Consider the following 70426-nt stretch of genomic DNA (forward strand, 5'->3'; position numbering starts at 1 on the left):
TCACTGCTTATCACCTCTTTCCCAAACTAGAAGCTCTGACGGCCAGGATATTTGTCTGTGTTATTCCCTGCTCTATCTTCAAACCTAGAACAATGCCCAGCACACAGCATGTGCTCAATAAATGTTTACTGAGTACCTCAATATGTAAAATCCTTAAAGCAGTTCCTGGCACATAAGATCAGGTGTTTTAGTAAAGGTCTGCTGACTGAAATCTTACCAGCTGATGTAAAAATTTCAAAGGTGAAATTTTACTCAGTTTTTTCTTAAAGGTGCCATTTACTCAAATTCTTAGACAAAAAGGCAAATTTACCTTAACATCTTAAGGCGAACAGTTCATTTCACTGTCTTCCACCTACTCAAGAAAAAAAGAAGGGACTCAGATACTTGGCTAAGCTTTTCTGTTCACTGTACTTGGTTTTACCCATTGACTTTTATAGCTATTGGGAGGCAGGGAAGAGAAGTTTGTCCCAGAAACCATGTGATTTGGGGCAGAAGGAGGCACACGAGGAGGGGGTCACTGTGGGCACAGAGAAAGGGCATTAAGGGCTCTGGGCCCGTGTTTCCAGACCTCAGAGGCCAGCAGGGTGTGGCGCTGTGGGGCGGCCAGGGACTGGGGCAACGTGTCCACTGTGCTGATGGGGCAGTCCTGGGGGCGCATCTCCTTGGCCAGCCGCCCCTTCTTCTTCAAGGTGCAGGCCTCCTGGTATGGTGGTGAGATGGGGGGCTGCGTGGGCGGAGTATACTTGTATTCTGAGCCGTCCTCTAGCTGCAGGGACACATATCGGCAGGGGGTGGTGAGGACCTGGGAACCTAGGACAGCACCCCCCATCCACCCACTGTTGGCTGGGCGCTTACATCCAGTGGGTAACTGCGGTCCGAATCATATGCACTCAGGTCCCCACAGGTCACAAATGGTACAATGATGCGGGTGGGACCATCTAATTGGTTGAAATCTGGATCTGACAAGCAGGGAGAGATGAGGCAGGACAGGGCTGGGGTGTCTGGGAACAGTCGTGACTCAGGCTGCACCCAGGATGGGTACCGAGGCCTCCCCAACGTATCCACCAGCTACTCTTACCCTCCTTTACCAGAAATCCTTCATTTGGTTCAGATCACTTCCTCAGGGAAGCCCTCCATGATCACCTGTTCTAAAACACCCCCCCCCCAACCCACTTTTCTCCGACTGCACTTATGTCCACCTGCCATATACTGTCTGGACTTTGTCTCACTCAAGTGTGCCTGCCACAAGAGCCGCTCTGTGCTTTTTCCCTCTAGGGGCCAGTCTGAAGGCCCTCACAGGATGACATTCCCAAACAGGGGTGGGGTTTCCACCTGGGGCGTGACTGAGTCTTCTTAGTCTAGAATCTCCGCAGACAAGTGGAGTCTCCCTTGGGGTAGGACTCAGGATCCTCCTGTGACAGACTTTTCACCAGGTCCAAGAGTTACCACTAGGCCACTGGGTTAAAGATCCTCCTGGGACAAAATATCCATATGGGGGTGGAATTTCCAGAGGATGGGGCTGAGGATCCTTTTGGGACAGAATTCCCCTAAGGTGCAGAGTTTCCACCAGGGGGTGGGGCTGAGGGCCCTCCTGGGACATAAATTCCATTGGTGGACAGACTCTCCCCAGGGATGGGGCCCAGGGCTCTGGCTCTCACCGTAAGAGTGGTCCAGCAGGGGTTTGGTCAGGTCCGGCAGGAAGCCCTCAGGGGGGTCATAACCCTTACAGACAGCAAAGGCCTCTGTGGGGATAAGGTGGAGTGAGGGGCGACTGCCAGCACCACCCCGTGCGGATGGGTCCCTGAGATGCGCACCCCCCAGCCTGGCCCCTCCACCCCACTGACCAATGCTGGAGTTCCGGCTGCTCTTGGGCTTGGCACAGAGCACGGTGGAGAAGAAGACACGCAGCTGACTGTAGATCAGTGTCACATCCCGGCCTCGGAAGATCTGCAGGGTGGGGAGGCAGAGATGAAGGCATGAGGATGACCTTTGGAGACCCCTCTCTACCCCCTACCAGGTTCCCTGAGTCTTACCTTGGCCACAAAGCAGCCCCCTGGCTTCAAGACATGTGTAGCAATATTCAGAGCCTGTGGGCAGGACAGATGGCTAAGGCTGAGGTGGAGACAGCCAGGAGGGGGCCAAACTCCTGAGGCAGGGGCAGCCAGGGTTACTCACGGCTAGGAGGAGCTGGGCCTGCATATACTCATCAACATCATGGAGGCCGGTTACTGCATCAAGAGAACAGCATTAGGGGGCCTTCCAGTCTAGCTATGCTCCTGTTCTAACCTCCCAGAGAGGTTAGAGAGCTAAAAACGTTTCCTAGGCTCTCTTACTGCTAAGGTTCTGCATGCAAATACTACCTGCCAACTAGATGCGTACTCTGAGCTCCTAACCCTTAGGCACTCATTTTTATTCTCAAAACCACCTCAGGCGCGAATATTGTTATCATCATTTCTACCTCCAGTCCAGACTGTTCCTCTTGACTCCAGACTCAGATCAGAACGAACATCTCAGACTCAATACATCCAAAAACAAACTCCCGATCTTCCTGTCCAAACCTGCTCCTCCCATCATCTTTCCCATCTCATCTGATCCTTCCAGTTGTTCAAGCCAAAAATCTTCGAGTTACCTTTGACACACACCCACCCACCACTCTCTCCTCACACCCACATTTAAGCCATTAGCAAATCTTCTCAACTCCACCTGGACGACTGCAGCGGCCTCCCCTCCCCAGGTCTCACCCCTCACACTGCTCACAGCAGCCAGAGGGATCCTGTCACAACCCAAGTCAGGCACGGCCCTCCTCTGCTCACAACCCTCTCATGGTTTTCCCCACGCTCTCATCTCAGTGAAGAAGCCAAAGTCACCACTGTGGCCCAGAAAGATCCACACAAGGATCTGTTCTCACCTCCTACAACTCTCCTGCTCACTCACTCTGATCCAGCCACGCTGATCTTGCTATACCTCACACATGCCAAGCACCCTCCTACCTCAGGGCCTTTGCATAGGCCAATTCCTTTACCTGGATTGTTCTTCCTCCAGACGTGCCCCTGGCCCATTCCCTTGACTCCTTTAGGTTTTTGTGCTAAAGCCAATGAGGCCTTCCCAACTTTATTTAGAATTCCTACAGGTACTCCCCTCTTCCCTATCCTTTTCATTGACATCCCCATGGTACCTATCACCTTTTGACAGGCTACAAAGCTCAATCACTTGTTTCTCTTCTGTCTGCTCCCACTAGAACACCAGCTCTATAAGGTCAGAGATTAGCAGAATTTTATTCACAAATATTTTCCCAACATGTACAACAGTGCCTGACACACAACAGGTGCTCAGTAAATGTGCTGAATGGATGGATGGCTAACTAACTGAAAATAAAAAAAGAAAAAGAGTGAACACTAAGATGGAATTGGACAGTTGCAGAGAGATGAGCAATAAGAAGATGAAAGGGTGGACAAAACCCAAATGGTAGAGTACGGGGAGGGAGAAGACAGAGGCAGAGAATAGGAAACAGAGGTAGGGAGAAGTTGCTAGATATAGGAACAGCTGACAGTGGAGAGGAGAGGCAGTAAAAGAAGCCAACAGAGGCGGGACATACAGAGAAGGACACACATAGGGCCCCCGCCTGGCCTCCCAATCCCTGCTGTTTACCATCAGGAGCCCCGTCGCACACCACTAGGTCCGCGGGGCAGCCCTCAAAGTGCTGGATGATCTCCTTGGCAGTGGACAGCTATGGAAAAGAGGGAGGATGAGTGGCCCCAAAGCACCCCCTCCACAGCCCTCTAACCCCACCTGCCCTTGGCCCTGGCCCGCAGCCCCTGGGTCAGCCAAATTCTCAGGCTTTGCCTAAGACCAGGCTCCATCTCTGGGATCATTTTTTGCTGTCTCTCTGTGATGATGACAGGCTGGCTCTGTTTCTCTGCTGTTACACTCTCTTGGGTTCTCTCAGTTACTCCATCTCTGTCTGTCTTTCTCAGTCTGTTTGTCTTTCTCTTTCTCTCTTCCACTTGCCGTAGCCCACAGGTTGGGGGGCCTTTGCCCAGGATACACCCCAACACCCCAAGCCATGCTCTCACCTGGGTGATATCCCCCTGGATCTGTAACACACCTGGTAGTGGAGCCATAGCCTGAAGGTCCACGGCCACCACGTGGCCGGACCCCTGGCCCCTGTGGACAACATGGTCCATGTCAGCCCAGTTATCACTCCTGGTCCACCCTCCATCTAACCTGCCCTCCCACTCTCCCATCTGGGACTCCACACTCACCCAATCTTCTGGCTCAGCACCTGGCTCCAGCTGCCCGGGGCCGCGCACAGGTCAACTGCCCGCGTCACACCTGAGCACACACAGGAAGGTGTAGTGGTCAGCTGCACCCACCTCTCCAACCTGGGACCCTACAAAGTTCACCCCTTTCCCCTGGGGAGCACCCGTATCTATCTGCTGCCTAGATGCCCAGCTCCTTTCACATACCTGCCCATCTTCCTGCCTGGCCGCTGCCCCATAGACCCTCCAAGTCAGCCCACCTACCACAGGGAGCTCTGTAGGCCTAGCCCACTTGTCTATTCCCTTCGCCCACCCCATCCCCCCGTGACCCGCCCGCCAAGTGGGGACCTTGGAAGAGTTGGAATTCCTCGTCAAGTTGTAGCAGCTTGAAGGCACTGCGGGCACGCCAGCCATTCTCCTTGGCTAGGCGGTAGTAGACATCCCGCTTATCCTTTGACGTCCGTCCCATCTCACACACTGTTTGCCCAGGGACCTGCCAACAGTAAGCTGACGCCGCCCTATATCAGTAAGTGGGCCATCACCTACCTCTGCAGGGCAGCGAGAACCACAAAAACTAAACCGGGCTCATCTGATCCATGTGACAGCTCACTCAACAGGTGGGAAGGCTGGAGCCCAGTCACTAACCCCAATGACCTCACTGAGCCTGAAGGACCCCACCACTGAGCTCTCAGGCTCCATCACTAACCCCACAGATCCCCCCCAAAGATCCCACAAACCCAACCCATATCTCATAGATGACCCATTACTGACCCTGTCCACCTCCCACTGCTGTCACTCACACACCACATATTAAACCCCACTATCAACCCTTCTCTGCCCACCTTACCCCCAATAACATCTTACTGTCTTCCCAGCTCTCCTCATTGCCCCTAGAGTCATATAGCCCTACTAGCCCCCCATTAATCCCTTGTTTTCACCCCATTGTCCTCATACTACCTCACTGCACTCCCCACCTCCTTAATCTCTCTCCCCTGAAGTGATTAGGCCCCCAATAATTCCCTTATTACTACATCTTTATCACCGCCCCCCCATTAATGCCTGGAGAATCATGGCCTATTAGTCCCCCATCGAGCTCTCAATTACTATGATTTATCAGTCCCCATTAACCTGGCCCTCCAACTGATCCTTCATAGATCACTCCACTAGCCCCTTGTAACCCTTCACTACCACACATTCATGTTAATCCCTGATAATCATACATCAGTTCCACATTCTCCCCTCACTGCCCACCTTTATCCCCACCCAACGATCACTTGATGATCACACCCAACAGCTTACTATTACCCCCTCTTTGCTCACTCTGCTCCTATTAATTCTTCAATGATCATACCATCATCACCCACTAAAATCTTTTGATTACAACACCCCTTCAGCCTCTCATTCTCTCTTCTTTGATCACTACTCCCATTAGTTCCTTGATCATGACTTTTACTGGCCTCTATTATTCCCTCCACGGTCGCACCATTATCCTTTCAATCACTATGCCCCACCACTCTTTAACCCGTTGAATATCATACCTCCATCAGTCCCTCAAGGATCACACTCCTACCTACCTCCCATTATCTTCTAGTTGCCCACTCTACCATCCCCTCATTAATTAACGAACACATCCCATTGGCCCCCTTGAACACATCGACTAAAACACGCCTTTTAGCCCTCACCGATTCCCCAATAACACTCCCACCAGACCTCTATTACACCCACGCAGCCCACCAAACCTCCACACCCACCCATTAACAGCCCTCTGGCTACACCGCCGGTCCCTCCTCCTCATTACCTGAAAGCCCAAGTCCCCAATGGGACCACAAGACCGGCTCCGCCGGTATCTGGACCTCTGCGCCCCCCCGCCCACCCCCAGACCATCCCGCATGAGTGGTCCCCTTCTCCAGACAAACCTTGGGTCTGGAGCCTACCTGGTGCCAGCTGCCCGGACTACGCAGCTGCAGCGCCGAGGGCGAACTTGCCTCCTTCCCTCACCGGCGGGACAACGCAGGCATGCCTCAACCGTCTTGGCCGGGACCCAAGTCCTCCGCGCCCCAGGGCCTACCTTAAACTTTCGGAGTGGGGAGAAGCGGAACGAAGGAGGCCGGTCCGCAAGCAGCCGGAGCCTCGGCGAGAGCGCAAACCGGTGAGAAGTCGTAGGGCTTCAGTCTGTATTCTAGTTGACCCGAATGTCTGTCGCGCATGCCTAAGGGCAACCAGAGCGTGGAAAGCCTGTCATCGTGGAACGCGGTAGCTCGCGCCAAGCGGGGACCAGACCTGAACGTACCACGTGAGTTCCGCCATCTCGCGCCGACGTAGCCGGTCGGGCGAACTGCCGTTCCCAGCATGCAACGGGCGCGAGTAAAGCGCCAAAGTCGCGCACGGCATGGCTGAAACGTCGCGAGGCACGAGAACTGACTTTGTTCTTTTGTTACAGGGCGAAAATCGACGTACTCTCCGCCCCTCCCTTCTTGTACAATAGTATTCCTTGAACCTGTGGACTACATTTCCCAAGATACAACGCGCGCGGCGGCACCTATTTATTTTTCGCACGCCGCGAAGTGCAATCACCTCTGGGGTAGCGAATTTGAGAGGAAGGAGAGTGCGTTAATTAAGTGCGCGAGCGCGCAGAAGCTGCTCGGCTGCAATTTCAAATCCCACTTCCGCTAACTGATAGCGCCTTCTGACTGTTACCGTCTCAGACCTGCGGTTTCTTCTTCTGTAAAATGGGGATGACAAGTAGTTCAGACTCCAGAGAGAGTCATTGGCAGGATTAAATAGGTGTAGTTCCGCACACTGTAATTCTGTGTTCTTCAAACACTTTTAACTCGGACCTAGAAAAAAGACTGCATCTCGACCCAGTGCACAAGCAAATATAGTAATGGAAACATTTGTTACAGCGTTTACCATGTGCCAGGCACTCTTCTGAGTGCTCTCAGTGGTGTGCTGGTAAATGGTTAACAATCAGCTCTTTAGGTGGAGAGGGAGAGGAAGCCCTGATTTCTAACATTTGCCAGTTTCCATGGTTTACATACTATCATCTTGTCAAATTTCAACTTACCAAGGTGTAGTCACGAACACAGAGTCTTGGAAGAGATGCACTAGTGCACCATTGTGTATTATTTCTACAGTACAATTAAAATAGGGATAAATGATCTCAGGAGCATAGAAATAATGAAATGTAGTAAAATAATAATTAAGAAGTGATGAGTTTTGAGTATCACCTTTTAAAATCTAATTTATTTAATTATAAGTTTACATAATTTCATTTTTAATAATAGCTGTGTTTTCCCCAGTTTACAGATGAGGAAAAGGAGACAAAGGAGAATATATATATATATATTCTATGTGTAAACATATGCCATTTACTGCGTATGTGATGATATAGAAATATATAGTGATGTCTAATATTTACTAGTATATAAATTATATATTAGCAAATAAATATAAATATGTCATGTGGAAATATATCTATGCTTTTTTGTATAGTTTATAAAATATACATATCTTATATAAATGTATATGCTGATATAGATATATAAATCTGCTAGTATCTATACATATCTACTTACTAAAGTAACTACTAAATGAAATATACTATTAAGTATATAAATATGTTATGTCAGGTGATGATAAAAGCTATGAAGGATAATAAAGGAGGGTGAAAGGATTGGAGAGTAACAGGGATTGAATTGCTATTTTAGACAGTGTGTGCAGGGAAGGCTTTCTGACGAGGTGACATTTGAGCTGAGACCTGAAGGGGAGCACACCCTAGGAGTATTTGGAGGAAGAGCATTCCAGGCAGAGGGAACACCAAGTGCAAAGACCCTGAAGTGGGAATGAGCTTGGCGAGTATTCAAACAACTGAACGATAGATTCATCATTCCTTAGAAATGTGAGCTTCGCTAGGCAGGGGTTTCTGTTGTTTTGTTCACTGCTGCCTCCCTGGCGCCTAGAATAAGGCCCGGCACACAGGTGGTGTTCAATAGATGTTTGCTGAATTCACCCTTTTGTTGCTTTGTTCCTTCACTCTTTCCGTAGTGGTGTGCTCTGCATTTATGTGGGGCCCTGGGAGGAGGTGTAGACAGCCGCGCAGAGACCCTGGAGAGCCAGGGAGGAAGTCAGAGCTTCTCAGCGGAGTTCAAGGGCATTGTGGGGGGCGGTGGGAACATGGCTCCCCTGCAGAGGTGAGCAAGTGTGAGAAAGCAAGGGTTCAAGCCACCAGGCGCTGCTCCACAGAGAGGAGGGGGTGCCAGGCATTGGGGGCCCATGTTCACCCTGTGGGATGCTTCCTGTTTTCTTGCCTCTCACAAAGAGGATGTTTAATTTTTTGCAAAGAAACTTGCTTCCTCCAGCAGGGCTGGGGGGATTGGGGGACAGGAGCCAGGCTCTGAACTCCCCAGGCTCTTCCCGAAGTGGGGTGTCCGCCTGCAGCTCCCACCCAGCACCCCACTGAGTGTAAAGGTGTCCTCCCCTCAGCCTCCTGAAAAGGTCAAGGAGAGGGGAGCTGCCAGGCCGGCCCTGTGCTGGAGGGCATCTTACCACGTGAGGGAAAGACGGGGGTGGTCCAGGTGCAGGGGACCAGACACTGACTCAAAAAGCCTTGCCGTCCAGGGGCTGCTTTGAGGGACGGAAGTGTTATCCGTGGGGAGCCTGCATGAAAGGAGAGATTAGAATCCAAACCCAGCTCAGTGGGGGGATGCCTTCACTGGCAGAGAAGAGTTCATTAATTCCTTTCACAAAGATGTTATTGAGCGATTACTGTATGTCAAGCATTGTTCTTAGCGTTTCACCTGTATTAATTCATTCAATCTTCCCCATGACCCTGAGTTAGGCAGTAGTAAGCCCTGTGGGAAGCTGAAACAGTGAGGTTTCGAAACTTGCTCCTGGCCGCACAGCTCCTAAGTTGCAGAGCTGGGAAAGCTTGCGTTGTTAACTGCTTTGCTCTGTGGCTCCCTCCCCTGAAGACTGCTGAGCAGTGTTTTAATGAAAAGCAGGGGTCTGCTTAGAAGAACTGACAAGATCCTAAACTGACTTTTAATAGATTCGATAGGAATCCCAAGTGTCCCACGAGGGTCTGCTTTAATGAACCAACAAAAGCCTTAAATGACCCTGAGAAAGGGCCCTACTTTGATGAACGAACAAAGCGTTCTTATCCCTGGCACGGCCTCAAGGCCTCTGTCAAGCTTAAAGACATCTGTTCTTTCTAAAGCAGGCTGCCTCTGCAGCCAGATTTCACTTTCCCTTTGTTTTTCCTCCTACCAGCATATGTGGAACACCTGCTATTTGCAATGCCCTGAAACTTAGCTGAGCTATGGGGTGCAGAGCTGGATGAAGGTTTGCCCCTCCCCTAGAAGAGTTCACTCGGCAGAAATAAAAATAATGATGATAATATGACACTTGATAAGTAGCATTCATTGACCTCCAGCTGTGTGCCCAGGTGGCCTTGTGCTGGGCAATGTTGGAGGGCAGGGCTGGCCCTTGGAGGGGAGGACAGTGATCAGAGGAGGAAGCTGCTCTGGGAGGTGGTGGGTGAGGGCATCTGTTTTTTGTTGAAGTTTCACTAGTTCTTTGGATGGGACACTTCAAACTTTTCTTGGAATCTAGACACCTGCCTAACCAGTCCCCGTCCCCCGCCCCTTAGTCATTTGGGCCAAGGCCTCTGCTGACAGGTGTCTCTTTCCCTGGCTGGCCTGAAGCACAGATGTTTAATGGCTCTCAGGGGGGGAAGAGGAGAGAGACGAGAGACATGGAGTAGGCCGGGATAGACGGTGGAGTGGTGTGTGTGTGTGCACCCGCTGGCTTGTGCCCGCGCGCCTGTGTATGAATACCCTGAGGGTATCTCAGCTACCTGTACATGTTCCCAGCAACAAACACATGTATGTGAGTTCCACGTGTGTCTTACTATGTTACTTGCCTGGTTGTGTCTTGTGTCTATCGCTGCCTATCCAACTCGTGTGTTTCCTTTTTGACAACTGTGTGTTGGTCCCATCTGCTTGCGCAATTCATCTATATGGGGCTGTGTGTGTGTGTGTTCCCTGGGTGCTTATGTGTCTCCTTTGTAATGCTCGTGGGTGAGAAGTGTGTTTATCTGTCTCTCCTCTGTGTGTGTGTCTCCGACGTCTGTGTGTCTTTCTTCTCTGGCACCATGTTTGCATCTCTCCTCGGTGAGTGGCTATAGGTGTGTGCTCCCTAAGGGCATTTCTTCTGGTGCCAGTGTATGTTCCCTTGTTTCCTCTTCATGCAGCTTTAGGTGTATTTTCTGCATTTCCTCTTCGTAATGATAGTTAGTGTACTCTCTGCATCCCTGTTTTTCCAGTTTGTGCGCCTACATATGCATTCCCTGTGCGTGTCTTCCCCGACTTGATTTGTGTGAATAGCTGTGTATACACGGCTGTGTGCACCTATCTGCTTGAATGCAGTTGTGCACGTGTCTGTAACTGCGGCTTCTCTGTCTGTACAATCGTGTCTGCCTGTGGGTGCCTCTCTCTCTGTGACCAGAGCTGTATGTGGTCGCAAGTTCATACACAAATTCACATGCACAGAGGTATCATGATAGAGGCTGAACCTGGACGTTGGCCTCCAGGGTCATCTGAACCTGGAATCACGTGTGTTGGAGATGCTGGGCCTGTGTATGATGTTGTCGGCTCTGTGGAATCATATCTGTCTGTGTGCTCTGGCTCCGTGTGTGGCTGTGAGTCTGTGTGTGATTTGCCTGTTGGTTCTCTTTGGTGTGGCTGTGAGTCCGTGGGTGACGATGTCTGTGAGTCTGTAGTGGCTGTAAAGCAGTGTGAGCCTATCACTGCATCCGTCTGTGATCTCTGTGTGCGGCTCAGTGGGTGATGATACTTATCAGACTAAGTCACTCTGTGTGGCTATATGTGGCTGTCCCATGGCCTGGGCTCTCCATGTGCCATCTGCGCGTGTTCGTATTGGTCAGCCTATATTCTCTGTGTGTGGCTGGGAGTCTGCATGCGAGTTTGTACCTCTGTGGGTGATGGCGAGCCTGCCTCCATCTCTAAGCCCCTGGATGGGGCTGTGATCCCTGAGTGTGCGGGAGTCTCTCTCCTGCTGTGGGGAAGTGAACGCCCCATCCCTCACCCTCCTCCCACTGCGAGTGGGGTGGGAGCCTCCAGGCTAGCTTTGAAGCCCCAGCCAGCCCCTGGCCTTTCCGGGAATTCTGTGCTCCCTGTGGGGGGCGGGCAGGTGGGTGGAGGGGCCGGGACAGAGGCCTCTTGTCCACCTGGGCCACAAACAGTCCAGTCGAGTCGGGCCTGGACCCCATGTCCACCCCGCCTGACTTCCTGCAGGAGACACATGCTTTGCCTGGGACAGACATGCCTGTCACATGCCCGAATGGAGTCAACTGACAGACCCCTATTTAAGAGAGACAGGCAGACAGACAGTGGGGCTCCTCCGTTAGGGTGTGGACAGGCTCCACCCAATGCCTAGGCTGGGGTCCAGGACTTCAGGGTGTGCCTAGTTTGCAGACAGTGTGTATCCACACTCCCCGCCCAACTACAAGTGCCCTCCCTGCCTCCCTCTGGGGACCCCCCCAAGATCTAGGGTCCTCTCTCGGCTGGGCTGTCTGTCTGAGGTCAGCCTCTGGTGGCCTGGCTGTGCCTCTCCCTGCACCTGTCCCACTGCTGTCCCCAGGTCTGTCTGCTCCTCTGCCTGAATCTGACTTTCTCTGCCTGTTGCCACCTGCCCCTCCATGTGTCTCTCTGCCTCAGCAGGACTTGCTCTGTCCCTTTGAGCCAGTGTGTCTGTTCCTAATCTCTGTTTGGGGATGTGTCTGGCTGTGTCCACCTGTCCATCTGCATTCATCCAGGAGCTTGCGAGAGCCTCTCCTTGCCCACCGTTTCTGAGTCTCTTTCTTCGCTGACTGCCCCTCTGCCTGTCTACCACTCCCTCATACCCTTTCTGTCCCCTCCTGTTGTCTGTCCTTGTGCTGTTTCTTCTGCCTGCCTGTCTCTATTTGGGATTGTTTCTCTTCCTATTTCTGTCTCTCCTCCTGCCATCCATCCCATCCCACTGTATGTCTGACCCCTGAGTCAGTTCCGTCTGTCCCTCTCTCTAGGAGTGGATCTACTCCCTTGATCTTTCAGCCCATCTCCCCCACCTCCCCCGAAACCTCTGTTTCCCTCCATGTGGGTTCAGATGAAGGGAGGCACACCTCCCCCCCGACTTCCCCCTGCCCAGAACCAGAAGAGGGAAACTGAATTAAAGTTAAAACTTTACAGGAAAAAAAAATCCGCCTGCCAGATGGGGCCCGGGCAGTGCTGATTAGCCGCCGAGCAAGCCCGGCGGAGTTGATTGGTCAGAGGGCAGGGGAAGGCAGGGTCTGGTTGAGCGGGAGCCCTGCCGCCCGGCGGGGTCCCAGAGCCCTAGTTCTGAGTTGCTGCCGCTTCAAGAGCTGAGAGGAGCAGGAAGGTGAGGAGGCGGGTGCTGGCCATCGAGGGGGGCTCCTGAGTCCCCAGGGCACGAATGGGGGTCCTGGGAGAGGGCTCAGGGGCTCCCTGGAGGCATTTTTAGCACTAGTGTGGAATTGAATGGGAGGGGGAATCCTTTTGGTACCCTGATCCCAGGAAATGAATTCAGGAGTGGGTGGGAGGCTCCAGAGGGTGCTCGTGGCTGACGAAGGGGCTCCTTGAGAGCCTTCCCCGACCCAGGAAGGGGATTCAGGGCTTGAGTAGGGGGTTTCCTGGAGGGAGTTTTAGTCATGATGGGGACCTTGAATGGGGGTTTCTGAGATACGGCGTTCCCAGGAAGTGAGTTCAGGGCTGGGGGCTTCTTCAGAGACACTCCGTCCAGAAGAGGGAGGCTCCAGGCTTGCGTGGGGATTGCAGAGACACCCCACCCCAGGAAACACATCAGGCCCTGGGAGGGGGCTTTTGATGATTGTCTCAGAGACAGCTCCTCTTCAGGAGGGGAAATTAGGGCTTGGCCATGTTCCTGAGACACCCCAAGCCCAGAAAGGATCTCAAGTCTGGAAGTGTCTCTAAAGTGACTTCTACTGGAATAGGAGTGTTTAAGACTTGACAAGGGTCCCAGAAAATACCTCTCTAGTCCCTAGAAGGGGGATTAAATGAGGGTCCCTGGGTCACTTCTATCCCTGGAGGGGGGTTCAGTTTGGGGAATTGCTTTTGGCCTCCAGTGAGAATATTCAGAGTTGTGGCAGAGAGCAGTTTGCCGCGTCCAGGTTGTGGGGGGCTGGGGTCGCTGAGCCCGCCTCCCATCCTCAGCCCCTCCAACAGGTTGCATCAGCTCTGGGCTCAGGCTGGCGGCCCGGGCGGGGAGGAGGGGGGTAGGGGGCGTTAGGAGGGGTGGGGCAGTCAGGCGGACACGTGTCCCTGTAAGGAGTGAGAGGCATGACCACTCGGTGAGGGTGGAGGGAAGAGGGGGGTGCGCGGGGGACCGGGGCAGGGAAGAGACAGACAGCAAGAGAGAGTGAGCCTGGGGTCTGGGAGGAGAGGCTATCCCAGCTCCAAATGGCCATCTCATCTGCTGAGGGGTCGGTATCTCTCTCCTTCTGTCTCTGTCTCTACTCCTCTACCTCTTGCTGCCCTCTTTTTCTCCATGTCTCAGTGAGTAACTGTTGGCGTCTCTCCCCTGAGTCCCTCTCTCTCTCTCTCATCTCTCTTTGTCGGCCTCTCCCTCTTGTCTCAATTATCTCCACTTGTCTCCCTGTCTCTCTAATCCCTCTGTTCCTGTTCCCCTCACCTCATCTTTGTGTCTCTGTTTCTATATCTATCTGTCTGTCACTATCGGACCCCCCCGACCCCCTTCATGTAATTCTCCCCACTTTGTAAGCCCCCCTGCTCCATCTCTGAACCCCCCACCCCATTTCTCTGCCCACAGGATGGAACTGCAGGATCCAAAGATGAACGGAGCCCTCCCTGGGGGTGCTGTGGAGTGAGTCGGGGACCCAAGGGGTTGAGGTCAGGGATCAGAATTACCTTCTCATCAGCCTCAATTTCCCTGCCTATTCTAGCTACAGGCAGGAGCACGAGGGCTTCCTGCCCAGCCATAGTCCTTCTCCTGGGAGGAAGCCAGCCCAGTTCATGGATGTGAGTGACCCCACAGGATCTGTCCCAGCTGCACCTTGCCCAGCTCAGCCCCTCCCCTGCTGCTCCCTCTTCCCGGTTATTCCCTTCAGCTGTTTTGCCTCTGGTCGCTGCCCCACCCTTCCCTGTTCCTCTCCACTTCCACCTGCTCCCCTCTAAAATCTCACCTAGCCTTTCCCTTTCCAGCTCTCCTCTTCAAATCCTTTTCCTTCCTCTGATGGCCCTTCCTGGGCTTCTCCTCTGCCCCAGTCGCTTCCTCCCTAGTCTTTCCCAGGCCCCGGCACTGGTCTCCTTCCCTGGTCCCCCTCCCCATGTGTGCCTGGGCCTTGCCCCTTACCCGCAGTTCGAGGGGAAGACATCGTTTGGAATGTCAGTGTTCAACCTCAGCAACGCCATCATGGGCAGCGGCATCCTGGGGCTGGCCTATGCCATGGCCCACACAGGGGTCCTCTTCTTCTTGTGAGTCCTAGGCAGTCTGGGGTGGGGGAGGGGTGTGGTGGGCAGGCGGGAGGCCTGGGGGCCAAGTCCAATCAGTGCCATCTGCCACAGGGCCCTGCTGCTCTGCATCGCTCTTCTGTCTTCGTACTCCATCCATCTCCTGCTGACCTGTGCTGGTGTTGTAGGTGAGACCCAGAGCTCAGCCTAGACCTTGGACCCCAGATCCTGGACCCAGGACCCCAGACACCATGCTCAGCTCTCTGGGCTCCAGACCCCAGACGGCACCCTGGCCCTCAGCCCTCATCTGGGCTCCCAGGTTCCCAGCCCTCAGCCCTCAGTCTGGCCATCAAACCAGAGCCCCCACCCCAGACCACTCCACGCCACTTCTAGCCCCCACCCCTCAGTCTCCAGCACACGTACCCATGGGAGCCAGCACCGCAACCCTGAGACTGCCGGTCCTCAGCCCCCAGCTCTCAGACTTCACTCCTGCCATGGCCTCAGTCCATATCCTGCCCCAAGACCCCAACTACCCACATCTGGCCCCCAACCTTCTCCCTGGCCACAGATCCACCTACCAGACTCCAACCCCAACTGCTTAGCCCTCACCTCCAGCTCCCAGCAATGAGGCCCAATTAGCCCAAGCCCCAGCTCCTCAGCTCCCAGACTCTCTGGCCTCCAACTCACCCCTGGCCTGGGCTCCTCGACCCACAATCTGTTCCTTTCTGGTCCCCTCCCCTCCAGGCATCCGAGCCTATGAACAGCTGGGACAGAGGGCGCTGGGGCCTGCGGGGAAGGTAGTGGTGGCCGCGGTCATCTGTCTGCACAATGTTGGGGGTGAGGACTCTGGGAGGTGGGGGTCAGCTTGGGGGAAGAGGGTGGGCTGAGGTGGGCTTCCCCAGGCTGGGGTGGGAGGGAGATGAGAGGGATCCTTCTGCTTACACCTCCCCCCACCTGCACCAGCCATGTCCAGTTACCTGTTCATCATCAAATCCGAACTCCCCCTGGTTATCGGCACTTTCCTGGACATGGACCCTGAGGGGTGAGTGTGCAACACCCCTTGGCTCTGGCCCACAGACCACTGATTCTGCCCGTGAGGTCTGGCTACTAGCTTCAACTGTGTGTCCAGCTGACCCCCAGGTCTTCCATTTTGAGACAGTTGGGCAGGCCAGTTTGTTCAGACTGCGATTCCTGTGTGTTGTGATGCCAGTAGTACGTGTGACTGTTGCTCTGGCTGCAGGAGTCCAGTAAGACCATGTGTTGATTTTTGTGACTGTTCTGGCTGACTCTGTGTGTGCAGGGTACTCTGATGTTGACCGTGTGGCTGTACCTATCCAGTTGACCTAAACTCTGTCCGTGGGTTTGATTCTGTGACTCTTATACTGGCAGGTTCTCTGGCCATCTGTATGCTAGCTGACTACAGCTGTGTCCTGTATACTGTGGCTCCAACCATGTGTGTTTGACATTTGCTTACTCTGACTTTCTCTGTCCAGTGGATTCTGTTTGATTCTGGGTCCATTAGGCTGGCTGAATCTGTCTAGCTATAAGTGTATGGTCACTGACTCCAAGAGAGTATGTGCACGTGTGTGTGCAGTGTACCGTGGTGCCAGCTAAGTATACGTGATTTGTGTTTAACTTTCTGTGTTTAACTTGGTGACCATCGTTCTGGCAAATTCTTTCTGGCTGTTTGTGTGTGATCCTCAACTACAACTGTATATGTCTTCTGTATTATGGTTCTAGCCATGTATGTTTGCCTGTTGTTCTGAGTATGTATCCAGCTGACTGTTTAATTCTGGATCCATCGGCTGGCTGAAACTTTTCAACTGTTTGTATATGATAGCTGATTCTGTGTATACTGTTAGATCTTTGGTTTGATCCTGAAACCATCCAGGTAGCTGACAGTCTATGTGACTAGGTGTGTCTAATTATTATAATTAGCTCCCACTGTATATATGACCAATGGTACTTTGTTGGTTCATGTCTGTGTAACTGTGTGTCTAAGGTAGAAAGAGAATGTGTGAATACCTGGAGCATAGTAAGCACTTAATAAAATTCTTTTGAATAAATGAGCAGTTGTTCAGCCAATCCTGTATTAACAGACTATCTTGCCTGGGCACCTCCCTCCAATCTCTGTACAGATCCTGCTCTTTCTTTGAGCTTGGTTCCAACTGAGTGGCCAGCTGGCTGATTCTGTCTCTATTTCCATCTTTGACTGTGTGGCCAAATCGGCCCTGCCACTTTCAGGTGCTCAACAAACCTTGAGTTGTTCAAACGACCACACGTGTGTGTTTCTGACTTTTTGTCTGACTCTGCGTTGTTGCCTGCCTACCAGATCATCAGACTGGTGTTCTACCTATCAGACATACCAGGGTCATGACTCTCTCTGTGTCTGGTACCTTGTGTTGGACTATGTGAGTCTGGCTGATGTGGGGTATTGTTTGCTCATCTGGTTGTATGTCCATTTGAGGTCTGATGGCACAGTTTTGTCCAGCTGTGTGTGTGTTTCCAGCTATATCCCTCTGACTGTGTGTGACTGACAGTCTGATAATCCGTCTGGCTGTTTCCATCAATCATTTTGTGCCATTTGTCTCTGCAACCACCTGGATGACTTCTCACAGCTGAGGGGTCAGCCCATCTCTCCTGACTGCATGCAGAAACCTCTCTGTCCAGCTGTCTTCTATGAGCGTCTGCCTGACAGTTTTCTTTGGCAGGCAGCTACTCACTATGTTTACCTATCTCCTTAGGGACTGGTTCTTGAAGGGAAACCTCCTCATCATCATTGTCAGTGTGTTAATCATCCTGCCACTGGCCCTCATGAGACACTTGGGTAAGAGGCTTCCTGAATTGGTCATTGGATCGTGGAATTAGAGAAGGGGAGCCAGATTCAAAGAATCTCGACTTTCAAGGGCTGTGGAATACCAGAGGAGAGCTTGTTTGGTGTGGGTTTTTAACAGATGAATAGGAGTTTGCTAAGTGCGTGTGTGTGTGGTGGTGGTGGGGTGGTCCAGATAGAAGTAGAAGTTTGTGTAAAGTGTGGCAAAATTGGGGTGAGGGGGCCTTGAAGGCCAGCCTGCGGGGGTTGATATTTGCTCTGGGGGGGTCCCTTGATTTCTGAGGCTCCATATATTGCCCCTTGCAGGCTACCTGGGGTATACCAGTGGTCTCTCTCTGACCTGTATGCTATTTTTCCTCATTTCGGTGAGTCTGAGGGAGAAGGACATGAAAAAGTGCGGAGGGAGTTTGGGGCATTGGGACATAGCCTTCCGCATGACCTCACTTCCACACCCTCCCTCCCCCAGGTCATCTATAAGAAGTTCCAGCTTGGGTGTGCTGTAGGCCACAATGAGACAGAAGTGGAGAGGAAGAGCCCCCCAAGCCTCAACACAAGCTGTGAGGCCCAGATGTTCACAGCTGACTCACAGGTTGGTGTGCAGGCGTATGTCTATGCCTTGCACCTCACTCAGGTCCTCTGGTTCTGTCACACAGTGCACTCTGCTCAGAGTGGAGCCAGGTGTCAGACACTGGGGGCTTCCATGTGTCTGATATGGAGGGCAGTGGTGGGGCTGGGGGGATGGGGAGGAGAGGATGGATCCCTGCAGGCTCTAATCTCTTGTACTTGGGCCACTCCCCCAGATGTTCTACACAGTGCCCATTATGGCTTTTGCTTTTGTCTGCCACCCTGAGGTGCTGCCCATCTACACGGAACTCTGCCGGTGAGTGGGCAGGCAAGTGGGCATGTGTGATGGGGCAGCAGGTGGGGCGATAGTCATAAGCCGCAAGCCCTACAACAGTCCTTGTGCTGTAGCTTGATTGTGGCTAGATAGTGCCAAGGGAGGGGTTTGAGGTGGCCAGGAGGCCTTGGGGGATGCAGGGCAGTGACTGTTTACTAATTGGAACTTAAGTATTCTACTCTTTTAACATCCAGTACAAGTGTGAATGGACAAGTGGGCAGGCTGAGAAGATGAGATGGAGGGGTGGCATACATGGATGGGATCTGGAGATGGGGATGGTCAGATGGAGAGGGATATGGATGGACAAAGGGAGGGCAGGGATGATATGATGGGGGGATCTGGGGATGATCAGTCAGAGGGACTGATCAGAATGAAGGGAGAGGCTGTGACAGTCTAATGGAAGGGAGAGGCAGAGATGGGCAGAGAGATAAGCAAAGATGGTCATATGGGGTAAGATGGATGGACAGAGAAGATAGGGGAGGCAGAGATGAGCATCCCAGTGTGTACTAGCTGAACATCAGCTCTGGGAGGAGGGGACTCTGGAGGGTGGGGGCTGGTTTTGAGGGGCCTGGACCAAGTCCAGGGGTCTGGGCATGACAGTTCTATGACCTCTATACCTCAGGCCCTCCAAGCGCAGAATGCAGGCCGTGGCCAATGTGTCCATTGGGGCCATGTTCTGCATGTATGCACTCACAGCGACCTTTGGCTACCTGACCTTCTACAGTGAGTGGGGCTGGGGCCAGGGTTGGGTAGGGAGCTGGTGTGGGGACTGGGCAGACTGCTGGGCAGGAGCCTGAGCACTTTCCCTCCATGCCCTCAGACCTATCAGCTTCCAAAGGGACTGTACGCATCACACATGGAGATTTTGTCACCGTCTGTGTGTGTGTGCGCGCGCGTGCACACGTATATGTTTCTGGGACACTGGTCCTGGTGCTCCAATCACATCCCGTATCCCATGTCCCATGTCCCAGGCAGCGTGGAGGCGGAGATGCTGCACATGTACAGCCAGCAGGATCTGCTCATCCTCTGTGTGCGCCTAGCTGTGCTGCTTGCGGTGACTCTCACTGTGCCAGTCGTGCTGTTCCCTGTGCGTTGGGGGCGAGGGTGGGCCCATGGAGCGGAGGGACATGGATGGATGGGTAGAGGGCATAGACAGGAATGTTTGGATGGACAGTGGAGATGGGAGTGGATGGATGGTTGGATAGAGGAGGTTGGGACGGACAGACGGGGAAGGCAGAGTTGTCAAATGGACGGAGAGGGAAAAAATAGATGGGCAGACACAAGGTGGACATAGATGGCAAAGCAGAAAGAATCAGGAGGACAGGGGCAGTCAGTTGGAGGGAGGAGGCGCAGGTGTCTGGCTAGACAGAAGAGGGAGGCAGGAATGGTCAGACAGGGAAGAGGCACAGATAGACATTCAGGATGGAGAAATAGGGATGGCCAGAAAAAGGGTGGAGGCAGGAGTAGTGAGGTGTAGGAGGGACAAGGCTCTCAGATGGAGAGGTGGGATGACTAGACAGAGGGGGGAGATATGGAGGTTGTCAGATGGAGAGAGAGGGACAGGGATCTCAGGGTGAAAGCACAAGTGGGTTGTCAGACAGGAGGAGGCAGAGATAGTTGGATAGAGGAGGAGGACAAGATTTCAGACAGTGAATGGAGGAATAGATGGATGATCAGACAGAAGGAAGAGTCATGGGTTGTCAGACAGAAGGGAGGCAGGATGCTCATTCAGAAGTTGGGAGCACAGAAGGATAGTCAGACAGGGTGGAGAGACAGTCAGATGGAGGGGAAATCAGGGATCTCAGACTGAGGGCGGTGTTAAAGACAGATGACTACATGGAAGGGGAGGTAGTGCTTGAGCCCTGACCTGTGTCCTACCCTACTCTGGTCACAGATCCGCCGGGCTCTGCAGCAGCTGCTCTTCCCAAGCAAGGCCTTCAGCTGGCCACGCCATGTGGCCATAGCCCTGATCCTCCTTGTCTTGGTCAATGTCCTCGTCATCTGCGTGCCAACTATCCGGGATATCTTTGGGGTTATCGGTCAGTACCCCCAACCCCAGTCCCAGACCCCACCTAATATGGGCCTTGTACCCCAAACTTACATTGATTCTGTCCCTCCTGCTTGTCCTTCAGGGTCCACCTCAGCCCCCAGCCTCATTTTCATCCTTCCCAGCGTCTTCTACCTCCGCATTGTACCCTCTGAGGTGGAGCCCCTCTACTCGTGGCCCAAGATCCAGGTGAGCATTCCAGGGGAGGGCTGGGGAAAGAGGGAGCATTCTGCGGAGGGAGCACTCCAGGATGGCTAGAAGTTGAAGGAACATTTTCAAGAGAAGGCTTGGCGGGGAGGGGGGCAGATGGTCTGGAAGAATGAAGGAGATTGTCATAGGAAGGGCCTGAGCAGACAGAGCACAAGAAGGGTCTAAGAAGACAGGAAGCACTCAAAAGGGGGCTGGCTTATAGGAAGCATTCTTCAGACAGATGGAAGGAGCGCTCTTAGAAGAGGGTTGGAATGTTTTCAAGGAGGATGCGGGAGAGTACTCCCTGAAGGGTTCTAGGAAGATGGAAGGAGGATTCACAGGAAGGCGCTGGTTTTAAGGAAGGAGAGGGAGCAGGAAAGGAGGGTCATGAATGAATGGGGCACTCTCTGGAGGGGGTGGAGGGCTTGAGGAACATCCTTTGGAGGAGCTTGGGTGTAGGTACCCAACCAGCTCCATCTTTTCTCCCTCAAATCCACAGGCTCTGTGTTTTGGTATCCTGGGGGTCCTCTTCATGGCGATCAGTCTAGGTTTCATGTTTGCCAACTGGGCCACAGGCCAGAGCCATGTATCTGGACACTGACCAAGCCCTGCTCCGCCTGGGCTCCCGTGTGCATGTGCCTGCGCACGTGGAGTAAGATGGGGCTGCTCACCCGGGTCCCTCCTGCCTGGGGTGTGGAGGTGGCTGGTTCCCATCAACATGGCTGTTGGAGGAGGGGGCTACAGAGGCTGAAGAGTGGTCCTCTCCCTTCCTCCCCAGGGGATGCCGAGCTTGGATCATGGCCCTAACCCCAACTCCAGCCCCATGGGAGGAGGGGGAGGCCAGGTCCTTGGGGAGCCCCTGCCCAGCCCAGTCTTTTCTGCCTCCTCCTGGCAGAAGCTGTTTGTCAGGATCACCCTCGAGCTAAAGGGGAAGAATAAAGATGCTGAATTGCAACTCTGGCTTCAGTTTTTTGATCTCTTTCTAGGACTTCTTGGGGGACCTTTCCTAGGTTCACACAGGGGTAAATTGAGGCCCCAAGAGTAGGACTGCCAGCTCTCATCTGTTCACCCATATCTCCACAGTTCAGTAGCTCCCTACACAACTCATAGATCTGTTCACTTGCTCACTCAGGAAATATCTCTTGAGAGCCTACTGGCTGCCAGGCGCTGCTCTAGGTGCTGGGGATATAGCAATGTATCAAGCAGACAATAACCCCTGAAGTTGATGTTCTAACACAAGAAAGGGCAAACTATTGCCTGCAGGCAAAATTCAGCCCACTGCCTTCTTGTATGTCCCCCAAGCTAAGGATGGTTTGCACATTTCTAAATGATTGAAAAAAATAAAAAGAATAATTTGTGACCCTTGAAAATTAATATGAAATTGAATTTCAGTGTCTGCAAATAAAGTTTTATTAAAACACAGTCACGCTTGTTCATTTACACATTGTTGATGGTTCTTTAGTGCTACAGCAGCAGAGCTGAGGAGTTGCAACAGAGACCATAGGGCTCACAAAGCCCAAGGTATTTATTATCTGGCCCTTTTCAGGAAAAAATTGCTGATCTCTGATCTAGTAGAAGAGAGGAAAACAGATAATCATTCCCGATAAAGATGAGCACTATGAGGAAAATGAGTGATGACTGTGACGCCAGGGGTGGTGGCGGGGGGTGGGGGCAGTCAGGGAGACCTCACTGAGGAAAGGACAAGAAGCTGGGTCCTCGATTGGCTAGAAGGAGCAAGTCTCATGGTTATTTAGACAAAGTTCCAGACAGAGGCAGCAGCAAGTGCAGAGGGCCTGAGGTAGGAGCAAGCATAACAGGTCCAAGGAGGAGCCAGGGTGGCCATTTTGCTCTCCCATCAGCCAATTACACCACAGCCTTGCCAACATGGAATTTTGCCCCCCAATAGGTGAAAATGGTATTGCTGTTAAAATTCACATGTGTTTCTTTATGAAAGAAGTTTTCAAGTGTTTAAGAGACATTCATTTGTCTTCTCAGATAATTTTTGTGCATACACAAGCCACTACAGTTATATAATCTTTTTTCTCCTCTCCATATTTAGAAATGGGGCAGTTGACTAGAGTTGATTACTTCTGTATACTCCTTGTTTCACTGTTCCTTCCTTCTTCACTGCCACTAAAGTGAAGCACAACAAGCTTGCTTTATTTAAAACAAATTATTTATTTTTAAAATTTATTTTTTGGCTGTGTTGGGTCTTCATTGCTGCACACGGGCTTTCTCTAGTTGTGGCAAGCGGGGGCTACTCTTTGTTGCAGTGCGCGGACTTCTCACTGTGGTGGCTTCTCTCGTTGTGGAGCATGGGCTCTAGGTGCGGGGTCTCAGTAGTTGTGGCTTGCGGACTCCAGGGCGCAGGCTCAGCAGTTGTGGCACATGGGGCAGCATGTGGGATCTTCCCGGACCAGGGCTTGAACCCTTGTCCCCTGCACTGGCAGGTGGATTCTTAGCCACTGTGCCACAAGGGAAGCCCAACAAGCTTGCTTTTTAATAATAAATGCTAACTTGAAATTCCAGTGCCTGGCCTTAAAAATGTAAATCTTCATATTGAACACCACCCAAAGAGATCATCCTCTCAACAGGGTCTCTTGCAGAGTGAAACTTAAATTTTGATGAAGTCTAATTTATCTTTTTTTTTAATGGGTTGTGCTTTTGGTGTCATGTTTAAGAACTCTTCATCATGCTCAAGTTTTAAATTTTTATGTTTTACATTTAAATCTATGATCCATTTGAATTAATTTTTATATTAGGTATGAGGTTTAGGTCAATGTTCTTTTTGGGGAGCCCGTGGATATCCAGTTGCTCCAGCACCATTTCTTAAGAAGACAATCCTTCTTCCACTGAATTACTTTTGTAATTTTGTAAAAAAATCAGTGTGCAACTATTTCTGGGTTTTCTATTTTGTTCTATTGATCTATGTGTCTATTTTCTCCACAACATCACATCTGATTCCTTGAAATTTAGTAGAGTGATTCCTTCCACTTTATTCTTTTTCAAAATTGTTTTTAGTTATTCTAGTTCCTTTGCCTTTCCACATAAACTTTAGAGTAATCTTGACTATAGCTACAATATTGCTGGAATTTTGATAAGAATTGCATTAAGTCTGTATATCAAAGTGTGGAAAACTGACACCTTTACTATGTTGAATCTTCTCTGGTTCTTTTCCTCAATATTTTGTAGTTTTCAGCATACAAGTTCTATACATGTTTTATTAGATTTACACCTAAGTATTTCATTTCCTTGGCAGCAAATGGTATTATGTTTTAAATCTCAGTCCTCATGTGTTCATTGCCCACTATTCCCACTATTAATCACTATTCGTCAATATTGATCTGGACATGATGCCCAGTGCAATAAGAGGGGTAAATATTTTGAAATGATGGCAAATATAATATTCTTTTCAGATGATGAGATTATATACTTAGGAGGTCCAAGAAGATCAACAAAACTATTAGAATTAGAAAAAAGAATTCAGTAAGTTGGCATGGACACAAAATAAATATCCAAAAATCAACTTGTATTCCTACCTCTTGGCAATAATCAGATAGAAATTATAACGGGGGAAAATATTCCATTTACAACAACAATAAAATGGTTAAAGAAAACTAAGAATAAACTGAATCAGAAATATGCGTGACTGTAGTAACAACACTATAAAACTGAACTCAAGAATAGAAAAGAAAATAGGAACAAATTTGCAGAAATATTCTATTTCTGGATGAGGAGATTCAATATTGTACAGATGTCATTTCTTTTTTTTAAATTTAATTAATTAACTTATTTATTTTTGGCTGCATTGGGTCTTCGTTGCTGCATGGGCTTTCTCTAGTTGCCGTGAGCAGGGGTTACTGTTCGTTGTGGTGTGCGGGCTTCTCATTGCAGTGGCTTCTCTTGTTTCAGAGCACGGGCTCTAGGCACGCAGGCTTCAGTAGTTGTGGCACATGGGCTCAGTAGTTGTGGCTCACGGGCTCTAGAGCTCAGGCTCAGTAGTTGTGGCGCACGAGCTTAGTGGCTCCACTGCATGTGGGATCCTCCTGGACTAGGGCTTGAACCCGTGTCCCCAGCATTGGCAGGCAGATTCTTAACCACTGCGCCACCAGGGAAGTCCCCAGATGTCATTTCTGATATCTATTTTATACAATTTCTATGTACTGCAATTTTCTACTTAATGCAATTTCTAAACAAAATCCAGGTGGGATTTTCTTTGGATTATGACTGGGTTTTTTTGGATTATGCCATATTGATTCTAAAGTTTGCCAGTGGAAAACCAAGTGGCAGAAGGATAAATATATGGGAATAGCCAAGAATTATTTTTAGTTTTTATGAATTATTTGAAGTTTAGACAATTATGAAACATTTTTATTTATTCTTTTGAGAAAATACTCAGATGTACAAGCCTGAATTCTTCTTTTTAAATTGTGATATAATTGACATATAACATTATATTAGTTTCAGGTGTACAACATAATGATTCAATGTTTGTATATACTGTGAAATGATCACCACAATAAGTCAAGTTAACATCCATTACTACACATAGTTACACATTTTTTTCTTGTGATGAGAACTTTTAAGATCAGTTATCTTAAGCCCCATGCACAGCAATGAAGACCCAATGTAGCCAAAAATAAATAAATAAATAAAATTTATTTTAAAAAAGATCGATTTTCTTAGCAACTTTCAAATATACAGTATAATATTATTAACTATAGTCACCATGCTGTACATTACATCACCAGGATTTATTCAGTTTATAACTAAGATTTTTTTGCAAAAGAATAGTAGGGTATTCTTGCCTTAACAAATGCTGAGATGTACTTAAAAATCAGTAAGGGGCCTGGAATAGTGCCTCTTCCTACAGAGGTGTTCATATCCTTATCCCCAGAACCTGTGAATATGTTGTTATATGTAAAGGGAAATTAAAATTGCAGGTGGAATTAAGGTTGCTAAACTTTTAAAATAGATCATCCTGGATTATCTGGGTGGGTCTAAGGTCATCACAAGGGACTTTATAAGTGGAGGATGGAAGCAGGAGTCAGAGAAAGAGATGTGATGACAGAAGCAGGGTCAGAGAGATGTTATGTGTTGGCTTCATGGATGGAGGAAAGGGGGCCATGAGCCAAGGAATGTGGGCAGCCTCTAGAAGCTGGAAAAAGCCAGAAAATGGTTTCTTTTCTGGAGCCTCCAGAAAGGAACACAGCCCTGGGAACACCTTGATTTTAGCCCAGTGAGACTCATTTTGAATTTCTGACCTACAGAGGTATAAGCTAATAAATTTGTGTTGTTTTAAGCCACTAAGTATGTGGTAATTTGTTATAACAGCAAGAGAAAACTAATACACAGAGAAACAATTAGTGAAACAAAATAGAAAGATGATAAAATAAGCTGACTTATATACAAAACTTTTACATGCATTTCCAAACAGTGGGCAAAAGACAGATTGTATAGTAAATGATAGTTTGACAAGTGTCCATCCATTTGGAAAAAATAAAGATTAAATTCTTACCTTTACCACATAAAATAATAAATTCAAGAAAAATTAGAGATTTACATGTGAAAATTTGAAGTTATAAAGAACTAGAAGAAAATTTAGGAAAATATTATGATAAATCTTGAGGTGGCATGGCATTTCTTGTCATTACACCAAGGGTAAGAGCAACAAATCTGACATATTTAAGATGTAAAAATTAAAGTGTTACCTAAGTCAAAAGACACCATAGACAAACCATTTGAAAAGCAAATTTGAAGGAAAATGTTGAAACGTTGTAGGGGAGGAAAAAAATCTTTTCCTTCTACCATTCTAGGTTCTTGGTTGGGGCTCTGTAACAAAAGACATTAATAAGAGGAAAACAAGTGGAAGTTTATTAATATGTGTAAATCATATACAGATGGGAGAGACTCAGGGATGAGTAACTCAAAGCGATGGCTAGAGCTAGGATTCAGATAGCAACTTGGCTTAAAACAAAGGAAAAAGGGGTTTGGGGCTTCCGGTTGAGAGTCAAGGTATGGGAAGGTGACCAGGGCAAGTATGGTAAACAAGGATAAGATTTGTTATGCAGATTTAAGTCAGTGCTTTCTTCATGGGTAAGAGTTTCTTGTGATTTACAGTCATCCTTCTCTTCCTAGCACAGAGAAGGTGACAGTCTTACAAATGGAGATTTCCTTTATAAATGTAAATTTCCCTTACAAAAGAGTAACTTCTCTCTAGAACTTCTCCAGTGTCCGCTGTTTCTCAAAATAATCAGCTTAAAGTAATCTTTATGCCAGAGAGGCATATTTTAGAGTGGCATCTTCTATTCTCCTACAATATGCAACAAATTAAAAGCAACTATCTTTAATATATAAAAAAGCTCTTACAAGTCAGTAAGAGAAATTGGAGCAAACCAATGAAAAAAATGTGTTCGGATAATGGCATTACTTCACAGTATAGCACAAATGGATTAAGAAGTAGAATGTATGAAAGGAAAAAAATAAAGGAAATGGAGAATAGATGCCAGAAGTTTCAACATTCATCTAACAGGAGTTCCAGACATGGAGAATAGATGCCAGAAGTTTCAACATTCATCTAACAGGAGTTCCAGACATAGAGAATAGAAAGACTGGAGAGAAGGCAAATACATGAAGAAATAATGTTCTAGAATTTTCTAAGCTGAAGAGAGAAATGAATCTTCAAACTGAAAAGAGACACTAAGTTCTGAGCATGACTCAAACACACACACACATACACATACACACACAAAATAAAATTTTTAGGTTAAAGATAAAAACCCAGAAGATAAAGGGAAAATCCTGAAAGTTTCCAGGGAGAAAAGGGAGAGAATATAATGGAGAAGTTCTTCAAAGAGCTGATGAGAAATAACTTTGAACCTAGATTTCTAGATCCAGCCAAAATAATCCAGATGAGAGCAAAAAATATTTCAGAAAGTTCATCATACACTTACCCTTTCTGAAAGTATGATTAAGGTATGTGATCCAGCAAGAAGAAAAAAAAATGGATTTAGGAGGAAGGAAGGGGTTCCAGTAAAGCAATGTTGAGGGGGAAAACAATAAAATTTTTTGAAAAATCTAAATAAGTTTGATTGTAAATTTTAAAAATTACAATCTTGGGACTTCCCTGGTGGCGCAGCTCGGTGCTTTGTGACCGCCTGGAGGGGTGGGATAGGGAGGGTGGGAGGAAGGGAGATGCAAGAGGGAAGAGATATGGGAACATGTGTATATGTATAACTGATTCACTTTGTTATAAAGCAGAAACTAACACACCATTGTAAAGAAATTATACCCCAATAAAGATGTTAAAAAAAAAAATCCACCTGCCAGTGCAGAGGACACGGGTTTGATTCCTGGTCCAGGAAGATCCCACATGCCTCGGAGTAACTAAGCCCATGCGCCACAACTACTGAAGCCCACACACCTAGAGCCCGTGCTCTGCAACAAGAGAAGCCACCACAATGAGAAGCCCGTGCACGGCAACGAAGAGTAGCCTCCGCTCACTGCAACTAGAGAAAGCCTGTGCGCAGCACTGAAGACCCAATGCAGCAAAAAAATAATAAATAAAAAAAATAAAAATAAGAAAAAATTACAATCTTGAGCTACAATTTCAGGTAATATAAGCATGGAAGATGAGGGGAGGGACAAGAAAGAAAAGAGAAGTTCTTGTGTTGTTTAAGGGATGGATAGAGATGCTAATTAATGGTTGAATTATAGAATAATTAAGAGCATTAGCCTTTTAGAGTGCAAACTCTGAAGGCAGAACTTATGGGTTCAAATTCTGGCTTCGCACGCAACTTACCAGCTGTGTGACCTTGAAGAGGTGAGAAGGTGGTTGGATTTCAGAACAGCTCCCAGCAACAAAACTCTTGATGGTTTGTGGGAAAAGGCCAGAGACCACAGATGGAGGATAAGCTGAGATGGAGCTTTCTAATTGCATTCCTTTTTCTCCTCATATTTTCTAGAAGGCTCATTACCTGTCCTTTAAACACCACAGAGCAGAAAAGTGGCTGGGTTGGTCCAGTGCCAGTCCAAAGTGGCATGGTCACATCAAGGCATAGTGGGGTTGGAAAGCTCATAGAAAATTGCGGTCAGGCTGACTGGTAACTAACTATTCCTTCCCTAGCACTCCCTCCACCCACTGGGCTAGGCAATTATAACAAATAACAGCCCCACCCCTATACCCCCTCTACATATCCCTAGACACAGTGAAATGTAAAATTATGAAAGATAAGCAAAAATTGTTTTTAAAACTTTCAGAGAGAAAGAGTAGCTTACTTACAAAGGAAGAATAATTAAACTGACGTCAGATCTCTCAGACAACACCGTGGAGGCAAGGAGACAGTGGTGTAATAACTCCAAAGTGTTGAAAGAAAGGAACTTTTATATTGGGCGGAATAAAAAGTCTCAGGCATGCAGAGTCTCGGAAGGTTTAAGACAGAGAAAGCACAAGCATTAAAGACAGCACAGCAGTACAATTAATGTATGATGAAGGAGAATTTTTGCACATTTGCTCAATAAAGAATCTGCATTAACCATTCATCATTTGTATGACATATTTAAGGTTTTTTTCTCCCAAGGTGAGTATTATCTTAAACTTTAAAATTCATTCTATTGTATTTCTGATGATTGCTTTACTTTGTGTCTTGCTATGGACTTACTGGATATTTAGGCGCTGTAAACTATCCAGAGAAAGGCAGAAATGGCCACGGAGATAATTAAAGAATGGTAGTGTAACTATAAAAGAATAACCAAAGGGGAAAATTGTTAAGGTAAATAAACACAAAATTGAATTTTCCCTGTTGTCAAAAGGGAAAGACACTTCCCCTTCATTTTTCATCAAGCATTTCCTTGAGAAACCTAGTATTTGTGAATACTTCCTCTGCCCCTTTGATATGTATGTACATATTTTTAAAAGCTAAATAAGCCTCTTGCCAGCCCATAAGCCAGGAATGTCTTTCTTAAAAGCCTTGGAGCCATCTCTTTGAAATGTGGATGTTGAGGAAGATAAGCGCCCTGGCTCCCTGTCACCTGAGAGTTTAGCCTAGGCGCCCGGCTCCAGGCTGTAAGCACCTGCTAGTCTTAGAGACAGGAGTTTTAATCTTTCCTTCGGATACAGGCAATTAGCTAGCACAGATGGCTACTCCAACTGCCAGGTGAATTTAGGACTTGCCTGGGAGTATTTAGCTCTCACCCTTAAATGTCATTGTAAAGCCAGGCAAATGAGCAGCTTGCCTGGACTTTCTGGCCCCTCCCACCACTTTTGGCTCCTCCCACCACTTTTGGCTTGTATGAAACACTGCACCTCAAAGTGTGAGATCTGGCTTCCCAAAGAGCTGCCCAAGTGGCCAGATGATGCAAGTGTGGGGGAGTTAATGGCTATGGGGTACATTTTGATCTATAAGAAAAGAAACTGGGAGTGAGCCTGGCAGTTAAATTCTCCTTTCTTCCTCCCTCTCACGCACTGTTCCAAACAGGGTTTCTATGTATAGTCTGTCTGGAGATGTCCTATATGGCCCAAAGGCTGTTTCCTTGGGAACCTGAGCTAAAACAAGAGCATTTAAGACAGTGTTAAGTGCTGAGTGTGGAGGATCCAGGTCTGGAGAGAGTAAAATTGTCCCAATAAGAAAATGGACATTTTGAGGATTGGGGATAGAGGAAAGCAACAGAAGAACCCAGTTGTAGAATAACTAAGGGTGATATTTTTGGACAAAAAGGAAGTTCAGGTGATTTTTGCAGTGAACTGCTTAGCTTTGTAAAATATATACTTCCTTCACTTTTACCAGTCTTCCCTATGAAATCTTCAATGAAGTATCCTTCTGTAACCATTGTCTTGTGAAATGAATTGTTTTTGGAGAATAAAACAGATTGAGTCCTGCACCAAACTTGGTGCAAGGGAACCTGCAGAGCAGAGCCCGGGGAAGTAGCAGGTCTCAGAGGACCTAAGCCTGCTACGTGAAGAAGCCCAGGTTGGCCTGTTGGAGGATAAGACCACAAGAAGCAAGGACTCATCCTAGATGAGGCCTCAACCCACCTGCCATTTGACTGTAGTTATATCAGTGATTCCAGGCAAGACCAGCAGAAAAACCATCTGGCCCAGCCCAAATAGCTGACCCACAGGATCCTGAGCAAATCACGTTTCTTTTTCTTTCTTTTTTTTTTTTTTTTTGCGGTACGCGGGCCTCTCACTGCTGTGGCCTCTCCCGTTGCGGAGCACAGGCTCCGGACGCGCAGGCTCAGCGGCCATGACTCACGGGTCCAGCCGCTCCGCGGCATGTGGGATCTTCCCAGACCGGGGCACGAACCCGTGTCCCCTGCATCAGCAGGCAGACTCTCAACCACTGTGCCACCAGGGAAGCCCCACATGTTTCTTGTTATAGGTAATAATAATAACAATAATAACCATTTAGAAAATAAAATGGAGAAAAATTACATTCATATAGTGACAAAAATGCACAACACACCCAAAAAGAGACAATTGGAGCAAGGTGACAGACACAGCTCATATGTCCACCTCACATCCCACCCAACATCCCATTGATTTGGGAGGAAAAGCGTTTTTAAGGATAAATTCTTGACAGTCCAGGAAAACAAGAAATGGTGCTTGTGGGCACCAGAAATACTAAGGCACTCCTGGGAGATAGAAGAAAGGTGGGATCAGACTTGTAGAGAAATCTGAGGAGATGAGATCGCAACTCAAATCACCAGAGGCAAGAGCTGTGCTTTGTAACCAAGTCTCTGAAAAACTCCAAACTTAGAATCAAAAGGGAGAAACAGCAGGAGTGGGCCTTAGAATAATCAGGTTAAGTTAATTTAAAGGTTCATTTGTAGACTCCCCTCCCACACCTCACAGATTGGCTGGTATCAATCACTTACGCCTCTAAGATGAAACTCCAAGAATTGCTCATTAAAGAAAGTGAAAAATCTGCCCAACCTTCTGTATAATACCCATAATAGGCCATAAATACAATCTTGATAAATTCCACCACCACCAGCACCACCCCTGGCAAAATGTAGAAGAATACAAGGGACATTCTCTGAACACAATGTAATAAAACGAAAACCACTTTTTCTCTAGGAACTGTAAAAAACACCCCTAAAGACTATCTGAAGATGGCTGTTCAAGCAAACTTGTCTACTTCCCCACTGCTCCACTGAAATGATGGAAAAATTTCATAATGTACTGGAAAAGAAGAAAGCATGCCATCCAGGAACCAGAAATTGTGAAGAATTCCTAGAAAGAGAAAGCAGTTCAGATAAGATTTACAAGGGTGAAGAGAACCAGAAGCCAAAAGGAGAAGGCTGGAACAACTAAGAAGGTTAAGAGTATATCCAGAGAAACTGTAGGTGGAGGGTTAACGGATAGAAAGAGCAAGAACTACCCCCAGAACTACAGGGCTAGTTGGGTCCTCAACACCCTTACACGGGGTGGACAGCACTTTAATGACTTCTAATGACAGTGAAATCCCTACCTGCTACCTGGGAAGGGCCCCGAGGATAGGTATGGGGAATGCTGAGAAAGAAGCAAATTAGAGCCTGAGGTACCTTCAGCCTCCACAGTAATAATGAAAGAGAGAAACACATTTGTAGAGAGGGGACCGCTTCCAGCCTGTCTGTCCCATGGCTAATCACCCCAAAGCGAACAGGATACTCAGATGTCCTACCCACTTATGAAGAGTCTGAACGGGTGATACTTTGATCCATGCATTTTATGAATATAATATTCAGATAAAACTGTAAAACACATAAAATGTTGTCCAAAGCATCATTGGCCTATGTCATGGGCTCAAAAACTGTGTTCCTACAAGACCATGTGTTTCCCTAAGGGAGAATAAATCTTAATTTATTAAGTCAACAAAATAAAGTGAACTGGACTAAATCCAAAGTAATATTATGAAGCCAGTATAGTTTTCTCATTGTCTCTCAGTCTCCTTTCTGCCTCTGTCCCCCACCCAGTACCTTCCAGATTTCTAAAGTCTAGTGTTGCATTGAAAGTAGAAATATGATTACTGTGGTTCCCATATAATTTCTTCTACAGTGTGGTTGGTTGGCTGACTTTCATCTGCCCCCAGCAGCACACCCCAAGCCCTCTGTCTCTAATGGAAGAATAAATCTGTCCTCTTTTACAGTTCCTTCAGTTGTGAATTGGAGAGTGGGGTCTGGCCACTTCTCTGAATCTCAGGTCCACACCAACCCCATAGATTCTTGTGAGAAATAGAGACAATAACAGAAAATAAATCTAACAAAAAATGTGTGAACTGTGGATGCAATAAATTATAAAACTTTATGGAAGACTTAAGAAAGTTCTTAAAAATGGAGACAAAACCCAGGTTCTTAGGTGGGAAGACTCAACAGCGTAAAGATGTCATTAACCCCCAAGTTGATCGACAAATTCAATGAAATTCCAGTCAGAATCCCAACAGGGACGCTTTTTTTCAATCCTGGAACTTGACCAGCAGTTTCTAAAATGTACCTGTATGTGCAAAGGACCTAAAGAAGGACAAAGAGGAAGGACTTGCCTTCTGAACAGCCAGTCATATTGTGGAGCTATGGTCCCTGACATAGGGCGGTGCTGGCACAGGGATCAACAGATTGACGGTGGGACAGAAAAGAAAGCTGAGAGACAGATCCATACGCAGACACCCTTGACATTAAGCTGAGATGGCCCTCAGAGCAGTGGGAACAAGAGGACACATTCACCATCAACTTTCTCCCTTAAGATGAAGACAGGAACCCCTCTCTTACCTTGTCAGCCTTTCCCACAGAGTTCTGTACACAGTCAAGGCTTAATAAGTGCCTTGTGATAAATTGACTGAGAAAAACTGTACCATTCTCCTTCTTGCCTACCCTCGCTGAGAGATCGCCTCTGTCTAATGCCTGAAATCTTTCCATTTAAATAGCATCCCTTTAGCCAGGGGTTTCAACCTTGGCACCATTGACATTTGGGGCTGGATATTTTTTCTTGGGGAGGGGGGACGACACTGTCCTCTGCATTGTAAGATGTTTAGCAGCATCCTTGACCTCTACCCACTAGATGCCAGTAACCTTCCCCCCATCAAGTCATGACAACCAAAAATGTTTCCAGACGTTGTCAAATGTCCCCTAGGGGACAAGATCCACACCCGCTCTCCCCCATTGAGAACCAGTGGGTTAGGCAGTTCTCCCACACCACACTTTTATGATGCCACACCCTCCTTGTGGCTAACTTTAGAATGTTCACAAATATCCTAGCTCTCTCTGCTCCCAGAGGACCGCACTCTCTCACCCCTTTGAGGGTCAGACTTGACCATTTGATGAGACAGTTCATGCTTAGCCACTCTCTTGTCTCTGCCGGGCCATCTACATGGCTTCTCTGTGTCCCTGGGACCTAGCATGAGGGTGTTGATAATGTGGAGAAGAGCCCCAGTCTACCTGCGGTGGGCAAGCAGCATGAGTGAGAAATAAACTCTTATTGTCTGTCATTTCTTTATAACCCAATCTACTCTGAGCTGGTATCCCTCCCCACCAAAAGGATGATGCCTTCTTTGAAATAACAGAAAAAATATATATTGGTCTCTGCCCCTGGTTCCTGGCACAGAGCTCCTAAAACCCACATAATTTCCTATGTGATAAGAGCACTAGTAGCACCTTTTGTCCTCATGAGGCGACTCTGGGTGGGCTCCTGGTCACCAGAAAGACGCAGCTATGATTTCAAGCTTGGAATTTTCAGCCCCAGGCCCCCATCCTCCAGAGAAGGGAAAGGGTTGGAAATGGAGTTAATAATTGATCATGCCTATGTGAGGAAGCCTCCAGAAAATCCCAATAGCATGGAGTTCCAGGAGCTTCCAGGTTGGTGAACACATCCATGCTGGGAGACTGGGCACCCCAATGCCACAGGGACATTGTGCCCTGAACCCTTCCGGACCTCGCCCCAGGTATTTCTTCACCTGGCTGTTCATCTGTATCCTTTATCATGTCCTTTATTATATAATAAACCAGTAAATGTAAGTAAGTGTTTCCCTGAGTTCTGTGAGCTATTCTAGCAAATGACTGAATTTGAGAAGGGGGTCATGGGAACCTCTGATGTGTAGCTGATTGGTCAGAAGTACAGGTGACAACCTGGGACTATCAGTTGGCATCTGAGCTGGAAGGGGCAGTCTTGTGGGACTGAGCCCTTAACCTGTTGGGTCTGTGCTAACTCCCATTAGTGTCAGGATTGAATTGAATTGTAGGACACCCAGCTGATGACAAAGAGAATTGCTTTGGTATGGGGAAAAACCCCACACGTCCCAGAAGTGTTGTGGGTGTGGTAGTAGTGTGAGAGTAAAAAAGAGACATAGGAGTGTTTTTCCCAGACATCTGGGATGGCCTACCCCTCCATACACCCCTCCCCCGGTCAGGCCTGTGCCAGGGGAGCAGGAAGCCTCCAGATCAGCACCTTTCAGGGGACCCTGTATTAGAGGGACATCATGAGGCTTCCTTGAACCTTCCCTGCAGGACCCAGAGCAGCAAGTCACCTGGTGGACACACACTGGGACCCTGGAGAAGGACTTTCCACAGGTTGTGACTCATGGTCAAGAAAATATTTTATGGATCCTGAATAGAATTGCACATTTTATTTATTTATTTTAATAAATTTATTTATTTTTGGCTGTGTTGGGTCTTCGTTGCTGTGTGCGGGCTTTCTCTAGTTGCAGCGAGCAGGGGCTACTCTTCATTGCGGTGCGTGGGCTTCTCATTGTGGTGGCTTCTCTTGTTGCAGAGCACGGGCTCTAGTTGTGTGCAGGCTTCAGTAGTTGTGGTGCATAGGCTCAGTAGTTTGGCTTGCAGGCTCTAGAGCGCAGGCTCAGTAGTTGTGGCGCACGGGCTTAGTTCCTCCGAGGCATGTGGGATCTTCCCGGACCAGGGCTCGAATCCGTGTCGCCTGCACTGGCAGGCGGATTCTTAACCACTGCGCCACCAAGGAAGCCCAGAATTGCACATTTTAAATGAATTAGAATGAAATAACATAGCACATCATAAAACAGAATAGAAAATATTGGAGAGTATCACATGTATAAGGGTCAGTATTGTTCTGTGAAGCATTTGTTTTAGAGTCACTTGTAAAGTGTGTTCTTTACTGTGGGTCTTGGTGAATAAAGCTCAGAACTGTTTTCTTGTGATGGACGTACTGTTCTCTCTCACATGTCCTTGCATTTTCCCAGTTTGCTACTATGAATAGGATTTTTTTTTGACTGCGCTGTGCAGCTTGTGGGATCTTAGTTCCCCAACCAGGGATTGAACCTAGGCCCTCAGCAGTGAAAGCACGGAGTCCTAACCACTGGACCATCAGCGAATTCCCAGGATTTTGCTTTAGAACCAGTTTTTAAAATTATTGAAAGAGAAACAAAACAGAGACTGGAAATTTAATAAAAAAGTCATTTTGGACCCTCATCATAAGAGCACGTGCATCCACACTGGGCCCCAGGCTTGATGCGGGGAGGAGGTTGATTGGGGGTGTCCTTGGGGGCCACATACAGGCTGACTTCTGGGGTCGGGCAAAACCATGGTCTCCCTGCATCTCAAAATTTGGATCTGTCACATGGAGGAGGAGAAGGAGGAGGAGAAGGAAGAGGAGGAGGAGGCAGAGGAGGAGGAGGAGGAAGAGGAGGAGGAGGAGGAGGAGGGGGAGGAGGGGGAGGAAGAGGAGGAGGAGGAGGGGGAGGAGGAGGGGAAGGAGGAGGAGAAAGAGGAGGAAGAGGAGGAGGAGGAGAGGGAGGAAGGGGAAGAGGGGAAGGAGGAGGAGGAGAGGCGGAGGAGGGGAGGAGGAGGGGAGGAGAGGGAGGAGGGGGAGGGGGAGGAGGAGGGGGAGGAGAGGAAGGGAAGGGGGGAGGGATGAAGGAAGGGAGGAAGGAAGGAAGGAAAGAGCTGTATCTACCCAGGGAACCTAAGGGAAAATGCTCCCTGTCATGACTCCAGAGTGCTTTCAAGCCATCCTTCCCTGTACCCGTCTCCTGTGCAGAGGAATCCAGCTCGTGGATCCCATCTTCCTTGGGAGAAAGAAAAATCCAATCCTTCTGTATCTCTTTTGGATGTCCTCTTCCGTATTTGCACAGAGAATAAGGTACACAATGTCTACTAGCAGAATATTAAATTTGAGTAAAGAAGAACAGCACTGGGGTAAAATAGAATTTGTTTCCTCTGAGGCACAGGCAGAGTGACCTCACTGACCTGGGCAGTACCCACCTCTCCCTGCAGCGCCAGGCAGGGTGTCCTCACAGTTCTGGGGAACCTCTGACCCCAGCCAGCTGACTCCTTATGCCCTCCTTCCTGGCACCCTCTCCCGCCGATGGCTGTGATAACCCCCACTTGGTCCTGGGTCTCCCTTGCCTCTCTGCCAGCCCCTCTTCCACCTCTAGGGTTCCTTGTCTTGGAAAAATGACTCCACATTCTCCACCCTGAGATTTGGGGCAGAACTCAGAGCTCATTCAAATCTCTCCACTCCCCAAATACATACCTATCTTCCTTAGTGTCTCTGAAGTCATGGTGAGTTCCAAACTCAGCTCTTCCTGCACATGCCAGCTGTAGGTACTCTGGCAAGAAGCTGGACGTCTGTCTGTGTCTCCATCTCTCATTACAATCTCTCTCTCTAGCTGTATATAACATCTATAGTATCATAATGATGATAGTGTCTGTGCTCAGAGGTTGGTTGTGGAGATAAACAGGAGAATCCATACGACATGCTTAGTATCAGCCCAGGCACTTTGCAAACATAAGATGAACAGTAATTGTACTTTCTATGGTTATTATGGAAGGTGGGCTGAGACCAGCGGACCACACCTCCCTCATTCCTGCAGATGTTGTTCCTGGCCTGGGATGCAAACTCCAGGGCCTGGGACCTGGCCACACAAAGGTATGACCCTAAGTGGCAAGACATTATTATTCTTGGAGGAGTAGGTGGGGACTCAGGTAAACTGGGATGCCCTCACCATGCAGCCCCCAGGAGCTGGCTCTGCAGGGAGGGTCACCCCTGTGAGGAAGGCTGTGCCTCAGAACATGCTAGTCAGGGAGGGTTTATGTGGGTGTCCACATCTGTCCATACCCAGGGCCACGCCTCCTTTCCCACTTGTCTATCACAGTCGATGCCAACTCCCAGGTCTAGAGCTCCACAGAGTGGTGATTCTCTGAGGCTCTTCTCAGTCTCCCAGAGCAAGGTCCTCTTGGGCAGGGTCCCCCATCCCCGAGGTCTTTAGGAGACCCAGACCCAGGCCCGGCCCCAGGGCTGCTGTGTGGACAGCAACCTGTGACCCTGCAGCTATCACAGAGTGTTTGTGGGAGGGGGTAGACCCAATTCTGGCCCAGCAACCATGGCTCCAACCTGAGTCACAGTGACCAGAGTCCAAGGAGAGATTTGATTCTTGCCCTTCTCCAGGAGCCCATTATCTGCTGGCTTACGGTTCCTCCCGCCTTTGATTCAAATCTGTTGGGTTGAGGGGATTGGTCCAGTGGTGGGATGAAGGCGGAGGTAGGGGAGATGGAGGCCTCAGCAGAAGAGTGGAGACCTTCCAAGGCTGGATGAGAGCCGGGAGGCTGAGGTGATGGGCAGTGGATGGTCAAAATGGTGCAACACTGCCTCCATCTGGGGCTGGTGTTTGATGTCCCATGTAAGTCACCTTGGATCTCTGTTGGTAGCCTTAATGTCCCCCAACACACACAATGGTTTGTTCTAAAATAGACTCCTCTCTTCCCTTCCCCAGAGCCGACTGTTCCAGCTCTGTGGCCTGCAACAGTTCGTTTGGGACAGGACTATCCCATTCTCAACACTTGACCCCTATCCCAGCTCCCAAGCCCTTGGTTGTGAGATGGGCAATTTCATGCCTTTGTCCAGTGGACTTTTCCATCTGTTGCTCCCCTGAATCATGACTAAGTGGACTCTTCCATTCCTGTCAACCACGGTCCTCACAATGGACCTCTCCTTCCCTATTCCTCCATGTTCCCCAGTTGACAGTTTCATCTCTGTCTCCTCCCACATACTCCCAAGTGGATCCCAGCCCCATGACCCTGAAGATCTTAGAAAGAGCAAAGGCCAAGGTGTCCAACCACCTGCAGAATCCTGCTCCAGGACTGGGGTGTACAGCATCCATCAGAATAAAAACTAGCAACATCCCCCACTAGACTATCACCTCCACATGGGCAGGGACAGTTGTTTATCTTGTTCCCAGACATCTCTCCAGCACCTAGAATGGCCCTTATTACACAGTACAAACCCATTAGGTGTTGGATGAATGAACCCTTTGACACAGCAATTCCACTTCTAAGAACGTGTCCTAAAGAAACACTCACACAGGTGCACAGGGTTGTGTGCACAAGAATGGGAGCAAACAACTGGGAAAAACTTGTAAATATTTATTAATTGTCAGTGACTGATGCAGGGTAAATGAATAATGGAGGTTTGTAGCATGGAGCACATGCTGAACAGGAAACAGAGTGAGACAGACTTGTCCACGACACGCTGCTAGTGGGGAAAAGCAGGTCAGAGATGCTCATAGTTGTACCGTGTGTGTGTGTGTGTGTGTGTGTGTGTGTTGTGTGTGTGTGTGTGTGTGTAAATGCAGAGAAAAACATCTGGAATCAAACACCCAGAACTGGTCTCAGTAGTTGCATCTGGAGAGAGGGAGGCTAGTGCCGTTTTGTACAAAGAATACTTGACAATACTTGTTTTTCTAAGGTAGATGCATGGATACAAAGAGAGAAATACACATTAGGTATATGTCTTGCTCATCAACGCAACTCTAACATCTAGCAACATTTGGCACATAGTAAGAAAATTCATGTTTAACTTTTCACTGTTGTGAACTCTTTCTTTCACTTGCTATACAGCTGATGGCTAGGAGTTCACAGCCATGCCCATGTTCATGAAAGGCCACCAGGTTCTGCTTCTTATCATGGGCACTTGTCACATCCCTGAGGCTGAGGCATGGAAAGAGAAGGAAAATAAGTGGCGATGAGCTCCCATTGACTGAAAAATCACTACTTAACTCTGACCTGCATAGCCCTGTGCACTCCGATTCCACCTTGCCTTGTGGTCTATGTGCTCCTCCCGCTGCTCCTAAAGGCCAAACTTCTGCTCAGGCTACAGCAACTCCCTCATCTGTCCTATGAGTTTCTAGGCTAGAGGAAGGTGTGGCCTACACGCCAGTAGATGACCTGGGGTTTGGGAGCCCACGGCATCCTGGGGAGGGAAGATCTCTGGATATACAGAGCAGGGAGTAGAAAAAGCACAGGAAGCCTCCTCATTTAGCCTCAGAGCTGCATCCCAAGGGACCAGGAGAAAGGAATGATTTGGGAACAAGCAACAAGATGGGGTACAAGTACCATAAGAGAACAGTGCATTTTGCGGGGATGTGGGGATGGACTGAAAGGTCACTTACAGAGTTAGTCATCTTCTTCGGAATCACTGATCTCTTTATAGACCACCAAGTTCTTTCTTTCCCGCAGTCTGTGGGTCCAGACATTAATCTCCCTTCTCCTGTGTCCTGTGATGGAAAAGAGTTTGTAAATGGGGGTTGGGTGGGTTAGGGAGTGTTGGGCCCTGTTTTGTCAGATAAGGAAATGCCTCCTCCCTCCCAAGTGACCACAGGCCTTTTACATAGTCTTTTCCCCACACCTTCTGGCTCAGAGAGGCTGAGATACTAAACCTGCACCAATACACACCAAACGCCAGTTAGAGTTTTAGCTTCTGGCTTCTTCCATTGTCAGATTTAGATTCCCAACTTCTTTACTCACCAGAACATTTATTCCGACCTTCCTTCATTTAGCACGTATTTGTTAAGGGCATATTGTATGCCAGGCATTGAGCTGAAGGTGGGGATAAAACTCCGAGTAAGATATGTTCCCAGGTTATCACGGACTGAATAATGACCTGAGCACCTTTCATGGCATCAGGGCTTGTAGACTCAATTGAACACTTTTTTTTTTGGCTGCTGTGTGCGCGGCATGCAGGATCTCCACCAGGGATGGAAACCGTGCCCCCTGCAGTGCAAGCGTGGAGTCTTAACCACAGGACTGCCAGGGAAGTTCCTTGAATTGAACACCTTTGAATAACCTGTGAACTCTGATTCTTTATTTCCGTTTTATGGACTAGGAACTGGAGCTCAGAGAATTTGGAAGGCTTGCCCTGAGTTACACAGCTTTCATATCGATGAAACTCAAGTCTGTGACTCTGGAAGTCAGGTTTTTTTGGTCTTGTTTTGTTTATTTATTTATTTATTTAAAATGTTGAGCCTTCTTTTTAAATTTATTTATTTTTATTTTTGGCTGTGTTGGGTCTTTGTTTCTGTGCGAGGGCTTTCTCTAGTTGTGGCAAGCGGGGGGCTACTCTTCATCGCAGTGCGCAGGCCTCTCACTGTCGTGGCCTCTCTCGTTGCGGAGCACAGGCTCCAGACGCGCAGGCTCAGTAGTTGTGGCTCACGGGCCTAGTTGCTCCGCGGCATGTGGGATCCTCCCAGACCAGGGCTCGAACCCGTGTCCCCTGCATAAGCAGGCAGACTCCCAACCACTGTGCCACGAGGGAAGCCCCGTTTTGTTTATTTTTAATTTCTGGCTGTGCCATGCAGCTTGTGGGATCTTAGTTCCCTGACCAGGGATCGAAGCTGGGTTCCGGCAGTGAAAGCGCCAAGTCCTAACCATTGGACCACCAGGAAATTCCCTGGAAGTCAGTTCTAATGTTTCAGCTGGAGCTGGGTGAGCTCCTCAGCCCAGCCTGGCCCCAGGCCTGTCCAGGATCCATCTCCCACACCTAGCCCATGCACTTGAACATGGCCAGGGAAGCCAGAGGAGTTGTTCCCAAAGAGTTTCCTCTTACCTGATGTTTTCTTACTCTGCTGACCAGAGGTATTTGCTTTTCCCGGGGGGCACAGCTGTTCCTGAGCCTACTCTGAGCCTGATGTTACTGGTACTAACTTCGAAGGATGTTTTTTCTTTTTGGACTTCTTGGGCATCACCTTCTAAATGTGAAGGTCACATACAAAGAGTATCAATGGCATTTCTCGAGTGCTTTAGAGCTTACAAAGTGTCTTTGTGCGCAGTACCTTAATTAAAGTTCTCAACAAGTCTGGGAGATCATTATATTACCTGTACCTAAATTACAAGAAACCTGGGAAGTTAGAAGGAAAAGGAATGGTCTACATGAAGGGTGTTTCCAAGACTAGAATGCTTGTCTTCACACTCTTTCCAGACTGACACTCTCGCCAAGAGGAGTCTCCATGTGAGCAGGAGTGTGGTACATGGAAGATTTGGGGAAGCAGAGCACTCTTAACAATCCACGAGGTCTGTAAAGGTGAGGAGAGGCTTCTATAAAATATAAGGGATCGAATATAAGCTAGTAGACAGCTGCTGGGAGAGTAAATGGAACAATGTACAGAAGGGACAAAACACTGCTAGCAAATGGTGTGGGGGGATGAATATAGGGAAGGGAGAAGAAAGGAATGGTTCACGGAAATTCATGTAGACAGCCAAGAAAGTGGTGCCAGATGTGACATCCTGTCCTACCCTGGCAAGAACATTTCAATTGGAATTAAGCGAGGTGGTTCCTCTACCAATTCTACTGGTGTCAGGGTGTGTCACTGACCAACAACCTCAAGCTAACCTTCATTCAGCTCCCTTGTTTATGAAACAGTGAGCAATAACAGTATAACCAGCTCCCTCATTTATGAATCAGTGAACAATAACTGTAAAACAAGCTAAATGAAAGAAATTTCTGAGCTTACAAATGCTGTTTAAACGTGGTAATAATAAAAATGAATATTTTCTTTTATGATCCTTCTTTGAATTCTCTCCTCAACCGTGTCCACACTGGCAACGCACCCGCCAGATCCCTTTACCCTCTAAACTAGAGTTTAATCTGCAATTGTGGAAGAACTTATTCAAGAACCCTCTAAGGGTCCCCCTGGGCTGGGACTGAGGCTTCAGAGATGCCTCAGGTGCAGACAAGGCCCCGAAGGAGCTCACAGAAGGGAGGGGCCAACAGTCCAGGCGATTCCCAAGCAATGTGAAAGGGGCCCTTTGACTGAGCAGATGGGAGCTGGTACTTCCTGTTGTGAGACTGGGCATCTAAACAGAAGCATCAGCAGCATCTGCGAGTCTAGCCCTAGGGGAAATGCCTGAGCTTCAGAAACATATGAAAAATTCATGAATTTGGAAATGGTTTGGGGCTTTGGGTTAGACTACGACCACTGCCACTGTGGTCTCAAGCAAATTATTTAACATCTCTATACCACAATACCCGCATGTTTGTTATTATTATTTAATAATAATAATATCCTTATTATTATTTGGGGATAATAATAGTAGCAATGTCATAGAGGTTTTCTTAGGGACTAAATAAATTAATCCATGTGAATTGCCTAAAATAAGTCTGGCATCACTATGAAAACAAAAGAAGTATCAGCTATCACAACTGTTGTTAATTACTATTAAGCTCTCAATACTACATCAGGCATTGTGATAAAGAGATCAGGAAAGGGAGGCAGTGAGGGCCAGGTCATTCTCAATATTTTCCCACTTTTACCAATATTCACATCCATGGAGAGATAAACGGTCTCTGGTCCTCTGGATTTGGGAGGCAGTCACCTTCAGGTGTTTTCTCTCTCGCATGTTGGAAGCCTCCTGAGCAGGTTCATCTAAAAGAAGGTGACAGGGGCTTCCCTGGTGGCGCAGTGGTTGAGAGTCCGCCTGCTGATGCAGGGGACACAGGTTCGTGCCCCAGTCCGGGAAGATCCCACATGCCGTGGAGCAGCTGGGCCCGTGAGCCATGACCGCTGAGCCTGCGTGTCCGGAGCCTGTGCTCCGCAACGGGAGAGGCCACAACAGTGAGAGGCCCGCGTACAGCAAAAAAAAAAAAAAAAATTTAAAAAAAAATAACAATAAAAGAAGGCGACAAATCAGAATTTTTCTTTGTTGGTAAATATTCCCAAACTGCAGAGAGACTCCTGTAGTATCAGAATTCTGCAGCAGAGGGTTATGAGTCCACTCACCGTCAAGGAGTTACTTTGAGACAAGCCTCTGAATTATAACGGTTTATACATTTATTTGCAGCATCAATTCATAATTTTCCTTCTGATGATTTATAAAAAGCGAACTAAACCCCATCACTGCCTCATCCTATTCACTACATATTTCTTACTTGTTTCCCCAAAGAATTAAATAGACTGGTCTTTAACCAAAAATCACTGTATACTTAAAATGGTGAATTTTATAGTATGCCTCAATGAAACTGTTAAGTGTATGATGAACCATGGATGATTTAATCCAGCCGTTCTGGGATGTTTCCAGTATAAGAACACCTCTTAAATGTCAAGAACTTTGTAGATACTCAAGCACTGGATTTTCAGTCCTCTTGCAGTAATTTTGGGAGCTTGTGGAATCTGTCCTGCTTAGCTGGAGAGTCAAAGGTCTATTGGAGACACTTTGAACATTCTGACCCTGTCTTCTTACAACTGTGCTGTCAGAGCAAAAGAGCAAGTGAACGTATCCTATCCCGTTTTTAAGTGAGTACATACACTGCTGAAATTCACAAAGATATCTAGAATCTGTCACTTTTTTAACCCTACGTTGCCTCTGCTCACTGACAAGTAGGAAAGGTCAATGTGCAGAGGACTGCTCTCTCAGACTCTCTCTCAAACTCAACACATAGAATCAGGTTCAATTAGGAGTGAGACAACTATTTGGTTTTGGTAAAAAACACAGAGAAATAGTCATATGTCATTACATAATGTTAATCACTTTCTCTCTTAAGATAGTTATCCAATACCTATGCTCTATTATTTTAGAAGTTTTGGGTAGATTTACACTTTAAATTTTCCCCATCTGGACCCCAAAGTAGACAGGCTTCAGGAGACCCTTTTCTGTCACTTACGCAGATTCCTGGGGTTCTGATCTTTAGAATCATGCCCGTTGGATTTTGTGGCTCGTTTTTTAGGACACATGAAAGTTGGTAGGGTAGTCTTGAGACCTAGAATGATGCAAAATATTTGTTTCTTAACAGGCAACCTGAGAGGAGGGTAGAATGCTGTGACACAGCACCAACAGTAAAGCTAATCAGCTGGGGGAGGGGGGTTCTGAATCAGGGCCAGTGGGAGAGAAGTGCACAGGATCCAGGACAGATCATCTCTGTGGCCACTCCCAGTCCACAGCCTTGCACAGGACATATCAGTAAAAGAGAAGAATGCCTGGAAGCTGCCCTGGGATTTCTTCCCACACAAAAGGACAAATGTGGGACAATTGCCACAGCCTAAGAAGAAGCCATGGCATGTAAAGAGGGATGGTCATTTGTTCCCAACCTTGTCTGGACGCAGAACTTCCTGTTACCTAGATCAGTCATGATGTCATAGTTTCTTTTCATATACACATAGGTGATTTTCTCTGAGTAACCCAGATCTGCCCATTCTTTCTTAGAGAAGTATTTGGAAATATCCTTGAAAGCCTAGAAAAGAAAGAAGAATAAATCCTAGCAATGACTCAGCTAAACATGTCTGACACTCAGCCAGGAACTCTTCCTTGGCTGCAGGACCTCCATGTTAGATCTGTAAACTGGAGATAATAATCCTTCCTGGCTGATGTCATGGCTAACTGACAGAACATGGGTAACGTTGCCTAGGTTCTCACCTGGCATGCAGTAGGTGCTTAAGGCTGGTGGCATCCTCTCCTCTCACCTTCTGGAATAGACTGAGAGTCAACCAATCCAGTACAAGGTCACAGATCTTGTACCCAGGGATGCTAGGCAAGGACAGAGTGAGGGTGGGAAGCTCTGGATGTCCTCGTGACATGCTGCTCCTTGTTCCCAGTGCCTCTGACCTCCTCTCCTCAGAAATCTAGCCACCCTACACTGTCCCCTGGTCCACTCCTCTGCCCCCTCCAGATCACCTCACCTTGGAGTTCTTCTCTGATTTCTGGCTATCTTCCCTGGGGCTCTTTTCAAAGGACCTGCCTCTGTTCATGGTCCTGGGATTGGTCTGATCTCGAGGAACACATCCTGGATCTGTCCAGCCACAAGGCCAAAAGTTCTGTTGGGAGAGAAAGTGCTGAGGGAAGGCCACACTCAGTTAGTCACCTGTAATTAAGGTTCTACTTTTCTCCATCCTTGGCTTATCTGTCCCTGAGTAAGGACATGGGGGTGGGGAAATAAGATGAGAATAGGGGGCTGGAGGTCTCTGGGAGAAGGACTGATTAGGGATGACATGTTTTCTGTGGGCATGATCAAAGCAGCATTGAGTCTTTGAGGGGGGTTACTGTTGTTAGTAGTTTTCCTGGAGTTCGGCTTATCCTGAAGGAAAGATATGAAGACCCTTGTTGGGGAAGCAGTGAAGTGAATGTATAGTTTTACTGAGGGGGGATGTTTTGAGGCAAAGCGGGGGAGGTAAGTCCCGGAGATCATATGGTGTCTCTGACTGAAGGGTTTCAGTTTTCAGGCAGAGGGATGTGGGGTTTTGCTCTGTTGAAAAGAAATGAAGATCCCTAACATGAGTGAATTTAAAGGTTATTACTAAGGCCAAATCAATAAAGTCAGAAATGAAAAACGAGAAGTTACAACCAACACCACAGAAATACAAAGGATCATAAGAAATTACTATAAAAACTATACACCAATAAAATGGACAACCTAGAAGAAACACACAAATTCCTAGAAATGTACAATCTCCCAAGATGGAACCAGGAAGAAATAGAAAATATGAACAGACCAAATACCAGTAATGAAATTGAATTAGTAATTAAAAACTCCCAAAAGACAAAAGTCCAGGGCCAGATGGCTTCACACATGAATTCTACCAAACATTTAGAGAAGAATTAACATCTATCCTTCTCAAGCTATTCCAAAAAATTGTAGAGGAAGGAATACTTCTGAACTCATCCTATGAGGCCAGCATCACCCTGATACCAAAACTAGAGAAAGATATCACAAAAAAAGAAAATTAGAGGCCAATATCAGTGATTACTATAGATGCAAAAACGCTCAACAAAATATTAGCAAACCGAATCCAACAATACATTAAAAGGATCAAACATCATAACCAAGTGGGATTTATCCCAGGGATGCAAGGATGGTTCAATATCTGAAAATCAATCCATGTGATATACCACATTAACAAATTGAAAAATAAAAATCATAAGATCATCTCAATAGATTGATGCAGAAAAAGCTTTTAACAAAATTCAACATCCAATTATTATAAAAACTCTATACACACTTTATAAAAAAAAGTGGGTATAGAGGAAACATACCTCAACATAATAAAGGCCATATATAATAAGCCCATAGCTAACATCATACTCAACAGTGAAAAGCTAGACATTTCTCCAAAGAAGACATACAGATGGCCAAAAAGCACATGAAAAGATGCTCAACATCATTAATGATTAGAGAAATGCAAATCAAAACTACAATGAGGTATCACCTCACACAGGTCAGAATGGCCATCATCAAAAAATCTACAAACGATAAATGCTGGAGAGGGTGTGGAGAAAAGGGAATATTGGTGGAAATGTAAATTGGTACAGCTACTATGGAGAACAGTATGGAGGTTCCTTAAAAAACTAAAAATAGAGTTACCATATGATCCAGAAATCCCACTCCTGAGTATATACCTGGAGAAAACCATAATTCAAAAAGATACATGCACCCCGATGTTCATAGAAGCACTATTTACAATAGCCAAGACATGGAAGCAACCTAAATGTCCATCGACAGAGGAATGGATAAAGAAGATGTGGTACATATATACAATGGAATATTACTCAGCCATAAAAAAGAACAAAATATAACATTTGCAGCAACATGGATAGAACTAGAGATTGTCATACTGAGTGAAGTAAGTCAGACAGAGAAGGACAAATATTGTATGATATAGCTTATATGTGGAATCTAAAAAAATGGTACAAAGGAATTTATATATAAAACAGAAATAGTCACAGATGTAGAAAACAATTTTATGGTTACCAGGGATAAAGTGGGGAGGGATAAATTGGGAGACTGAGATTGACATAAACACACTACTCTATGTAAAATAGATAACTAATAAAGACCTACTATATAGCACAGGGAACTCTACTCAATACTCTGTAATGATCTATATGGGAAAATAGTCTAAAAAAAGAGTTGATATATGTATATGTATATACACATACACTTTGATGTACAGCAGAAAGTAACACAACATTGTAAATCAACTATACTCAAGAAAAGTTTAAAAAAACAGTGAAAAGCTGAAAGCATTTCCTCTAAGATCAGGAATGTGACAAGGATGCCCACTCCTGCTACTTTTATTCAACACGGTATTTGAAGTCCTAGCCACAGCAATGAGATAAGAAAAAGAAATAAAAGGAATCCAAATCAGAAAGAAAGAAGTAAAACTGTCACTATTTGCAGATGATATGATACTACACATAGAAAATCCTAAAGATGCCACCAAAATAACGACTAGAGCTCATCAATGAATTCATTAAGTTGAAGGCCACAAAATCAATATACAGAAATTTGTTGCATTTCTATACAATAAAAATGAACTATCAGTGGGGACTTCCCTGGTGGTCCAGTGGTTAAGTGTCCACCTTCCAATGCAGGGGATGTGGGTTTGATCCCTGGTCAGGGAACTAAGATCCCACATACCGCAGGGCAACTAAGCCCGGGTGCCACAACTACTGAGCCTGCGTGCCACAACAAGAGAGCCTTGTGCTGCAACTACAGAGCCCACATGCCCTGGAGCCTGTGCTCCACAACTACAGAGCCCATGGGCTCACAACTAGAGAGCCTGCACATTGCAACTACTGAGCCCGTGTGCCCTGGAGCCTGCATGCCACAATTAGAGAAGCCCATGCACTGCAACTACTGAGCCCACACGCCCCAACTAGAGAGCCGGTGCACTGCAACTACTGCGCCCACATGCTCTGGAGCCTGCACACCACAACTAGGGAGAAGCACGTGCACTGCAACAAAGAGCCCACGTGCCACAACGAAAAATCCCACGTGCAGCAACTAAGACCCAATGCAGCCAAAAATAAATAAATAAAAATTTTTAAAAAACAATGAAAGAAAGAGAAATTAAGGAAATAATACCATTTACATTTGCATCAGAAAGGATAAAATACCTAGGAACAAATATAACTAAACAGGTAGAAGACTTGTACTTGGAAAACTATAAGGCACTGGTGAAAGAAACCGAAGACTACACAAACAGATGGAAAGAATCTTGTATTGGATGAATTAATATTGTTAAAATGACCATACTACCAAAGGCAATCTACAGATTTGATGCAATCCCTATCAAAATACCAATGGCATTTTTCAAAGAACTCGAACAAATTAATTAATTAATCATTTATTTATTTATTTTTGCTGCACCACATGGCATGCAGGATCTCAGTTCCCTGACCAGGGATTGAGCCTACGCCCCTGCAGTGAAAGCACAGAATCTTAACCACTGGACCACCAGGGAAGTCCTTAGAACAAATAATTTAAAATTTTTATGGAAACCCAAAAGACCCCAAATAGCCAAAATATTCTTGAGAAAGAAGAACAAAGCTGGAGGTATCACACTCCCAAATTAGTAGCTGGAGGTATCTTCAGACTATACTACAAAGCTAAAGTAATCAAAACAGTATGGTACTGGCACAAAAACAGACACATAGATCAATGGAACAGAATAGAAAGCCCAAAAATAAACCCACACACATATGGTCAATTAATCTATGACAAAGGAAATAAAAATATACAAGGGGGGAAAGACAGCCTCTTCAATAAGTGGTGCTAGGAAAATTGGAAAGCTACATGTAAGAGAATGAAATTAGAACATTTTCTCACACCATATACAAAAATAAATTCAAAATGGATTAAAGACCTAAATGTTAGACCAGAAACCATAAAACTCATAGAAGAAAACACTATGACATAAATTGTAGCAATATTTATTTGGACCTGTCTCCTACAGCAAAGGAAACAAAAACAAAAATTAAAAAATGGGATCTAGGACTTCCCTGGTGGCACAGTGGTTAAGAATCTGACTGCCAATGCAGGGGACATGGGTTCGAGCCCTGGTCCAGGAAGATCCCACATGCTGTGGAGCAACTAAGCCTGTGCACCACAGCTACTGAGCCCATGCTCTAGAGTCCATGACCACAACTGCTGAGCCCGTGTGCCACAACTACTGAAGCCTGCACACCTAGAGCCCATGGTCTGCAACAAAGAGAAGCCAACACAATGAAAAGCCCTGAGGCCCTGCTCGCCTCAACTAGAGAAAGCCCACATGCAGCAACGAAGACCCAAAGCAGCCAAAAATAAAAATAAATAAATAAATTTATTTAAAAAAATGGGACCTAGTTAAACTTAAAAGCCTTTGAGCAGCAAAGGAAACCACTGACAAAACAAAAAGACAACCTACTGAAAGAGAGAAAATATTTGCAAATGATATGACTGATAATGGGTTAATATCCAAATTACATAAAGAGCTTATACAACTCAATATATTAAAAAACCCAAACAACCCTATTTAAAAATGGGCAGAAGAACTGAATAGACATTTTTCTGAAGAAGACATACAGATGGCCAACAAGCCCATGTAAAGATGCTCAATATCGCTAATCATTAGAGAAATACAAATCAAAACCACAAAGAGATATTGCCTCACACCTGCCACAGTGACTACCATCAAAAAGACCACAAACAACAAACACTGGGGAGGATGTGGAGAAAAGGGTACCCTTGTACATTGTTGGTGGGAATGTAAATTGGTACAGCCACTGTGGGAAACAGTATGGAGGTACATCAAAAAACTAAAAATAGGACTACAATATGACCCAGCAATTCCACTCCTGGGCATATATCAAAAAAAAAAAACCCCAAAAACTTTCATTTGAAAAGACACATGCACCCCAATATGCATAGCAGCATTATTTACACAGCCAAGATATGGAAAGCAATCTAAGTGTCCATTAACAGAAAATGGATAAAGCTGTGGTATATTTAGACAATGGAATACTACTCAGCCATAAAAAAGAATAAAATTTTCTCATTGGCAACAACATGTATGGACCTGGAGTATACTATACTTAGTGAAATAAGTCAGACAGAAGAAGACAAATACTGTATGTTATCACTTATATGCAGAATTAAAAAAATAAAACAAATGAATATAACAAAAAAGAAACAGACTCACAGATATGGAGAACAAACTAGTGGTTACCAGTGAGGAGAGGGAAGAGGGGAGGGGAAAAACAGGGGTAGGTGATTAAGAGATAAAAACTGCTATGTAGGGCCTCCTTGGTGGGGCAGTGGTTGAGAGTCCGCCTGCTGATGCAGGGGACACGGGTGCATGCCCTGGTCCGGGAAGATCCCACATGCTGCGGAGCAGCTGGGCCCGTGAGCCATGGCCGCTGAGCCTGCGCGTCGGGAGCCTGTGCTCCGCAACGGGAGAGGCCACAACAGTGAGAGGCCCGCATACCGCAAAAAAAAAAGGAGTATAATCAACTAAAATATTGAATCATTATGTTATATGCCTGAAATTAATATAATATTGTAAATCAACTATACCTTGATTTTAAAACGGCTATTACTACGTTATTTGAAAATTATTAGAGTGAAGAGAGCTGGAATCTCTGAGATTGTAGGACCACCCATCACTCAGGCTGAGAATGTAGGAAGTTTCAATGAAGCAGTCTGGAGCACCCCAAACTGATGGCATTGGGAGTCTCTCGGGGGGGGGGGTCTTAGGCTAAGAACATTGCTTCTTTATCCCAGAGAAGGCGATAAAAGAGTCCCTTAGGCAAATGCTATTATCTCTGGTTGAGGAAATGTAGGGGCGTCTGGCTGATTTGGGGGTTTCTGGGGCTGAGGGGTGTTTTGCTTCCCTCAGGAAGAGCAATTAGGGAGTCTCACAGACTGAAGACAGTTTTAGTTTTATGTCTGCCTGACGGGGATTACCCCAAAAGGCTTTAAGTCGTCTCTCAGTCCTAACGATCTTGAGGATGTTGGGAGGTACAGAAAATACCCAACCACATTAATTACCAGCAGGAGCTCTTGGTTTTTCTACTTGCTCCCCCCCTTAACCTGTCTAGGGTGGCCCTCAGAGAGAACTTACCTCGGAGGTGAAGCGGCAGTGAAGCATTGCTCGACAATGAGATGAAATCCCAGAATTCAACTGCCCAAGAACAATCAACTAATCAGAGCCGTTAATGAACGTGATCTGGCCAATCGGAGATCAGGAAAGTAGGTGGAGCAAGTGAGGCGGTAGTGGGATTTGTCAGTCCAGGCTCCTCGCCTTTTCGAAGTTGGCGGAGATTTCGAATTTCCGGCTTGAAGCAAGATTGCTTCCCACCAGAATTGGCCACTCGAGGTTCCGTAGGCCTGTGAGCACGCATGCTCAGATGTTACTTTTGCATTCAGCTTACATTTTTCTACCCATCTGCTGTTTAATTTTAATAAATGGTATATCTGAGGCAGGCTGCCATCTCAAATCCTTCCCATCAGTCTCCAATTTCCTCAGATATGGGGTCTTTCCTAGGGCCTCCTAGGACCTCTCTAATAACTTAAAATTTTTAAACTTAAAAAAAACCTGTTTTCGATACGTGCGTTTTCGATATGTGCTTTTTCTGGAAGACCCGATAACCAGAAACATGCTTTATCCCTTAATACTAATATTTACAATAATAGTATCAAAAAGAATACCCATGTAATTGGGGCTTGCTGCGTACCTCAGGGGGCCCGGAAGTCACTTTTTTCTAGGAAGTCTTTCCTACACCCACCCCCAATAGGTCCCCAATAGTGCCTCCAATATCCCCTGGGCTTTCCATCACAGCCCTGATCTAAGTTCCTCCTCCTTCTTAGGGCAAGGAGGACAGGGCAATGACCCATGTGCCAAGCACAAAGCCATTTATGTGCATCATTCCATTTAATTTTCACAACTGCTCCTTAAGTACTGTTATCATCCCCTGTGTGCAGATGCTGAGACTGAGGTGCTGAGAGTTAAGCAACCTGGTCAAGGTCACAGGATCAGTAGGTAGCAGAACTGGAGTTCACCCCCGAGTTGAATTGAGTCCAAAGTCTGTGCTTTTACTTACTCTTCTATATTGCCTCAAATATTTGTTGGTTGGTTGAATGAATGAATGAATCTTAAAATTACAAAGGACCTTTAACATAATTTACTTAATCTTCTATAATCACACATAATTTTATGTGGCGGCTGTAACAAATTATCAGAAACTTTGTGGCATAAAACAATAGAAATGTATGTATGCATTATTTTTTTGGTTTTTAAAAACATCTTTATTGGAGTATAATTGCTTTACAACGTTGTGCTTATTTCTGCTGTATAACAAAGTGAGTTAGCTATATGTACGCCTATATCCCCATATCCCCTCCCTCTTGAGCCTCCCTCCCACCCTCCCTATCCCACCCCTTTAGGTGGTCACAAAGCACCGAGCTGATCTCCCTGTGCTATACGGCTGCTTCCCACTACCGATCTATTTTACATTTGGTAGTGTATGTATGTCAATGCTACTCTCTCACTTCGTCCCAGCTTACCCTTCCCCCTCCCCGTGTCCTCAAGTCCATTCTATAGCAGGTCTGCTTCTTTATTCCCTTCCTGCCCCTAGGTTCTTCATGACCATTAAAAAATTTTTTTTTAGATTCCATATATATGTGTTAGCATATGGTATTTGTTTTTCTCTTTCTGACTTACTTTGCTCTGTATGACAGGCTCTAGGTCCATCCACCTCACTACAGATAACTCAATTTCATTTCTTTTTATGGCTGAGTAATATTCCGTTGTATATATGTGCCACATATTTATCCATTCATCTGTTGATGGACACAGGTTGTTTCCATGTATGTATGTTTTTGAATGTTTCAGTGAAATATTCTGACCTTTATTTCTCACAGTTCTGGAGGCCAGAAGTCTGAAATTAGTTTCTCTGGGCTGAAATCAAGGAGTCAGCTGGGCTGCACTCCTTCCAGAGGCTCTAGGAAAGAATCTTCTTGTTGCCTCTTCCAGCTTCTGGTGGCTGCCAGCATTCTTTGGCTTGTGGCTGCATCATTCTAATCTCTGCCTCCATGGTTATATTGCCTTATTCCCTGGTCTGTGCCAAATCTCCCTCTGCTTTCCCCTGATAAGGACACTTATGATACATTTAGGGCCCACCCAGATAATCCAGGATAATCTCCCTATCTCAAGATCATTAATGTAATCACATCTGCAAAGTCTTTTCTATTGTTGTTGAAAGGTAATACTCATAGGTTCCAGGAATTAGGATGTGGCTATCTTTTGGGGGGGCCTGCTATTAAGTCTCCTCTCGGGTCCCCAAGGATTCATGTCCATCCCACATGCAAAATACATGCACTCCATCCCCAAGTCCCCAAATTCTCAATCCATCACAGTATCAGCTCAAGTCTAAAATCTCATCTAAATATCATCAGCTCAAGAGTACCAAATATCATCTTCTAAAATAGATATGGGTGGTACTCTGGGTTCATCCATCCTGGGGCAAAATTCCTCTTTGGACTTGGACACCAGAAAACAAATTAACTGTTCCTAAAATACAGTGGTGGGACAGGCATAGAATAGTAGCTATAGACATTATCATTTCAAATAAGAGAAATGGAAGCAAGAAGGAGTCATTGGTCCTAAGCAATTTTGAAATCTAGCAGGGAAAATTCCATTGGGTTTCAAGGCCTGGGAATAATCCTCTGTGACTTGAGGCTCTGTCCTATGGACCTACAGCTCTGCCCTCAGAGTCATTCTTCCTTTCTCTTGAAGTGTGGCATATGTTTGTAATTGAGTAGTTTTATCAGCCTTTTTGATGCCTGTAGAATTTTGGGAGTCTGGCAGTCTTTCCTTCATTTTTTCTTGCCTCTGTTTTGTTCAGTTCAATCTGTCCATGTTTCTGAAGATATAACATAAAAAATTGTGTGGGTCTCCCACGTATGTCCAGAGATTCACACCATTAGACCAGATGGTCCTCCATATATCTTTCCTAGATTATCCTAGCTCTATTCCTGGGTATGGCTGAGATGGTTGAAGAGATTCACGAGTCACACATCTAAATCTCTGCAGTACTAGCAAACACAGCCACACTCTTGACTTTCTCTCCAGAGTGCACCTTTCTGAGAATGAATCTATTAATTTAATGTCTTTTGCAATCTAGATAGACTGAGAATTCCCCAAATTATCAAATACTAGATCCCTTTTGCTTAACCATTTTTCCCTCAATTTACCTCATTCCTTTGACATTTTACTATATGCAGCAAGAATAAATCAGACCACACCTTCAACACTTTGCTTGGAAATCTCCTCAGCTAAATATCCAAGTTCATTTCTTACAAGCTCTGATTTCCACACAACTGTAGGACACAACTCACTAAGTTTTCTGCCAGTGTAACAAGGATTGTCTTTCCTTAAGTTTCCAATAACATGTTCCTCATTTGCTTCTGAGCCCTTATCAACAGCACCTTTAATGTTCATATTTCTACGATTTTGCTTATGACAATATATGTATTCTCTAAGATGATGTAGGTTTTCTCTTCCATGCTCCTCACTTCCTTCTGAGATCTCACCAGAATCACCTTCAAAGTTGTTATTTCTACTGACAGTCTTTTCAATTCAATCTAGGACATTTCTATTAAGCTTCTCAACATTCTTCTAGCTTCTACCCATTAGCCAATTCCAAAGCCACTTTCATATTTTTAGGTATTTGTTACAGCAGCATTCCACTTTTAGGTAGCAAAATCAGGTATTAGTTTCTTGTGGCTGCTGTAACAAGTGACCACAAACTTGGTGACATAAAACAATAGAGCTTTATTTTCCCACAGTTTGGAGGTCATAAACCTGAAATCAGCATCACTGGCCTAAATCAAGGGTGTCAGAAGGGCTGTACTCTATCTACAGGTTCTAGGGAGAATTCATTTTTTGCCTCTTTCAGCTTCTGATTACTCACATCATTCCTTGGCTTCAGGTGGCATTATTCCAATCTTGAAGGCCAGCATCCTCAGATCTCTCTATTCCATTATCACATTGCCTTCTCCTCTGTGTATCTCTTCAAATCTCTCTCCACCTTTCTTCCTTCCTTCCTTCCTTCCCTCCCTTCCTTCCCCCCTTCCTCCCTCCCTCCCTCCCTTCTTTCCTTCCACGTTCAGTTTTTATTTTCTCTAAAAATTGAGGTAAAGGGAACTCTTTAGAAAAAGAAACAATCTGCATGATTGAAAATGGAGGTCCTAACTTACACAGTGTTATATGTCAATTATATCTCAATAAGGCTGGCAATATTTTTAACCTTAAAAAAAGAACTGGAAAAAGAAAATGGGAAGGTCCAGCTTCATACAGTGGCTTCAGGATGCTCAGAGGAAGGAACTAAAGTTGGCCAAGGTTAGCCAAGATTTTCCTGAGTTGTCTAGACTCAAGAGATGCGACTAGAGAAAAGAGAAGAGAGAGAAGAAAAGAGAAGAGAAGAAGAAGAAGAAAAGAGAGAGAAGAAGAAAAGAGAAAACAGATCAGTCAAAAGTTTGAGTCTTACAGTCCCTGGAAATATGTAACCCTGATGCTCCTGTCGCCTCAGCTGAAAATGTTCGCTGGCATTTCTGGTATTGATGAAGAAATTGCCCCCAATTTCCCAGGCTCTTCTGCCTTCCCCATGCCCACCTGGGATCTTCCCAGTCCTCCTGCCCCAAGAGAGCACTCTATTCATGAAATTATTGGAGAAGAATCCTCTGCAGTTGTGAGCATCTCATGCTGTAAGCCAGCTTCACAAGAGCGTTGGGTGTGCCAAGGTAAGGGTCAGGAGAATCAGAACAGGGCAGGGTTTGTAACAGCAGTAAACCAGAAGGAAAATCCTTCAGGATGGCCCTTCTCCTTGGTCCCCTTTCATTATGGCATGGACTTGGCCTGATAAGGCTGTGGCTCTTCCACCAGCTCTACTCCCACTGGATATCTAGAAGCTCACAGCTGACGTTCCACAGGCACTCAGCCATTTTGTTACTTCAGGCCCTTGGAGATACCCAGGTCCTCTTGCCGTCATTGAAGTACTTGGCACTCAGGGGCTCCAGGCCCTCAGTTATGGCACAGTGCAGTCTGGTCTGCGCCCCCTTCTCCCACACCAATTTGAAAAAGAGGGAGAAGAGCTGCCAGAGCAGGCACAGCAAGAAAGAGTATTGGACAAGCTCAGAGTGGACCATGCCTGGGTGCACTGCATACAGGGTGGCCCCCATCTGTTGGAGCCTCTTGGCCAACTCCCAAGTAAAAAGTATATTGGCCATCTTGCTGTGGCAATATGCAAAGCCCCAGCTGTAGCACTTCTCATTCTCAAGGTCCTGGAAGTGAATCTTGCCAGCATGGTGAGCCACCGATGACAGGTTCACCATCTGTGCAAGAGCAGACTCTTTCAGCTGCTCCAGGAGAGAGCAAGTGAGAAGGAAGTGGCCCAGGCAGTTGATTCCCAGGTGGGTTTCAAAGCTGTTAGCTGTCTTGGAATATGGACACATCATCATTCCTGTATTGTTGATCAGAATATGGAGCTGCTGTTGCACTGCCAGAAGGCTTTCAGCAAAAGCTCGGATGGATTTGGTACTGGATAGGTCCAGTTTCCACACCAGCACCTGGGAGTTCTTTGTATTAGCTCAGATTTCACTAGCAGCAGATTCCCACTTCAGTACATCTCAGCAGGCAATGCATACTCCTCTGCGAGTGAGCTCTCTGGCCGTCTCCTTACTGATGCCCATGTTGGCTCCAGTGATCACCACTATCTTCCTGGGAAGCTGCACATTTGTTCTCCAAATCTCACCAGCAAAGAACTTCCTAATGGACAGAGCTATCACATACAGGAAAGAAAGGAGGGAGGTGAGTAGTCCTAAAATAACCAGCATCTTTTCAACTTCTTTAGTTACTGCTGCTTTAGCAAAAGCAGCTTCGACTCCAATTCTGGCTCCAGCCCCTGGTCTGGCTCCAATTCTTGGCTGCTTCTCTCTGCTTCTCCCTCCCACTCCCTTATCTCCTCTCTCTCCTGGACTCTGGGCATCTCTTATGCATCCCTTATGAAGATACATGTAGTTGCATTTAGGACCCACCCAGATAATCCAGGATAATCTCCACATCTCAACAGCCTTAACTTAATCATATTTGCAAAGAACCATTTTCCAAGTAAGGTAACATTTACAGTGTCCAGGGACTATGACCTACTATCTTTGGGGGCCATTATTCTGCCTACTGCAAGGAGTAAGTCAGATGCCTTGTTCTGAAGTTCTGGGGTCACTGGGTTTGGAAAGGAGTGACTGGAGCTCTTTGAGGCCAAATGGGGTGGAAGACAGTGCAGCCTGCTGGGAGGGATGTGGGCTCTGTAGGCAGACAGACCTGAGTTCACTTCCCTGCCCCAACACCTGATGACTGAGTGACCTTGGGCAAGTCACTCAACCTCCCTGACTTTCCATTTCCTCCTCTGTGAAATGAGGTAATAACTGCACCTCCCTCACAAGGCTGTTTTAACTTGTGCTTGTAAAGCACTTAGCGTAGGGCTAGGCACATAGTGAGTAATCTACGAACATTGACTGTTGTTATTATTGACTGATGAACATGGTGATAATAATACCATGCATGTATTGTGCGCTTACTCTGTTTTGGGTTCACAAGAAACCCAAATGCTCCCAGGAGCATGTGATATAGATGTCACAGATGTAGATTCAAGAGGCTAGAATTTGCCTAAGGTCAGACAGTCAACAAATAGTAGAGGGAGGAATGAAGACCATGTTTGTCTAATCCTTCACCACAATGCTAGTCTCCACCCCATGAGGAGACTGTAAACCCCAGCACCTGCAGAGAGCACGTGTAAATGAGGAATACATCTACAAGTAGGAAAGCCTGTGGCCAGTTGTGTGGAGGGACTTGCCTACTGTCAGGGCTACAGACTATAGTGTGAGAAACCAGGATGATGGAAGTCTCTGTGCTCAGCACTTTCCCAACAAGGGAACAGGAGAGACTCTGTGCTGGTGGTGGTGACAGACCCCTGTGTGAGGGCAAGGCCTGCACCAGGACCCAGGATGCTGTGGACCTTCTGACTCCAGGATGGATGAATGAAAAGGCCAGCATTATGTGGCTGTGGGAGTTTCCCATATTGTCTAGAATATTGTTCATTGAGCTGAAGATTCTTTTGCTCTATAGTATATTTCCACTTCTCTTTTAAAAGAGTAAACTTTATATTGAAGTATAACATAAAGATGGAATTTTGCACAAATCATAACTATATCACTTGAGAGAAGCGGAGGAACTCAGAATCTGAGAGTTGGTGTTAAAGATAAATCATTGCTGCCGGGTATGAGATCAGAAAAATATATCTGCCAGTTTTATATCTCAACATCTTAGACTTTCTTGCATGTATTTCTGGCATGACTGATTATACAGATTGCTGCTATCTATGACGTTTTTTAAAAACAGCTTAATTGAGGTATAATTGACATACAGTAAATTGTACATATTTAAAGTATACAATTTGATAAGTTTATATTATGTATAAATATATTCACCATAATCAAGTTAGTAAACATTCATCACTCTCTCATCCCCACTTGCATACACCTAGTCAAGCACTGATTTGCTCTCTGTCACTGAAGATTAATTTGCATTTTATAAGGTTTCATGTAAATAGAAACATACTCTATGTACCCCTGGTTGTCTGGCTTCCTTCACTCAATATAATTATTTTGAGATTTATCCATGTTGTGTAATATGGACTCCAATTTGTTTATTCAGTCACCTGTTTTTTAAAATATTTATTTATTTATTTATTTGGTTGCACCGGGTCTTAGTTGCAGCAGGCAGGCTCCTTTGTTGTGGCTCGCTGGCTCCTTAGTTGTGGCATGCGAACTCTTAGTTGCAGCATGCATGTGGGATCTGGTTCCCTGACCAGGGATCACACCCAGGCCCCCTGCATTGGGAGCATGGAGTCTTATCCACTGCGCCACCAGGGAAGTCCCTCATTCACCTGTTGATGGACATTAAATTGTTTTCAGTTTTTGACTATTAGAAATAAAATTGCCATGCAAATCTTGTACAAGTCTTCATAGGGACATATATTTTCTTTTCTCCTGGGTGAAAACCTAGAAGTGGAATAGCTGTTAAACCCTCCAACTTTGTTTTTATGGTAGGTGCATTGTTAGATTTTAAAGAAACTACCAAACTGTTTTCCAAATTGGTTGTACCATTTTACGTTCCCATCAGCAGCGTATGGGCATTCCAGCTCTTCTACATCTATGCCAACACCTGCTATGGGCAGTCATTTTAATTTTAGCCATTTTAGTTAAGTGTGTAGTGGTATGTCTTTATGCTTTAAATTTGTATTCCCCTAATGACAATGGTGCTGAGCACCTTTTCATGTATTTGTCATTTGTATATCTTCTGCTCAAATCTTTTGCCCTTTTTTTATTGGGCTATTTTCATATTGATGAGTTTTGTGAGTCTTTTTTATACTTAGATACATGTTTTTGCAAAGACTTTTCCTAGACTGTGGCTTGTTTTTTGTTTTAACTATAACAATTTCTTGAGTACTTTATTTTATTTATTTATTTATTTTTGGCTGTGTTGGGTCTTCGTTGCTGTGCACGGGCTTTCTCTAGTTGCAGTAAGCGGGGGCTACTCTTCATTGTGGTGTGGGCTTCTCATTGCGGTGGCTTCTCTTGTCGCAGAGCATGGGCTCCAGGCACTCGGGCTTCAGTAGCCGTGGCCCGCGGGCTCCACAGTGCAGGCTCAGCAGCCGCGGCACATGGGCTTAGCTGCTCCACAGCATGTGGGATCCTCCTGGACCAGGGCTTGAACCCGTGTCCCCTGCATTGGCAGGCGGATTCTTAACCACTGTGCCACCAGGGAAGCCCTGTGTCTTGTTTTTTAATGATCTTAACTGTGTCCTTTAAAGAATGGATTTTTCAGTTTTGGTAAAATCTAATTTATCAATTTGTTCTTTTATGAATTGTGTTTTGCTGTCAAAACAAAGAAATATTTGCCTAACAATGTCAAAATTTTTTCCTGTGATTTCTTCTAGAAGTTTTATACTGTTAGGTTATACATGTAGGTCTATGATCCATTTTGAGTTAATTTTTGAATATATTGCAGGGTATGGATCCAAGTACATTCTTTTGCAATGAATATCCAGTTGCTCCAGCACCATTTGTTGAAAAGGCTATCCTTTCTCCACCACAATGCCTTTGTACCTTAAAAAAATCAGTTGTCTATATACATGTGTGGGTTTTTGTCTGGAGTATCTACTGTGCCCTGTGGACTGGTACACTGGTACAACCAATTTGGAAAACAGTTTGGTAGTTTCTTTAAAATCTAACAATGCACTTACCATAAAAACAAAGTTGGAGGGTTTAACAGCTATTCCACTTCTAGGTTTTCACCCAGGAGAAAAGAAAATATATGTCGCTATGAAGACTTGAACGAGATTTGCATGGCAATTTTATTTCACTGCTTCCCAGAAGTGAAACTGATGTGTTAATGGGGCTGTGTAACCTTGGTCCCTACAACAGCAGCCCAAGTCAGCTGGATCCAGTACCCAGTACCCTGGAATGGTTGCAGTGACGCCCAGGCTCAGCATCCCTTCCAGGTGGATGTTGAGATTCACACTGCCTCTGGGTAGCAAAATCCAGATGCTGGTCATCAAATCCTGAATAATTCACTAGGTGTTCTTTCTCTGTCCCAGAAGTTCCTATGGCCCCATTGGCCCTTGTACCCTCATTCCTTTCAATCTGCAGAGCTGCAAAGGAAAGCAGCTTAGGCCATCTGCCAAGAAACCTGGGACACACAATTCTCCCCTTAGGCTTTTGAATCTGCTGGTGCGGCTGGTATGGCCTGGTACCTGGCTACCTGGAGGCAGGGGGTTGGACAAAATCACCTACTAGGGCATAGACAGCACAGAGAGGAGACACTTTCCGTAGCCCAGGTCCAAGGGTGTCAGATGTGGGTCCCTCACTCCTGCCCTGAGGATACCCCAGCTGCTCCTGGGCAGAGATGCAGTTTTTCTGCTTCCTTTAGTCCCTCCCAACACCCTCCCCAGGCCTGTCCAGTGGGAGGAAGGCATCAGCCCACATTCTGATCATTTTCCTGGGGAGTGTTCTCGGTAGGTTTCGCTGGACATGTGAATTTATTCTGGAGGGGCGATAGTAGGGACTCAGTGGGACACATGACAGGGCAAGGGCTCCTCCAGAGAGAGGCCAGCGTAGCCCAATCCCTGACTTAGATTCTTATAGATTCGCCTCCAGTTTTGCCTGTGAGTTGCGTGCACATTCCTTGGGCAGAAGACCCTCCATCCCTGCCTCACCAAGTTGCACACTCTGTCATTTTTTTTTTTTCGATACGCGGGCCTCTCACTGCTGTGGCCTCTCCCATTGCAGAGCACAGGCTCCGGACGCGCAGGCTCAGTGGCCATGGCTCACGGGCCCAGCCGCTCTGCGGCATGTGGGATCTTCCCTGACCGGGGCACGAACCCGTGTCCCCTGCATCAGCAGGGGGACTCTCAACCACTGCGCCACCAGGGAAGCCCCGCACACTCTGTCTTTTATCTGCTTATCTATTTCTGACTCTTTCTCTCTCACAGCCTCTCAGATTCCTCTCTCCCTCCCTCACACTCTCCCTCTTCTTCTGTTTCTCTCTCCTCTTTACCCCTTGCCTAAAGGTGTTTGTGGCAGCATCTATAGCCAATGTCCAAACCCTAATACAATCACAAACCAGGGCAGTGACGTTGCCTTTTAGTTGTTGTCATATCTTGGGACCCCAGCAGGACCTGGACACCCTGCTGAGGTCACCAGTGTATCATTTACTTCCAGCCTCCAATGAAACAACTCACTGCAAACCACCCCTGGAGATGTGACGTCAACCACCTGGGAGGCAGCGAAGAAGAGGAACTCTCAGCATCACCTTTCCACTTTGGACCAAGCTCCTGAACTGGAAAGCGCCCATCTGCTCAGCCCTCCCCACTCCCCATGCTGCAGGGTTTTGCAATGAAGTTTTTTCTTTCCTGATATCGATAACCCTTCTGCTTTTGCAAAACCAAAAATTTTAAGTTAATTTTGCATAATTAACTAGATTTTAGAGGAGAATTTTAATTCATGTTTCTTAGAAAAATAATTTTCTGTAGCCTTTTATTTCCTATTATTGTAGCAAGTACTCTAGAGATAATAACTAAATATTGGCCACACTGGCATACAGGACAAATTTTACCTTTCATTAAACCTAAATTAAATAAAATAGTGAAACTCCTCAGTCCTTAGGCTGAATAAGCCCGCAACCAAGAGCTCAGATGAATCCTCTTAACCTTCAACACACCATATCCAGGGAATCCAGTAGGCAGGGATATTTGCAATCAGGTCTCTAGAGACATTTACTGCAGAAAGGAACTGGAGCATAGATTCACAGGGGACCCCTCTCCCAGGGCCCAACACCTCACTCTGAGCCTGCACATGAGGTAATGAATGAAATTTGTAACCCAAAGGGAGTGGGGTGGGAACGTGGTGGAAAGAAGGAGGGCATGGGGACTAGGACAGAGCAGGAAGCAATATTTCTCTGAGTATACCTTTTTGCAGAGCTTTGAGTCTTAGAATAGTCACGTTTCACAGACTCTAGAAAAAAATAAGGAAAGTAAGAAAGTGGTTGCAAAATAAATAAATTAAAATAAACTAGGATGAGAGGGGAACCCCAAATGGGATGTAAACAGAAAAAATGGAACCTAACTGTATTACAAATGAATAATATAACCACACCGAAGGGCATGGGGGAGAAAATAACTAACCTAAGTAGCTTTGGGAAACAATATTTATTTTGAAGGCTGAAAGCAAAAAGAACTGTACACAAATGTTGTACTTTAGTTAGTAAATTTGTTTTTAAACAGGGGTATGTTTAGGAATTCTGAAACTACCTTATATGAAGATCTGAGCAAACAAATATATGATAGATAACAAGAGTCACGTTTTCCACTGTCAGAGAAAGGCATTTCAAATATGGGAAAGGGATAAGTTTACAATAACCCTGAGGTCTTGGATTGGAATCAGAGATATAAGAATGAATCCAAGGGACAGTCTACAAAACAACCTGCCTATGTTTGACAAAAATGTCAATGTCATAAAAGATGAAGAAATGCTAGATTTCAAAAAGACTGAAAAAAAAAAAGACTGAAAGATGTGACAAGTAAATGCAACACACTATCCTGGACTGGATCTGGGAACAGAAAAAAAATGTTTTCTTTTGCTAGTAAGGGCATTATTGGGACTATTGGCACATTTTGAAAAAGATTTGCAGATTAGATAATAGTGCTGAATCGATGTTAATTTCCTGGCTTTGTTTTTATACTGTAGTTATACAAAATAATGTCTAGCTTTTTAGGAAAAATACACTAGTATTTAGGGACATTTACTTTCAAATGTTTCAGGAAAAAATATAATTACTATTCTTGCAACACTATCTGTAAGTCTGAAATCATTTCCAGATAAAAAGTTAAAATAAATGCAGATTATTGGACCTCAACCTTACCTACTGGATCAGAAAATCTGGGTCTAGGGCCGAAGAATATGTATGAAGGGTATTACTCACTGTGTCAAAAAATTCTTGAGAAGAGTTTTGATTTTTTTTAACATCTTTATTGGAGTATAATTGTGTTACAATGGTGTGTTAGCTTCTGCTTTATAACAAAGTGAATCAGCTATACATATACATACATCCCCATATCTCCTCCCTCTTGCGTCTCCCTCCCACCCTCCCTATCCCACCTCTCTAGGTGGTCACAAAGCACCGAGCTGATTTCCCTGTGCTATGCGGCTGCTTCCCACTACCTATCTATTTTACATTTGTTGGTGTATATATGTCCATGCCGCTCTCTCACTTCGTCCCAGCTTACACGTCCCCCTCCCCGTGTCCTCAAGTCCATTGTCTACGTCTGCGTCTTTATTCCTGTTCTGCCCCTAGGTTCTTCAGAACCGTTTTTTTATTTGTTTGTTTTTTTTAGATTCCATATATATATGTGTTAGCATACGGTATTTGTTTTTCTCTTTCTGACTTACTTCACGCTCTATGTCAGACTCTAGGTCCATCCACCTCACTACAAATAGCTCAATGTTGTTTCTTTTTATGGCTGAGTAATATTCCATTGTATATATGTGCCACATCTTCTTTATCCATTCATCTGTCAGTGGACACTTAGGTTCTTCCGTGTCCTGGATATTGTAAATAGAGCTGCAATGAACATTGTGGTACATGACTCTTTTTGAATTATGGTTTTCTCAGGGTATATGCCCAGTAGTGGGATTGCTGGGTCGTATGGTAGTTCTAATTTTAGTTTTTTAAGGAACCTCCATACTGTTCTCCATAGTGTCTGTATCAATTTACATTCCCACCAACAGTGCAAGAGGGTTCCCTTTTCTCCACACCCTCTCCAGCATTTATTGTTTCTAGATTTTTTGATGATGGCCATTCTGACCGGTGTGAGATGATATCTCGTAGTTTTGATTTGCATTTCTCTAATGATTAATGATGTTGAGCATTCTTTCATGTGTTTGTTGGCAGTCTGTATATCTTCTTTGGAGAAACGTCTATTTAGGTCTTCTGCCCATTTTTGGATTGGGTTGTTTGTTATTTTGTTACTAAGCTGCATGAGCTGCTTGTAAATTTTGGAGATTAATCCTTTGTCAGTTGCTTCATTTGCAACTATTTTTTTCCATTCTGAGGGTTGCCTTTTCGTACCGTTTATGGTTTCCTTTGTTGTGCAAAAGCTTTTAAGTTTCATTAGGTCCCATTTGTTTATTTTTGTTTTTATTTCCATTTCTCTAGGAGGTGGGTCAAACAGGATCTTGCTGTGACTTATGTCATAGAGTGTTCTGCCTATGTTTTCCTCTAAGAGTTTATCACGTCTGGCCTTACATTTAGGTCTTTAAACCACTTTGAGTTTATTTTTGTGTATGGTGTTAGGGAGTATTCTAATTTCATTGTTTTACATGTAGCTGTCCAGTTTTCCTAGCACCACTTATTAAAGAAGTTGTCTTTTCTCCATTGTATATTCTTGCCTCCTTTATCAAAGATAAGGTGATCATATGTGCGTGGGTTTATCTCTGGGCTTTCTATCCTGTTCCATTGATCTATATTTCTGTTTTTGTGCCAGTACCATACTGTCTTTATTACTGTAGCTTTGTAGTATAGTCTGAAGTCTGGGAGCCTGATTCCTCCAGCTCTGTTTTTCTTTCTCACGATTGCTTTTGTTATTCGGGGTCTTTTGTGTTTCCATACAAATTGTGAAATTTTTTGTTCTAGTTCTGTGAAAAATACCATTGGTAGTTTGATAGGGATTGCATTGAATCTGTAGATTGCTTTGGGTAGTAGAGTCATTTTTACAATGTTGATTCTTCCAATCCAAGAACATAGTATTTCTCTCCATCTGTTTGTATCATCTTTAATTTCTCTCATCAGTGTCTTATAGTCTTCTGCAGAGAGGTCTTTTGTCTCCATAGATAGGTTTATTCCTAGGTATTTTATTCTTTTTGTTGTAATGGTAAATGGGAGTGTTTCCTTAATTTCTCTTTCACATTTTTCATCATTAGTGTATAGGAATGTGAGATTTCTGTGCATTAGTTTTGTATCCTGCTACTTTACCAAATTCATTGATTAGCTCTAGTAGTTTTCTGGTAGCATCTTTAGGATTCTATATGTATAGTATCATGCCATCTGCAAACAGTGACAGCTTTTCTTCTTCTTTCTGATTTGGATTCCTTTTATTTCTTTTTCTTCTCTGACTACTGTAGCTAAAACTTCCAAAACGATATTGAATAATAGTGATGAGTGTGGACAACGTTGTCTTGTTCTTGATTTAGAGGAAAAGGTTTCAATTTTTCACCATTGAAAACGATGTTTGCTGTGGGTTTGTCATATATGGCCTTTATTATGTTGAGACAAGTTCCCTCTATGCCTACTTTCTGGAGTGTTTTTTATCATAAACGGTGTTGAATTTTGTCAAAAGCTTTTTCTGCATCTATTGAGATGATCATATGGTTTTTCTCCTTCAATTTGTTAATATGGTTTATCACATTGATTGATTTGCATATATTGAAGAATCCTTGCATTTCTGGGATAAACCTCACTTGATCATGGTGTATGATCCTTTTAATGTGTTGTTGGATTCTGTTTGCTAGTATTTTGTTCAGGAATTTTGCATCTATGGTCATCAGTGATATTGGCCTATAGTTTTCTTTCTTTGTGATATCTTTGTCTGGTTTTGGTATGAGTGTGATGGTGGCCTCGTAGAATGAGTTTGGGAGTTTTCCTCCCTCTGCTGTATTTTGGAAGAGTTTGAGAAGGATAGGTGTTAGCTTTTCTCTAAATGTTTGATAGAATTCGCCTTTGAAGCCATCTGGTCCTGGGCTTTTGTTTGTCGGAAGATTTTTAATCGCAGTCTCAATTTCAGTGCTTGTGACTGGTTTGTTTATATTTTCTATTTCTGCCTGGTTCAGTCTCAGAAGGCTGTGCATTTCTAAGAATGTCTCCATTTCTTCCAGGTTGTCCATTTTATTGGCATATAGCTGCTTGTAGTAATCTCTCATGATCCTTTGAATTTCTGCAGTGTCAGTTGTTACTTCTTCTTTTTCATTTCTAATTCTATTGATTTGAATCTTCTCCCATTTTTTCTTGATGAGTTTGGCTAATGGTTTATCAATTTTGTTTATCTTCTTAAAGAACCAGCTTTTGGTTTTATTTGATCTTTGTTATTGTTTCCTTCACTTCTTTTTCATTTATTTCTGATCTGATCTTTATGATTTCTTTCCTTCTGCTAACTTTGCAGTTTTTTGGTTCTTCTTTGTCTAATTGCTTTAGGTGTAAGGTTAGGTTGTTTATTTGAGATATTTCTTGTTTCTTGAGGTAGGATTGTATTGCTATAAACTTCCCTCTTAGAACTGTTTTTGCTGCATCCCATAGGTTTTGGGTCGTCATTGTCATTTGTTTCTGGGTATTTTTTGATTTCTTCAGTGATCTCTTGGTTATTAAGTAGTGTACTGTTTAGCCTCAATGTGTTTATGTTTTTTACAGATTTTTTTCCTGTAATTGATATCTAGCCTCATAGCGTTTCAGTTGGAAAACATACTTGATACCTTTTCAATTTTCTTAAATTTACCAGGGCTTGATTTCTGATCCACAGTATGATCTATCCTGGAGAATGTTCCATGAGCACTTGAGAAGAAAGTGTATTCTGTTGTTTTTGGATGAAATGTCCTATAAATATCAATTAAGTCCATCTTGTGTAATGTGTCATTTAAAGCTTGTGTTTCCTTGTTTATTTTCATTTTGGATGATCTGTCCATTGGTGAAAGTGGGGTGTTAAAGTCCCCTAGTATGATTGTGTTACTGTTGATTTCCCCTTTTATGGCTGTTAGCATTTGCCTTATATAATGAAGTGCTCCTTTGTTGGGTGCATACATATTTACAATTGTTTTATTTTCTTCTTGGATTGATCCCTTGAACATTATGTAGTGTTCTTCTTTGTCTCTTGTAATAGTCTTTATTTTAAAGTCTATTTTGTCTGATATGAGAATTGCTACTACAGCTTTCTTTTGATTTCCATTTGCATGGAATATCTTTTTCCATCCCTTCACTTTCAGTCTGTATGTGTCCCTAGGTCTGAAGTTGGTCTCTTGTAGACAGAATATATATGGGTCTTGTTTTTGTATCCATTCAGCCAGTCTATATCTTTTGGTTGGAGCATTTAATCCATTTACATTTAAGGTAGTTATTGATAAGTCTGTTCCTATTACCATTTTCTTAATTGTTTTGTGTTTGTTATTGTAGGTCTTTTCCTTCTCTTGTGTTTCCTGCCTAGAGAAGTTCCTTTAGCATTTGTTGTAAAGCTGGTTTTGTGGTACTGAATTCTCTTAGCTTTTGCTTGTCTGTAAAGGTTTTAATTTCTCCGTCTAATCTGAATGAGATCCTTGCTGGGTAGAGTAATCTTGGTTGTAGGTTTTTCCCTTTCATCACATTAAATATGTCTTGCCACTCCCTTCTGGCTTGCAGAGTTTCTGCTAAAAGATCAGCTGTTAACCTGTTGGGGATTCCCTTGTACGTTATTTGTTGTTTTTCCCTTGCTGCTTTTAATAGTTTTTCTTTGTATTTAATTTTTGATAGTTTGGTTAATATGTGTCAGCATGTTTCTCCTTGGATTTATCCTGTATGGGACTCTCTGCACTTCCTGGGCTTGATTGACTATTTCCCTTCCCATATTAGGGAAGTTTTCAGGTATAATCTCTTCAAATATTTTCTCAGTCCCTTTCTTTTTCTCTTCTTCTTCTGGGCCCCCTATAATTCGAATGTTGGTGCGTTTAATGTTGTCCCAGAGGTCTCTGAGACTGTCCTCAATTCTTTTCATTCTTTTTTCTTTATTGTGCTCTTCGGTAGTTATTTCCACTCTTTCATCTTTCGGGTCACTTATCTGTTCTTCTGCCTCAGTTATTCTGCTATGGATTCCTTCTAGAGAAGTTTTAATTTCATTTATTGTGTTGTTCATCATTGTTTGTTTGCTCTTAAGTTCTTCGAGGTCCTTGTTAAACGTTTCTTGTATTTTCTCCATTCTATTTCCAAGATTTTGGATCATCTTTACTATCATTACTCTGAATTATTTTTCAGGTAGACTGCCTATTTCCTCCTCATTTATTTGGTCTGGTGGGTTTTTACCTTGCTTCTTCATCTGCTGTGTGTTTCTCTGTTTTCTCATTTTGCTTAACCTACTGTGTCTGGGGTCTCCTTTTCGCAGGCTGCAGGTTCATAGTTCCTGTTGTTTTTGGTGTCTGCCCCAGTGGCTATAGTTGGTTCAGTGGGTTGTGCAGGCTTCCTGGTGGAGGGGACTGGTGTCTGTGTTCTGGTGGATGAGGCTGGATCTTGTCTTTCTGGTGGGCAGGACTGCATCTAGTGTTGTGTTTTGGGGTAACTGTGACCTTATTATGATTTTAGGCAGCCTCTCTGCTAATGGGTATTGTTTTGTTCCTATCTTGCTAGTTGTTTGGCATGGGGTGTCCAGCACTGTAGCTTGCTGATCATTGAGTGGAGCTGGGTCTTAGCATTGTGATGGAGATCTTTGGGAGAGCTTTCGTTGTTTGATATTACATGGAGCTGGGAGGTCTCTGGTGAACCAATGTCCTGAACTTGGCTCTCCCACCTCAGAGGCACAGGCCTGACACCAGCCAGATCACCAAGACCCTGTCAGCCACATGGCTCAGAAAAAAAGGGAGAAAAAAAAGAAAGAAAAAAATAATAAAATAAAATAAAGTTATTAAAATTTAAACAATTATTAAAAATAAAAAACATTAAAAAGTCATTAAAAACACGAAAGAAAGAAGAGAGCAACCAAACCAACAAACAGATCCACCAATGATAACAAGTGCTAAAAACTATACTAAAAACAAAACAAGACCAAAAAAAATGGTCAGAGAGAACCCTCGGACAAATGGTAAAAGCAAAGCTATACAGACAAAATCACACAAAGAAGCATACACATACACATTCAGAAAAAGAGAAAAAGAAAAAATATATATATATACAAAAAAGGAGGAAAGCAACCAAATCAATAAATAAATCTACCAATGATAATAAACTCTAAATACTAAACTAAGATAAACATAAAACCAGAAACAAATTAGATGCAGAAAGCAAACCCCAAGTCTACAGTTGCTCCCAAAGTCCACCGCCTCAATTTTGGGATGAT

General features: G+C 45.5%; 3 protein-coding genes and 1 pseudogene across 12 annotated transcripts in view; 1 reads left to right on the forward strand and 3 right to left on the reverse strand.

The window, feature by feature from the left end:
• Positions 1-6622, reverse strand: part of FTSJ1 (FtsJ RNA 2'-O-methyltransferase 1) — a 15948-nt gene extending 9326 nt beyond the window's left edge. For 3 of the 9 annotated variants that reach the window (XR_010940125.1, XR_010940124.1, XR_010940126.1), the window contains exons 1-12: positions 6328-6602; positions 4608-4766; positions 4263-4332; positions 4074-4164; positions 3649-3727; positions 2176-2228; positions 2034-2087; positions 1845-1947; positions 1659-1742; positions 856-959; positions 569-766; positions 311-352 (exon numbers count right to left, since the gene is read on the reverse strand). Coding sequence is in view for 6 of the 9 variants with exons in the window: in XM_067724480.1 (XP_067580581.1) it covers positions 320-352; positions 569-766; positions 856-959; positions 1659-1742; positions 1845-1947; positions 2034-2087; positions 2176-2228; positions 3649-3727; positions 4074-4164; positions 4263-4332; positions 4608-4728 (990 nt within the window). In the remaining 3 variants the exon portion in view is untranslated. Of the gene's footprint in view, positions 1-310; positions 353-568; positions 767-855; positions 960-1658; positions 1743-1844; positions 1948-2033; positions 2088-2175; positions 2229-3648; positions 3728-4073; positions 4165-4262; positions 4333-4607; positions 4767-6193 lie in introns of those variants that run through there. The other 6 variants (XM_067724480.1, XM_067724481.1, XM_067724479.1 and 3 more) reach the window with 6 other exon arrangements.
• A 5915-nt stretch (positions 6623-12537) lies between these two features.
• SLC38A5 (solute carrier family 38 member 5) lies at positions 12538-21686 on the forward strand. 2 transcript variants are annotated; one of them, XM_067722284.1, is made up of 16 exons: positions 12538-12695; positions 14124-14177; positions 14257-14332; positions 14673-14788; positions 14879-14952; positions 15509-15601; positions 15728-15806; positions 17509-17591; positions 17904-17962; positions 18064-18186; positions 18398-18477; positions 19118-19218; positions 19467-19582; positions 20390-20534; positions 20628-20731; positions 21231-21686. In XM_067722284.1, the coding sequence occupies exons 2-16, from the start codon at positions 14125-14127 to the stop codon at positions 21330-21332; spliced, it is 1404 nt and encodes a 467-aa protein (XP_067578385.1). In that variant the 5' UTR covers positions 12538-12695; position 14124; the 3' UTR covers positions 21333-21686. The 2 variants fall into 2 exon arrangements, with proteins under 2 accessions (XP_067578385.1, XP_067578384.1); XM_067722283.1 differs by lacking the exon at positions 12538-12695 and adding an exon at positions 13674-13776.
• An 18437-nt stretch (positions 21687-40123) lies between these two features.
• On the reverse strand, positions 40124-45684 carry LOC137216999 (protein SSX1-like). The gene is made up of 4 exons (XM_067723174.1): positions 45616-45684; positions 45056-45170; positions 44604-44699; positions 40124-40224 (listed from the first exon to the last, which is right to left on the reverse strand). The coding sequence occupies exons 1-4, from the start codon at positions 45682-45684 to the stop codon at positions 40124-40126; spliced, it is 381 nt and encodes a 126-aa protein (XP_067579275.1).
• Positions 45685-56636: 10952 nt separating this feature from the next.
• On the reverse strand, positions 56637-57584 carry LOC137216981 (retinol dehydrogenase 12 pseudogene; annotated as a pseudogene).
• Positions 57585-70426: the final 12842 nt, after the last annotated feature.

This window comes from Pseudorca crassidens, chromosome X (genome assembly GCF_039906515.1).
Source record: "Pseudorca crassidens isolate mPseCra1 chromosome X, mPseCra1.hap1, whole genome shotgun sequence".
Lineage (NCBI taxonomy): Eukaryota > Metazoa > Chordata > Mammalia > Artiodactyla > Delphinidae > Pseudorca > Pseudorca crassidens.

Excerpts from the sequence above, each read along its gene's own strand:
- SLC38A5 (XM_067722283.1), top strand. The coding sequence starts at position 13,754 with ATGGCCATCTCATCTGCTGAGGG. Across the intron at positions 14,789-14,878 it reads ACAGGGGTCCTCTTCTTCTT|GGCCCTGCTGCTCTGCATCG; the intron begins GTGAGTCCTAGG and ends CATCTGCCACAG. Across the intron at positions 19,583-20,389 it reads TGCCAGTCGTGCTGTTCCCT|ATCCGCCGGGCTCTGCAGCA; the intron begins GTGCGTTGGGGG and ends CTCTGGTCACAG.
- LOC137216999 (XM_067723174.1), bottom strand. The coding sequence starts at position 45,684 with ATGAACAGAGGCAGGTCCTTTGAAAAGAGCCCCAGGGAAGATAGCCAG. Across the intron at positions 45,171-45,615 it reads AATCAGAGAAGAACTCCAAG|GCTTTCAAGGATATTTCCAA; the intron begins GTGAGGTGATCT and ends TTTCTTTTCTAG. Across the intron at positions 40,225-44,603 it reads TCAGAACCCCAGGAATCTGC|GACACAGGAGAAGGGAGATT; the intron begins GTAAGTGACAGA and ends TTTCCATCACAG.